Here is a 72089-nt window from a genome sequence, read left to right as displayed (position 1 = left end):
CACACAGTAAGACAATCTTTCTCTCTTGCTGTCAGAGAACAAGCTACCACCTGCTGGGTGGAAAAAGGACATGGTGAGAAGTGTGCTCAATCACCTTCAATTAAAATCTTCTCTGGGAACCTTTTAAAAAGGACATTTCTTCCATGAGAGGACCCTGGTGGAAAGCCCAAGCTGTCTGCTCGGTGGGATGGCTCTTCAGCTATTGATTTATTATTCAGTCCAAAAAATATCTATGGGAGCCAGACCTCACGCGCATCAGACCCACTAACATCAGGAAATGATTAAGCCTAGCATCAGTAAGATAGGGAGCCTCATTGTAGCTGAAGCCGATTGACAACAGTGCTGCCTTTCAACTCTCAGGGATGAGATTTCCAATCCAGCCCGGGGACGATACACTGTTGATCAAAAACAATCCCGATTCATCCATGCATACATTTCCAGCCTGTTGTGTCCCCGGGGTCTTATGTCATGTAAATGTCCCCTGTGATAATGAGAGAGAAAGGACCTTGTATGATGACCAGTGGCTTGTAAGATGGTGAGCTCCTGGTTAGAAACGATTAGAAGGTAAGTCATTATGAGTGGCGCCTGTCTTCCTTTTGTGTCATGTGTAATGAATATTTGAGGTGTTTGGAGCACTTTAAGGATTTAAACAGGGAGTTTAATCCCGTAATCTTTTAGAAAAAACAATTTTGCTCCAATGAAAGAGGGTCATTTGACTCATTAATTTTCAGCCTTGGTCTTGGAGACGCGGTGATTGTGGAGATTAGGTTAATTAAAGCGGCATATTGTGTCGGGGGTGGCCGAGGCGCGAGCTGTGTCACGGATATCCAATCATGACATCAGCGCAGGGCGGCGGCGTTGACGGCCCCTACCGCTGTTCGGGTTAGAACCCGGGGTTATCGGTTTAATCCCGCCCTCTGTGGGAGTAGTCAACGCCATTTCAACGCCATTTACAGCCGGTTAACCCTTCACAGCAGCACTGTCGTGGGCACGTCCGCAACAAAGTGCAGCACGAGCTACACACCTAAAGCTATACGATGATACAGTGAGGGAAAAAAGCATTTGATCCCCTGCTGATTTTGTACGTTTGCCCACTGACAAAGAAATGATCAGTCTATAATTTTAATGGTAGGTTTATTTGAACAGTGAGAGAGAGAATAACAACAACAAAAATCAAGAAAAACGCATGTCAAAAATGTTATAAATTGATTTGCATTTTAATGAGGGAAATAAGTATTTGACCCCTCTGCAAAACATGACTTAGTACTTGGTGGCAAATTCCTCACCGTTCTCATGATCATTGCAACTCCACGAGGTGACAGTTCTTTTGTCTTTCTTCCATTTGCGAATAATCGCTGTTGTCACCTTCTCACCAAGCTGCTTGGCGATGGTCTTGTAGCCCATTCCAGCCTTGTGTAGGTCTACAATCTTGTCCCTGATATCCTTGGAGAGCTCTTTGGTCTTGGCCATGGTGGAGAGTTTGGAATCTGATTGATTGATTGCTTCTGTGGACAGGTGTCTTTTATACAGGTAACAAATTGAGATTAGGAGCACTCCCTTTAAGAGTGTGCTCCTAATCTCAGCTCGTTACCTGTATAAAAGACACCTGGGAGCCAGAAATCTTTCTGATTGAGAGGGGGTCAAATACTTATTTCCCTCATTAAAATGCAAATGAATTTATAACATTTTTGACATGCGTTTTTCTGGATTATTTTGTTGTTATTCTGTCTCTCACTGTTCAAATAAACCTACCATTAAAATTATAGACTGATCATTTCTTTGTCAGTTGGCAAACGTACAAAATCAGCAGGGGATTAAATATTTTTTTCCCTCACTGTATATGATATGTCTGGTCTCTCTCCCCTCTCTCTTCTACGTTTGGCTTTCTGTTCTGGTGAAAGCGTTTGTCTGGGCTTTTCAAACGGAATGGAAATGATACAATGTCAGTATTTCCAAACAGTACAAACAAAATGTATCACATGACAAAATAATACTTAATATTGAACCTATCAATGTTGAACCAATCAATTGAAACGCTTAGTACATGCCATTGACTAGACATACACATATTTTCCTCTTTCCCTTACTGATCTGCAAATATAAAGAGGAGAGCCATTACTGAGGAGTAATATTTTGGTCTGACTATCCGATCTTAAAGCCAATGCTGGGATATCCACTTAGACAGGGACATTATGCTATGAGACTAACACCCATTCATAACCATTAATTAACCACAAGTCACTGGAAACAGTTGTGGACCATCATCTTTCTCTCCTGTAAGAATAACCAAAGGTCATGCCATGTGATCCCACCATCCTCTGAAGATGTTGTTTTAATGACCATAGCCATTCTCTCTCTCTCTCTCTCTCTCTCTCTCTCTCTCTCTCTCTCTCTCTCTCTCTCTCTCTCTCTCTCTCTCTCTCTCTCTCTCTCGTGGCTCTCTCTCTCTCTCTGGCTCTCTTCTTCCCTCTATCTCTCGTCTCAACTAACCAAGGCTTAATTAATTCAATAATGAGCTCACATTAGCAGACCTTCAAGATCAATGGCATTTCCATTCAATAGTAGCTCCTGTTAACCGGGACCTAGACTTCAATGATTAGGGGTCTATAGTGCTAGGTCTAGCTGATCAAGTCACTGATGATACCAATCTGTCAATCCACTCAGTCCTCTTATTGAGTTCCTCCTCAGTGAGTGGACTGGACACTCAGGTGGACAGACGTCTCCAGTCATTTCTGTCTGTCTTCCAAAGGAACTATTTCTTCAGGGAGGAGTGACAAGGGGCTAGTTATTGGGGAATGGCGTTATATGTTTTCCACAGTGGATTTCAGTAATTAAAGCACTGACATGGTTTATTTAGTGTCAGTGTTTATCGAATGAAGAACCGGTGGAGCCAATATCTTAAAGCTACGATACACGACCACCCTACCCAGAATTCAATGGATTGAAATGGTGGATTAGTTTCAAATTAAATAGCAGGGACATTGTTAGGTACTGTATGCACTGTTATATGATCACACCGGTGGTGGTCGGATCCGTTTAAAACCTCTACGGGATCGGTGTCCCCCTCGCGGGACGGTTGAGCTAACGTAGGCTAATGTGATTAGCATGAGGTTGTAAGTAAAAAAAATGTATCCCAGGACATAGATCTGAAAAGGGCAGAAATCTTACATTCTTTTTAATCTAACTGTATTGTCCAATTTACAGTAGCTATTACAGTGAAAGAATACCATGCTATTGTTTGAGGAGAGCGCACAATTATAACCTTGAAATTGTATTAATAAACCAATTAGGCACATTTGGGCAGTCTTGATACAACATTTTGAACAAATATGCAATGGTTCATTGATCAGTCTAAAACTGTGCACATACACTGCTGCCATCTAGTGGCCAACATTTAAATTGCGCCTGGGCTGGAATAATACATTATGGCCTTTCTCTTGCATTTCAAAGATGATGGTTTTCTTTGTATTATCTTTTACCAGATCTAATGTGTTATATTCTCCTACATCAATTTCACATTTCCACAAACTTCAAAGTGTTTCCTTTCAAATGGTATCAAGAATATTCATATCCTTGCTTCAGGTCCTGAGCTACAGGCAGTTAGATTTGGGTATGACATTGTAGGTGAAAATTGAAAAAAAGCGTCCGATCCTTAAGAGTTAAGAAACGTTTTAACAGATTCGGTGGAATGAATACACACCTGATCACACGCAAAGAATTCACTTTCATAGCCACATATCAACAGCTTGTTGTTTCCTTCTCACATCTATGCGCTCTCCTCCTCTCACCTATTCCCTTCGCTTGTGGACTTCAGTGCACAACACATCAGCTGTCTGTGACGAGGCAAAAAACTTTTCCCAGTCAAACCTTCATTTCATAACTGCTACACACAGCCTACATCGTTGTCAGCGTATTAGCAAAAGTCATAGTCAATATACTGTAGCTAATAGAACTAATGCGTTAGTAAGCCCGCTACAATTATGCAGTACAGTGTACAGCCAGTAAGCAGTTTAGCAGTTACACCGGCCCCGGTGGCAATACATTTGTAAAACCAAAAACGTACCTTGACTTGGAAGAGTTCCAGTGTTGGATAGTCATAGCCAGCTAGGTAACATATCATCCCTCTTTTTGAGCCAGGTATTTGAGTAGGCTAAACTAGCTAGATCCATTTGCTAGATAAGTAAGTGAATGTGAAAAAGAATCATGAGTCAACTACTCACCACATGTTATGCACTGCAGTACGGGCTAGCTGTAGCTTATGCTTTCATTACTAGATTCATTCTCCGATCCCTTGATTGGGTGGACAACATGTCAGTTCATGCTGCAAGAGTTCTGATAGGTTGGAGGATGTCCTCCGGAAGTTGTCATAATTACTTTGTAAGTCTATGGAAGGGGGTGAAAACCATGAGCCTCCTAGGTTTTGTGTTGCAGTCAATATACCCAAAGGAGGACGGAAGCCAGCTGTCCCCCGGCTACAGCATGCTACCCCACAGAGTGCTGCTGAGGCTACTGTAGACCTTCACTGCAAAACAGTGTGTTTTCATAATTATTTGGTGTTGTGAATATATCTGGTATTGTAACTTATTAAATGTTTCACTATTTTATTTTTAGGAGATTCACTGAGGAGGATGGTCCTCCCCTTCCTCCACTGAGGAGCCTCCACTGGATCACACAATATGTTGACAAGGATAACATTTAGTGTTAGTCTTATATCCATAATGCATTGACATCAGTAATCTATATTACATGGGGGGTTACTTCCAGAAAAGTTGAAAATAAGAGATATTCAGTGATGGTGTGGAGTGTACTTTCTCTCGCTTTTAGGACGTACTACTGATGTGGAAAGCAAAAGGAGAAAGATGTTGAATGGTGTGGAGCTAAGCTCACTCGCTCCGTCTCTTCCTGTTTCTCTCTCTCTTGTTGTCTCCCTCTCTCTTGCTCTCTCTCTCTCGCTCTTGTTCTCTCCCTCTCTCTTGCTCTCTCTCTCCCTTGCTCTTGTTATCTCTCTCTCTCTCGCTCTCTCTCTCTCTCCCATATATATATATATTTTTTTTTTCCCTCACTCTATGGTTCACATTATCCTCCCAGGTCTTGGTTGGGGTTTTGAAGTGTCTCTGAGAGGGTTGGTTTCCTAGACCTCAATGCCTGAAGCATCATAGAGGTTATGAGAATGTCAACACTGCAAATCACTTAGTAATGACATTCCCATATGCTCCCAGACAGATATTTCTCTGTCAAAAGCAGAATACATTTGATGTCCTCAGTAAGTTCGATTTCATTGCTCATCCATGAATTTTCATTCTGGATATCTTCGGTCATGGGATATCTCCTGTACGCGTTTAAGAGCAATGCTGCAATTGTATGTGTCCATGTCACCTAGGGAGCAGTAAACATTCACACTATCAAATTGCATTGTAGGAAATACGATTGAATCAACTGTTTTAATAAGGAAGATTTGCAACAAATCCAAGTGAAACAGGATTCTTTATTTGCCGGTGATAATGATGATATCCTCTTCCGTGTATTTTCCTCCTCAATCTTCTCTGTCTTTGTTCCGCTACACATCACCTAGCTGGAATTCAGCACGGTCTGAATAATATTGTTCTCTCTTCTAGAGCAGTAGCATCTGCTGGTTTAATAACCCAGTGATTTCGCTGTCTGCAGAGATTCAGGGGAGCAAACATGCAACAACACTCAGACCCCTCGTGTGTGACCGCAACCATTGTTCCTCCCGAACAAAGTCTTCACTTTGATGTGTCTGTGCTCGGCTAACTGGAGGAACTTTTTTTTTTACAATCTGTACTATCCGTCCTCTCTTTTCCTCTTTTCAGTCCCTGGTCTGTTTGAGGAGCTAACGCAACCCCAAAATACCACAAACGTTATCCACCCTCCGTGCGACAAAAATCAATAACGCCTAAAGAGAGTGTGTTCAGTCAGACTGCTTATTAGAATGAAAGACCAACTGATAAAATCACAGAAATAGACAGATGTATTTACTGGTCAAAATCTACAAAATGTGTGTTGATTTTTTCAAATCAACAAAACCTCTACATCGTAAGTTTAGTGAATGTTCATAAGGTCCTAAACACTGCACCCACTCAGAAGATAACATGTATATTTTAAGCTGGAAATGGGGTCTGACAGAGAAAACATCCACATCCAGGATATTGTTCCTGCCTTCTCATCTTTGCACCAGTCTCTGAGTAGATTTGTAGCACATCGTATGTTGCATGGTGAATTTACTGGGAACAATCGCAGGGTTTCTGTTGCACTAATACGGCCCAGATGCCCTTAAAGGGTTAAGCCCTGGGTACTACTTTGTTGTTGTCCTGTTGCTGGGACAACATTGTGTTTTGACTCCTGTTCAAAGCCTTGATTGACAGGTTCGGCCCGCCAATGCTCTGGGCACTAAAGGTGACAAAACCATCGAGGAAGTTAGCCTTTATCCAGGCCTCTGCGCTACTTAACCTGCACACTGATTCTTACTCACAGGCTAAATGGTTTACTACACAAACAGGAGCACATGCAAGAAAACACACACATACATACATGCATACATGCACATAAGCTTACATATTTTATATAACATTTTGATTAATAAATAAATAAATATATGACAATAAATAAACAAACAAATAAATAAATAAATATATGACAATAAATAAACAAATAAATAAATAAATATATGACAATAAATAAACAAATAAATAAATAAATATATGTATTTATTTATTTGTTTTATCAAACCAAAATAGTTTATTCTACAAATCCAAGAGTAAGATATTTTACCCATTACATTATCCATGATAACAAGATAGTACTATCCATGATTGGAGTCATTTTTTTCACAACCAATATAGGAAATGCAATTCAATTAACAAGACAGTAATGTTATCATTGTCTGGAAGGCATTTTTTATACACAGTATCTAGGTTTCAATTCGGATAGTTAAGAGGGTCTCAATTACAGTATCAAACGATATATAAAAATGACATAACTTATTATGAAATACTAGTCCCTAAAATGGAAATGCATGAAATAATATTTTCCTTACCTTGAAACATAATTGAATACAACGCATTCTATTTATAATGTTGATAGTACACTGGGTAATAACAATAATATGGGATGTATGGCATTACATTATTGACAGGTATCTGAAAGCGCTTAATTAGAAATATTTCAAGCATACAACAATCTTAACCTATTGTTAACACTTTTTTTGTGTTTTTCTTTTCTTCCATTTTCAATGTTTCAAATTCATAAAAAAAAAAGATAATTGGTCCTACAAATTGGAGTAGTTTCCCTGTAGTCTCTGACCGTGGGAGTGGATTACTGTTCAACTTGGGCCTCAGTGTACCGTTATATATTGGCTACAGTGATTTTGTGCCCCCTTCTGGCTGTTCAGAATACACCCTTTAACAACAATTTGAGAGGTAGAAGGCCATTGAGACAAAAGTATATAAGTATGATCAACATTATGCTGAATATAGGTTTGGACATCACTGCATGCACAAATTATTGTGTATCACAGTAGGTATATACAGACTTTACTGGGACCTTGCATTGTCTTAACTGTAAGTATGTATTATTCTTCTACCCATCCTATGTGTTTTAGTCTTCGAGTTTAACAATTCTAAAGGCAATCGCACATCTGAGCTGATCTTTGGTGCAGGTGCATGGAAACAGTTGAATAAGTTCAGACAAAAGAAGAAACATGGACAGCGCTCTTGATAGTATCACTGCTCTTTAATAAGCTTTAGGTATCACGCCAAGCTTATTAAACAGCAGTGATACTATCAAGAGCAGTGCGCAGTCTTCTAGTTTTGCAGTCTTCTGGTTTTGAATTGCACTCTAATGTGTTTGTTTGCACACTGCAGCGTATACACTGCAAAGGTCAATGAGGCGGATTCTGTCCAAAGCCTATTTTAATGTGGCATTTTAATTAAGGCACGGCAAAGCCAGGCACAAACACACACACACACACACACACACACACACACACACACACACACACACACACACACACACACACACACACACACACACACACACACACACACACACACACACACACACACACACACACACACACACACACACGAGAGAGAAACACATACAGACCAAGGCCATTTAACTGTGAACGCCGAAGAGGTTGTTGTGCATTGGGCCCTCCCTCCCTCAGATAACGATTCCAGCCTCCTTGACACCCTAATAGAATGCCTCTCCCCCTACGAGTGCAATTGAGCTGGGCGCTGGAGCAAAAATCATTAGGTAAGCAAGATAATCAAAACCAAATCAGCCATTATCCCCAGTGCATCTGTGTATCCTGTGCTCTGACAAGCTACCGGTCTCTCAAGTCTCCCACTCAACATTTTCCTCTCCCCTCCTTCGCACCTCAACCCATCATGCACCTCTCATCCTCCCCTTGTCTTCTCAGCCTACTTGTCACATTCCCCCATATTAATTTCCGAACGTGTAAAAGAGATGCTGACTTTGCAGCCTGCGCAGTCTGGGAATGACTATGACCCTCAAAGTGGCTGAGGAAGAGCGGCGAGTGCTATCGGAGCCATAGAACTATGTTATCACCGCTATTAGGGAGCTTTAAACAGTGGCTGGGAGTAGGGAGACACAGGCAAAATTGGAAGCTTATTGTGATTGATGGGTTCCTATTAGAGGCTGTGTGTTATCACTATGAGGGTGGGGCGAGATGGGGGGAGAACGGGCACTGAGTTGTAACACAACAGATTACCTGAACCTCCAGTCGCTCCCGTCTCTCCCTCAAGGATGTTTAAATAAAACAGAGCGCCCTTCTTTTTTTTACCGAGACGCTCATTTTCACTCTCTCAGGCACTCAAACTATTTCACGTCGGGGGCGATTTTCCGTAGCCACTCAATAAACTGACACGGGATTCATATTTTCCATTCATTTCCTTCAGGTAACGGCTAGCCTATTTCTTCAGAGGTGTCTGTAAAACAGGCACAGCCAACAGGAATTGTGTTAGGGTCCAAGTTGCTTCACTCAGATTTTTTTCTTCCCTTTTTTCCTTATTCTTTTTCCCAGTTTTTGGGTGCACAGTTGCCAAAGTGATTGATCGTGACTAGCAAACTGGGTGTCCGGCATCATCCAACAAATGACTTTGGCCTGTACCGGCAGACCTTGGCCGGACAGAAATCAATAATTCACCATTAAAATCTATCAAAGAAGAGTTAAGGCTCCAGCTGTCTTGGCCGCCTTTTTGCGGCACTCCGACATGAAATCCGACACTTGTAGTACATGAGTAATCAATATATAGTGGTCCACAGATCATCTGTGGTCACCTCGTAGCCAGTGATGGATGCCTTGAGTAGTTGTGATTCATTTTGTCACCCCATTAAACCGGATTCTGCCGAGTTCTTCCCCTGATTTCACTTCAGAAGAGAGGCAGAAGGGAAAGGAGAGAATAGAGAGCAATGCTTTCAGTTTTTTCAATTTCCCTATTCCAATATGTCAGGTTATAGAGATTTTAAAGCTCACCGAGTGTGAAAATCCCATGGAGGGTCGAACAAACATGCTTTCGGAAGCCACTCACTGCATGACTTATGCTGAGTGCGAAGTTACCTATGTAAACACGTTTACCTATGTACTCGCTGCGCGCCTAACCCATTCACTCTGCTCAGAAGACGTCATTTTTACACCGTGCAAAAGTAAAAGGGGGTAAATGGGCTCTAAGAGCTATATTATTGTATCTTTAAAGGTTGCTGAGTACAATTCTCAACCGGAGATGTATGCTACACTACCACAAACTCTGTTCTTCTTTTAGAACAAACGTGCTCAATGTAAGACCCCACAGCCTCATTTGCAGAGAGCACCGTCTGGTAAATAAAAAATGACCACCTATTAACAACGAAGGAGAAAACGACAGAAAAACAAGTGCGTTGTTGACGCAGAGGAGGACATTGGTTTCTCTCTTGTTTCTCTCTTTCCCTTTTCACAGCTCATTTGCTTCAAGGACAGACCGCGTGTGTGTGTGTGTGTGTGTGTGTATACCTGCTTGCTTATGTGTGTGTGTGTCCTTCCCTGTCTGCCTCCCTGTGTTGGACCGCAGCCCAAAAACACACTGAGCGTGCTCCGTAGCTCACTGACTCAGCTACAACAAACAGCTGCTGGAGTAGTTGTCCTCCTTCAGCTCACCCCATATGTTGGTCCTCACCTGCTGCCGGTGCTGAGAGGATTATTAGGTACAACCCTTATTAAAAATGGATTTGTTTCACCCTATCTGGGGGGGCCATGTGTGTGTGTGTGCGTGTGCGTGTGTACACGCTTTAACCCGCATGACTCTTTCTAGGCCCACGCCCTTTACAAAATCACCTACCCAATTCCGAACACATGTACGCTCAGCCCTGTGCACGGTGACGTACTCACACGTAGACACAATAGCACACATACATACTGTACAATAAGCCTCAATTGACAACCTCTTTTAGTAACTGTAATTCCCCTTTGTCAGCTGTATGTTCCTCTCTAACCGATCACGTACCGGTATCCCATCATGTAATGATGGCATAGCAGAAGCATCTTTTTCTCATTGTGCAAACACAACATGTTTTAGATGGTTATGTCAGTCATCCACTGGACGAATACAGTATGATGCCTGAATACGACGCTTGAATACGACGCCTGACAATGATGCCTGAACATGATGCCTGAATCTGATGCCTTAATATGATGCCTGAATCTGATGCCTTAATATGATGCCTGAATACGATGCCTGAATACGATGTCTTGACACGATGCCTTAATATGATGCCTGAATACAATGCCTGGAAATGATGCCTGAACATTATGTCTGAATACAATGCCTTGATATGATGCCTGAATATGATGCCTGAGCTGAGCCCTAGAAGAAGAGATATGTGTGATGTTGTTGTGAGCTCAGTATGTACAACTGATCTTGACCCATTCAGTTTTAGTACTAGATACTGTACTGGCGCAGTAATGATTCTGACTATCATCGTTGGCAGCTAAATAGCTACTTACAAAGATTGCTTTGAATTGAATTGTTTCATATTAAACACACTCTTTTAATTTGTATTTCCAAAACAATTCACAGTTGTATTGTGAAAGAGATGATACCAGATGGACTGCCAGTTTCATTCTCTAAGTAGATGCAAATGTAAACCAACCCCATTCACAACCAGCAGGAGGGCTAATGGCTTTTCTGATTTGGTCTAAATGGCAGAGACTCTGATTCAAAAGAGAGAAAAAAAAAAGATCAAATATTTGCAGTCGAATCGGTAGCGTACAATACAGCCGCATCACCAGGGTTGAAAAGGGATACACAAAATGTTGTTTAAAGAAGACAAGGGAAAGTTACTCATTTCTTCAAGTACACCAAAGGTTTTAGTGCAAGCCCTTCTCCTTGGCGTTGACCCTCCTCTACTGAAAATGATTTTGCAGAATGTCAAGAGTGAAACATGATTCACATGAACTAATAACCTGCGATAATAGACGGTTTAAGCTTTTCGAACAGTGAGCAGCAGCGTCATACCACTTACTCCATTTCACACTCCTGATGAAAATGACTCCACAAAACAACTACCCTTGAAACTTTCCACATGATCTGCTTTTCAAAAGGGGAGAGGGGATAGGGGAAATTGGGGATTATCCCACACACAGAACAGCCCTAAATGGAGAATATTCATCTTAATTGCTTGTGGTGGTGGCAGCCAAAAGGAGGCAGGTAGCATTCATTTGCATTAGGACAGGCAGACAGAGGATAGGACACTTAGGCTTGGGTCCCAAATGACAACCTATTCCCTATGTAGTGCGTTACTTTTCACCAAGGGCCCATAGGGCTCTGGTCAGAAGTAGTGCACTGCATATAGAATAGGGCACCATTTGGGACGCAGCCTCAGTGCTGATTCATGGTCATTTAGGTTGCATGTTACTAAAGTGATAATACTGGACCTTGAATAAAAGATCAGGGGATTTATTAATCCACCTTCCAGTCAGGGGAGTAATATTATTCCAATGTTCAATACACGCTAGTGTTAGAAACTGTGAATGAGTGTTTATCATAAGCATTGGAGAGGTGATGTCATGCTATTTGCAGTTTGGTGCGATTTTTCATATTTTCCTGTTGCTGTGTTTGAACATAGAGGACTGAGTGTGTGTGTCACAAAGGCCAATCAGTGGGCTGTGTGTGTGTGTGTGTGTGTGTGTGCGTGTGTGTCTATGTGTGTGTGCGAACCTGTGTGTGCACCGGTATCATCCAAGGTGGTATCTCTGGGTGAACTGGAGCCTGTCTACCACACACGATGAGGGATGGGCTGATAAGGTCACACAGAGACACAATATTAATGTAATTAAAGGTAATCCACTTAGCTCAGGTTTTATCTGCTCGCAGGCTCCCGCTCAATCTAGGATTTACATAATTTACTGAGCCCCAATGTCAAAGAGCAAACTCCAGCACTATGCTGAAATGTGGCCCGGATCAACAAAAGGGATTGGGGGGAAAGGGACAATGTCACAGTCAGAGAGAACGAGAGAGGGAGAAGAAAGAGAGAGGGAGAAGGGGGGTTGAGGGAAGTAGGGGACAATTATTGTCATAATGCCCATATTTTGTATTATTGTATTGCTAATCAACCTTTGAACTTATGGATGATTGACATACAGGAAAATATGAACTTGTCACAGTTGTCTTCAAGAATGGACCAAGGCGCAGCGGGAATGTGGATACTCATAGTTTAATTCCAAACACAAGTAAAGCATCCACAGGGAAAACAATAAACGGTACTCACAAAGACAGGAACAGTTTTGCAGGCACACAACACGCAGTGCAAAAAACAACTACCCACGAAAACCAAACAAACACACACCTACTTATAGGACTCCCAATCAGAGGCAACTAGAAACACCTGCCTCCAATTGAGAGTCCAGCACCCAAAACTACAGATAGAAAAACAAACCTAGAACCTATACCAAACTAACACACCCCACTACATCACACACAAAACCCCATAATACAAAACAAATATACCTCTGCCACGTCCTGACCAAATATAATAGAAATAATACCTAAATATTGGTCAGGACGTGACAGAACTACCTCATAACAGTTGAAAAATGTACAAAATAAGACATAATGACAGGGACAAAAATGCTAAATCACAGGCAAAAAACACACAACACTGTCCATACTGTTGTTTTCTATTGGACATGTTCAGCGTTTTCATCGCTCAAGGTTACCCTACTTGGCTCCTAAGGGCCACCGCATTAACTTCTAGGAGAGGGTGAGACTAGAGGTGAAGTGGACTGACAGCAAGGGGTCTGGAAGGAGCATCAGACAGCTAGAGTAGAGCAACATGGAGGACGTTAGTCGTGGGAGGTCTGTCTGCTGCACTGTTCTACTGGCATTCCACAGACAGGTTTTTGGCACCTGCTGAGGCTTGCTCAAAGACTGGGCTATGGATCATGGAGGAGGGTGTCAACATCCTTTTTAAAAGCACGTCTTGCGTAACGTTGTTAATTAGAAATATTCAGGGTTGCCCTCACAAGACTCTGCTATCATTTTATTTGTTTGTTTTATTCTATTTATTTTTGTATTACATTTCCAAATTTAATACAAGAAAATGATCCCAATATGCTAAAATATTCTATCTTTATTATAGTGGGATTCCTTTTCACAGTAAGAGTTTTTGTTTTTGCGGATTACGTTTCTAATAAATGATATGACTTGAATCAGTGCAGCAAAAAATCGAGGCGCCAAGCGGTCAGTCTGACCACAATCCCAGCCAAATTGATTACAGGGTTGGGGAAAAAAACAACATGCTGGAGAGCACTGGTTCACACCAAACAATACACAGAACCAACAAATGTGTGTGTGTTAGCGTGTGTGTTAGCCTTCCAGTGTGAGAGCGTATGAATGTGAGTGCCCAACTGCCCATCATTTTAACTGTAACAATATCTTAACAAGGCATGGCACAAGCTGCCAAGGGGCAGTCTATGAAGAATGAGTCAAATACACAGAGGCAGGACACAAGTGAGACAGTTGTGCTTTTGGATGCTACAGATGTAGAATCTTCATTTGAGCCAGTTTGCTTCAGCAGGAAAATAATCCTGCAGAAACAGGAAATGTGAATTAATACGTGGATTATAATGAATGGGCATTTTTGTTGGGGTCGACACATTTTTCGTTAGGGCAAATCAGTCTGAAATTTGAAAGTGTAAATGACAAGGTTCAGAAGACATTTTAAAGCTCAAATACACTACAGGTTTTACATTTCCTACATACAGGGTGATCAAATTAAGATCCTACACCTGTACACTGGCGGTATGGTAAGTAGATGGGGCTCCAGCAGTCAATGTCTGACAGACATTTTCTAGGCCTGTTCACAGCGGATCAAGGCGTTTGGTCCTTCTCCGCATCACCCCACACCAGCCTCCAGGTTCACTCCAGGGGCTCCCTACAACACCCCATGGCCAACACACTGCTGCTATTGTTGCCCCCGTCAGATGAACTGCAAACAGCTCATGATTTACCAAGCTGTCTGGCGTTGTCTAACTGCATGACTCTGGCCCTAATGGAGTTTTCAGCTTTTGGATTTCACATCTTGGGCTGAGCCAAATACTCAAGAGGATGAAAACAAGTTGGTCTCGCAAGAGTTCAGCAATATGATATTGGCACTGCAGTCCCTGTAATGTGAGAGTGCAGGGGTTACAAAAAGACACGTACTGGGCAAAATAACCGTAACGTTTCAGATAGATGGGATGGCACCTTGTCCAAGGTGAGTTCTGAATACTCTAACCGGTGGTTAGACCTACATCACATGGAACTGAGTTTATGTTAGTCGCTGTGTAGTGCTACTTTGCATGTTGAGTCCATCTAATGTACTAGCCTGCTCACTGTGGCAATCAGGAAGAGCACAAGGGGTTGCTACATGTCTACCAGGCCCTATTGTATGTTGTCTGGGTAATTTACGACACGATGCCTGTGTCGACCAGTTGAACTTCCTTCACCGCCGTGCGACTCCCACCCGCTGCAGCTGCCCGCCAAATGCAGCCTTTGAGAAATCGATCATTTCACACCTCGTAAAGCATTTTTCCTCCAAAAATGTGGATCAAGTCTGACCCCCCCCCCCCCCCCCCCCCCAGGCGCCCCCCTTAGCCCCAGCCCCTTCAAAATGCATAATCCAACCGACACCGCAGCAAATCCAAACTCATATTAGTCTCAGGCTCCCAGTAAAGTTTAGAATTGAGGTAGCCTACACAAAAGTGGCCATTCCCTTGGCGGCATCATTTCATGCATTTGGCAAATGGATATCCCTACACTTCGTAACGCAACGTTTTACAGTGTCCCGTGTGCCTGACCCATAAAGTCATAGGATGAAATATTATGAGTGTACAACTCAAAATGTGTCACGTGACATGGAAATTAGATTAGACCAAAATTGTCTGCTGTGAGCAACTCCAAATGCACTGATCCCCATACAAGCCTCTTTACTTGTATGGGTTTCTATAAGGATTCTAAACATTTAACCATGCACAATACACACTGTGTAATACCCTCTAAAGTAGAAATGGCAAACTCTTGGAGTGACTAATAAAAGCAGGAATAAAGTGCTAACTGCAGAGATACCCTTAATCCATCATTTTACTTAGCAGCTTAGCCTTAAATCGTTTAGACCTCATGCTTTGGTAAATCATATGTGTTAAGTGAGTAGTTATGAGAGACTAGAGGGGAACAACAATTATCACACACGTACACGTTTTTCAGGGATTCAGTGTGCTCTGCTGTAAACAAGTTAGGCACATTCAGAATAAGTGGAGCCAGACCGACATTCAATAAAACTGTCCCTATGCCTCTCTTTTTGGTCAATCCAAATACTGAAAATGTTTCCACTCACTGTCCTGTAAGTTGCCTCGAGTCGGATAAGAGTGCCTGCTAAGTGGCATATAATTCATATTTCCTGGAACCCTAGGAGGAAGACAGCAAGACACCGTATTCTGTCAAGGCTGAAGAATAGTCACGGTTGTATTGTAATGGAGGATCCATGTTCAAAGCTTTCTCGTCTTCTCAACAGCACACATCATGACCTAGCTTGAGAGGCAAGTGCAATCAAATGATAATGCAGCATTTGCAATAAAGCAGAGCCCCGGTCCTTCTCCCATATAATTACAGTGATACCGCGGCTCCTGCACTTCAGCGGGAGGCTCAGAGGTGTTGTTCCTGTCCATATATATGAAGGGGTTATCACTGCTTAATGGCATCATTGCTTGTAAATTAATTCATGGCTGTCAGCAGCTCACCGCACTTATCAGTTAATGTGAACGAATAGGCTGGGGGGGTATATCTATAGAGGATAGAGGGAGGAAAAAGGGGGATAAGGGGAAGGATGAGATGGTAGAAAGAGGGAGAGCGAGAGGAAGGGAGGAGGAATAGAGAGTGAAGAGAAAGAGATAGAGGGATAAAGAGAGAGAAAAAGAGAGAGAATATGGGTGGAGGGATCCCTATTAGGGTGTCAGATGGGCTGGTAGTAGCAGTAGCCTCCTCCGGATGATAAGTGAATCCGACCTGGCACCCGATTCATCATCCCGGCTGGCCCAATATTGTGGGTCCTTCAGTTATCAGCACTATTTGTCCCAGTGTCACAACCCTGGTATAAATCTTCCACCGGAGGCCCCTCTCGTTAAACTGACCCCCCCCCCCCCCCCATTATGAGTGCAGTTGCCCCCACATGATCAGCCCCCTCCAGCATCCCCCCCCCCCGACCCCTCAGTTGTTTCTTATTAACCCTTCAACCTCTGCATGTAGGTTCAATTCCCTGACGAAGATTAAAAAAAAAAAACCTTAGCCCAGATCCCATTGACGCCGAAGCTCCGGTGACAAATTGGGACAGACAGTGACAAATTGTTGGGAAAACACTCACTGCAGGGATTACATTTAGCACGGTGGAGGAGCCATTGGGAATTGGATTATATGGGATAATGATGATACAGAATAGTGCGGAAAATGCAGACGTAAACGTGAGTTAATTAGCATTAGATGATGTGTTTTTTTTTCTTTCACAAATCAATTTACAGGAAAAAGATAATATGAAAAATAGACAGAGCATTACGAAGTCTTTATCAAAATCCATTTAAAGAAAACAAAGTCAGAACTACTTGAAGTGACTGTCCACACACGCATCTGCTTCGGTTTGGAAGTGAGGCAAACCGAAGCAGTAACATTTCCCACCCTTTTTTACGCAATGGAAAGTGGGAGATATATGCGAGAGCCCCCAATCTCCTACAGAGTAAGGACAGATCAAGAAATCGTTTTAACTACTTGTGACAAGTTGTGGAGACCAGCTAAACATCTGCTGGGCAGCGTCTGAGCCAGGGAAGAAGCAGTGGAGGAGAAAAGACAGGTCCAAATGAATAGAGAAATATGACTAATAGGGTTATATCTTCCCAGGAGTCTCCAGGGGAAGCTACATGTATGCATAGACCTAATCTGATCTAGCGTCTCCTTACCCATATCTATCCTGTTAACATCGTGAAGGCACATAAAGAATGGTATTCCCTCTCTAGTCAAGGTGTTTGGTTCAGAAACTACAGACGAGACCGTCTTTAGTCGAAGCGTTTACTTGACAAAAATAAACATTTTTTGTCCTCTCATTGTACTTCCCGAAATTTGTGTCTTTCTGTATTTAAGTAATCAATGTATTCGCTGCTGTGCAGGACATTAATTTCACCCCAGAATAAAGTACAAATGTCCTCACAAATACATTCCAACATGCCATTTATCTGACGGTATGAATGGCTGAAATATATTCACAGCAAAATGGGTTTGGCAAAACGTCAAAGACTACACAATGCAGGCTTTTTAGCCACTGTAAAGACAACAATAAGGTACTATGCATCATCCTTTGTGATCGATTCTGTGGGACCATTATAGGCTATGGTTTCTGAGACAGCAACCCACAAAGCATTAGAGAGAGGTAAATAACGGTAGTGATTTCTGCACATTCTGCTTGACTCTAAAGTCGCATTTCAGCTGTGAGCAAATCAAGCCAAATGAATAAAGCAGTCAAGCCATAAATGTATAAAAAAAAAAAAAAAATCTGTTTGTTTAACATGTTGAAACCTCTGCGGATCGTCACTATTGGAGCGCTGGCCACCTTGTGCCCCCTAGTGCTAGTGTTTGAGCACACACACCTGCACACACCTCGATTGAGAGGGGAAAAACAACACAAATCATCTCAAGTAATAAAAGTCCCAGGAACAATAGCAGAAGGCCGCCACTGCAGTGGTTGCAGCTGTGTTTTCCCCTTCTGTGTGCAGCAGGTTTTCAGAGGCCTCATCTCAGGGTTTGCCTCTACTGTTTGCTGCTCTGCCAGCTTGAAACGCCTTGCTAGCCGTTTAAAGGCATTATCTGTTAAACAGTAGCACCGACTACTGCCTGAGATACAGTTATATAGACTGAGGAAAGGAAATACTTTTTTGTTCTGTCTGCTGGCTGGCACATTTAGGTACTAGAGTCCATGCAAGCACGACCACTAGCCAGTACATCCCCCAACCACTCCCCCCACCTCAGTTATTTAATTAGCCCAGACCCATCCATTAAGAATACTGGGCGGCAGGCCGGCAGCCATACGCGTATTACGAACCACACTAACCATGCTACTTAGAGCCCATGAAGGCAATACATTCTAGTCTTAAAGCTGCGTTCTGCCCGCCTGCACCTATAATGATCGCTAATTGAATGAAGAAAGAGGAAGTCTGCGCTCTTGAGAATGGTGGATTCTGATTGGCTGGTGGATCGCGAGCCTTTCGGTTGCTCCAAACTGTCAGTGTTAATCAAGTCTCATCTCTTAACACTGGGCTGGTAGTTATCAATGAGGTTGAGATTAATATTCGGGGCGAAACAGATGATAAATCATTTGTGCGTAATTAGTGCACATGGCAAGGTTACAGCTGACATGAATTTTTATCTTAATTACGTGGGAAATTTGTTCCATTAATTTAATTTGGCTTGCTCGAATGAGTCCGACACCTAACTAAGTTAATCTTACACCTGTCATTGGCAGCAGGAGAGGAAAGGACTATGTGGGTTTGGGAGGAAGAAGGAAATAGGTTCTTCATATTGCTGGCTCTTTTAAGTGGTGTGTGTGTGTGTGTCTGCTTGTTTGTGTCTGTGTCTGTCTGTTTGTTTGTGTGTGTCTGTGTGTGTGTCTGTGTGTGTGTCTGTTTGTGTGTGTGTGTGTGTGTGTGTGTGTGTGTGTGTGTGTGTGTGTGTGTGTGTGTGTGTGTGTGTGTGTGGTGTGTGTGTGTGTGTGTGTGTGTGTGTGTGTGTGTGTGTGTGTCTGTCTGTATGAGCTCTTTCGTGAGTGCGTGCATATGTGCAAGTATGTGTATGTGGCCATAAAAAAGCCAAACAGGAGCACCTCAGCCTCTGCCCATCTGTTCTAGAATTTCCCCCAAATCACCAATTCTCTTAGTTTACAACTAGGGCATCATGTTGTTGGAAAATTCTAACCTTGATTTGTAGAACTGACGTATCGAATCAGACATTTTGCAATGGAGGGTTAAATGAGCTCCGTTTTATGGAAGTCACAGAGTGTGACAGTACATTGAGTGTATTATTATGTCTGGTGCCACCAGACAGTGTCAAGGCTGTTCATTGGCTCTCATCAGGGAAAGGAGGCCTCCACAAGGCCCTTGTCATGGATAGCTGCTTCATATAATTAGCATACTTGATTAAAAAGTAGGAAAAGGACAATAACCCTGGAATTATTCAATCAGATGCCTCAGTTTTCTCGGTACCTAACAGGCTGACTACACTGCTCGCGTCGCATACGCGAGCATTGCAAAATAAATGTAGAAATCTGTATTATTCAATTATTGCACCCACACTGCTCGCGCGCGCCAACGAGCGTTTGCGTTGCCAAGGGCTAAAATAGAAGTCAGTTCTATTTCTGACGCAGATCACGCTGCAAATCCTGCCTCTCCCATCTCCTCATTGGTTTGTAGAAGCAGGAACCCATGTGCCATCTCCTCATTGGTTATACCCATGTGAGTGACTGAAAGACGAGGTCAGTGGTGGTAATGCACCTAATTTATGAAAGTTGCCACACAATATAAAGTTAAGAGAAGAAAAAGCCTGGAAGGAGGAGAGATGACTAGAAACGATTCGGTTGACTGTTTTATGTATGGATTAATTGGCGGAGTAGAAGACCTTGTGCATTTCAGGTAAAATAACAACTCAATGTTTATATCCAAGAACAAATTAGCTAGCAACAGCAAGCTAGCTAAATAGGACAAATTAGCTAGCAAGTGCAAGCTAACTAGCTAAATTGCCATAAATGTTTAATGCTTTTCGACCTGTCCCCCAATTAATATAATTGGTTCAGAGTTTGTTTTGATATTTTAACCTGAATGTTGTGATCGCGTTTGGTGTGGGGGGACAAAATCAATTTATGCACGATGGCGCACGATGGCGCACGCACGCAGCCGGTTTGGGTTCCGTGTAAGAATCAGATAATTTAGTAGCAATATTGCAACAGTTATTGTGAACATAATATCGAAATGGGCAACGCAGAAAACAAGATAACAAAATAATAAGACTTGAAATCAAATCATAGTTTTAAAGTGGATGTCCTTTGGTCAGAATGTATTTTTTGAAGTAGAGCTAGTAGTCTATTAGTGTCATAATAACAAACACAATAGTACTACAGGAAATAACTGAATGTAATAAACTCAAAACCTTACTACCGATTAGAAGAGAAGGGGCAACCTGAAGGGAGCATCAGACATCCCACTCTCTGAGGGTGTCTCAGGAGTTGGGATATGCAAAATACACATATTTCTAATTCACACATGCTATACTACACACTTGTGTGAAATAGGACAAATAGGACAAATATAAGCATCCACAAAATGAATAATTATTAATATTATTATCACGTTCGACATTAAGCTATGGTAATTACACGACCAATCCCACGACACTGAAGGTTAACCGAACGGGAAAGCCCCGAAAATGACTGATTTAAAAACAAAAGGGGCCTTAATCGAATTCACCTGCTCCTCAGTCATTAAAACTGGCAACTCTATTACCTGGCCGTAATTCACAGTCCATTATGGCCTCCGCCATTCTAATAGAACGTCTATCCCGCTGTAATACAGACACCTCAGGTTTGGAGCCATTTGTCAAGCCTGTGATTTCACCTGGAAACTAGGTTTTACCCCACGGAGCAGCACTCAGCTCCTCAAACACCTACTCTGGCACGGAGCAGCACTCAGCTCCTCACACGTCACTTACCCTGGCACGGAGGAGGACGAGCTAATGATCTACTGATTCAGAAACAGACATTCATGAAAATAAAGGGGAATTGGTAAGTTCTAGGTTACATTACTGTCTTGATATTAGATCAGATATTGATGCTTGAAGGTGCTTCTGAGGATGATGACGGGGGGGATGATGATGAAGAGGATGCTGAGTATCACAAGTAATATTATTGATTTTAAGTTTTTCACACATTTTACCTCAGACTGCAGCCTCAAGACACCGTGTCAGCATATAATGCCATAGGGAGTCTCTGAGCTGCTCTTTAGACCAGGTGAAGACAGGTTGAAGCCAGATGAAGGAGGCTCCCTGATTAGAAACAGACTACTGGAGAACATCTCTTCTCTCTAGTTCTGCTTCATTGGCCAGGTGATGACCTCTAAGAGCTGGAGAGAACATCATTATGGCGCTGCCTCAGTAATAAGAAGACAGAAGGAAAAGAGGACGGAGGATCCTAGTCTTGCTCAAGTATCCAAGGATTTCAGGCTCTGTAGGATAGTAGGAACACCAAACTATGGATCATCAATACTATCAATACATCAATACAAACTATGGATCATGAATCATCGAAAATCCCTATAATCCAATGTTTTTTGGGAGGGCAATATATAAGCACATGTAGGTAGTCTTACTTCTATTAAATGAACGTCTTCACAGTGAATGTGCTACTGTTGTTTTCACAGCGGTGCTGCATTAGGATTAAATTACATTTATAATAAATTAATAACTGCATAAAAATAAATGCATGTTGTTCCCTTCTGGTGAATGTATAAGGATTACATTACAAATACAATTTGACTTTGATAGATTAGGCTATCCAGCATTTAGCCTAGGCTTGGACAGCATGTGGACAACAGCGCACTCCTGTGGTGAGAAAAAATACTCAAACGCACCTGTCCAAAACGAAATAGTTAGATTAGAGCACCACCTGCAGGTGAAAAGGCACCATGTCCATATAATATGTTCAGTACTGTAATTTCATCCTTAGCTACAGTCTTTATCTCTATTCTATTCAGTGTCATGCAAAACAACATGCATGTATTGTAACACTGCACTCATATCTCTATTTCATTCATAGATTCTTCCATATTTCTAAATGTCAAGTACTTAGATCAATTGTTTGCAAATAACAGCAATAGTTGATGAATGCTGACTGCTGAGCTGTCTATCTAAGCATCAGTCCCCATCACTGTGCCCAGTTTCCTCCCTGGCATTGTTCACACCAGAGTTGAGGTGGCACTGGCAGATGTATCCACCATTATGGCTCTGGCTCTATGAATCCCTGGTGCCTCCGTTGCTCATTAATCTAGCAGTGTATTTAGGGCGACTGGGACACAGATGGCATTGAACTAGAGCCACTGGAGCCGTGCTAGCTCTTCAGTAGGCCTGGCTAGTTGTCACCAATGGGGTGTGAAGGTGTTTAGAGCTGAGCAGACCTCCAGACCTCCATGTCCTGCAGAGTACCAGATAAGCAGCCTCTTTCTATCTCACTTTGAGGGGAGCCTGGAGGGGCTGTCTTGGCTAATTAGAGAGCCAGGAATCAGTGGTTACATTCCACTCACTGTACTAACGTCATATGCATAATAAGCTGTAATCTATCAACTGGAATGAAAAGAAGGACACACCTGTATGGCAGGAACTGGCTGATAATGTCGTCTGTCCCTCGTTGTAAGGATGTAGATGGAATTCATGTGTATTGAATCAACAGACAATCTATTGTCAATCTAGTTCATGTTCAGTGCCTATTGTATACGTGTGTTCATATACAAGCCTGAAGAAATCCACTCATGTGTCACACAGTTTGTGTCAGATGGTTTGTCCTTTCAGCAGCTGAAGCACTGTCCAAGTGGACTGTCTGGTCCTCTGTTTCTGGAATGACAAACTGCAGCACGAGGCCCGATTGGTTGACTAGACGACTTGATGCAACCTGGGCATAACAGGTGCCCCACTAAACGCTGCAGCTATTCAGGACTCATGGAGGTCCCACCCTGGTCCCCCTCCCCTTCCTTCCCACCCACCCTCAGTAGCTGAGAGCAGCTGCTCCAGCATGCAGTAGAGCTGATCTGCAGTAGCCACGGCTCCAGATGTCTCTGCTGGGAGGTATTAGTGGAGGGTCATGCTCTGGAATTTACTGCAAATCTTCCCCATCCTTCACTGCCACCAGAATGCGCAGACCCCCCTGGAGTTTGGCCCTGAGACGAGTTAGGGGGAAGCATTTCAGTGCGACACCTACTGGATTTTTGTAGACCCTACCATTAGGCCTAGGCTATATGTGTATGAGGTATGCTGAGCTTTAAGGGAAAGCGTTGATTAATAATGGTTTTACTGACCGTAGTGGCTCCCACATGGGACAGGTGAGGTGACAAAGTTGAGATCCTTTTTCCCCATCCAGCGGAATAAAAACCGTCGTTAAAGCTCAACTCTGTTTGCTTTTTAAAGCCAGGTGGTCATGGCGATGGCCACTTAAAGGTCAGAGGCCAAGAGAATAGGGCGTCTCTTACTCGGCACTGACGGGCACCATTTCCACCGCCAGGTGCGGGCAAGCGCTGTGACAGCGATTGTTAATGGATGGCATGCCACTAATATGGCGCAGATGTCTTCACATATGGTTCCCCCACCGCCACACCGTTTCATTGGAGTGAACGAATTAGGCAGGCGGGCGCAGAACTGAAACTCAGACACAACTGGAGCTTATTCCTTAGGGCACAACGTAGCAAAACGTTTCGCAAGAAACAAAGATCAATGTCTTATTGGAGGGGTTCAAATAGTCCCTCCCTGTTTCAGTCAGTTTTCTTCCGTTTGGTGCCGAATGAATACAACCCTGACAATCAAAAGTGATAGGCCTACTTCCTCTCTCAGAACTGTCTGTATGGATATCCCGTGAGAAAACCCATACCAACATGCTGTTTAGAGGCGGGTCTCCATTATGGAATGTATGACACTGTGTGCTATTACACCACATGTTTACTGAAGAAAATAGGCAGGTTGGTTGAACAGCTGAAAAATATAGGCCTACATCAGGAACATGATCGTGTCCAAAATGGCACCCTATTCCCTATATAGTGCAATACTTTTGACCAGAGCCCTATGTGTTGTGGTCAAAACTAGTCCACTACACAGGAAATAGAGTGCTATTTGGGACGCAAACCTGGTTTGAGGAGCATTAGCTAATGACAAGAACTGAGCCTTGGTCATGGTGAAAGGATGCAAATTGTTGAGTCATAAATCCTCATCTTGTCATCCTCTCGATTTGTCTTCTCTGAGGTAAGAGGGTTTGCAGAGAAACACGCCATCAGCCCCACAGGGCTTTCATTCTCTCCCCTGTCTGGTCTTGTCTGGAGAGCCACAGCAATAGGACAAATTGTTATTCTGTAGGGAAGACTGATGGTGCAGCAAGTTGAGCAGTGCTTTCACAATATCAGAAAGGAAGATATATTGAGCAACGCATACATGTATATGGCTTGGCTTTATGTCTGTACTGATTACGTTTTGCTTTCGGCTTTGCTGTCCCCATCTTTACCTGAGGATGGGATTGGAAGCTTCTTCCTTATAGGAAACACATTTCTAGTCACTGGTCTTATCACAAAAATAACGTCATGTTTAATAGCATTAAAAGCCTCCACCACAATAACACATCTGTTAGCCGTCTGCTGTAAAGGGTTATGTGTAAGGGTTAACGTTGGTAGGACTATTTCAGTAGATGAGATCAGGGCACTTTACTCTGAAGTCAAATGGACTACGAAACAAATCAATAAAGTTGATATTAATCAGAAGTATGTAATACTGAACCAACATTTTGGCACAAAGCCTGCGTTTACCCAGGCAGCACAATTCTAATTTGTCTTTTGACCAATCAGATCAGCTCTTTTGCCAATAATTGGAGAAAATATCTGAATTGGGCTGCCTGTCTAAACGCAGCCATAGTGACTGCCTCAGGGCTACGACTTAGTTGAAACAGGTTATTTGTATGCAGTGCAATCAGTGCAACCAATGGCAATAGTGAGAGGTAACATAATCTTAGTGGTGCACTCTGTGATTTTTAAACAGTTCATATCTGGCTTCCATTCGATAATATCCAAAAGAAGTGAATGAAATACTCTTTTTTGAGTGTTTACTGAGTGTGGTTTGTCTGAGGCTGAGGGAGGAACCAACATGCAGCCAACTGAGCCACATTCCCTCTCCCACTCCCCACCACAGAGTTAGACATCCAACCAGGTAGGATCATAGCCTGAGAGATAGAAGCATTAGGGAAGACCGGGGCCCCGTACAGTGACATGGAATCTGAACCGTGGGAGGGCATTTGGCTTATGAACTCTATTTCAGCCATTTATTCAACATAGAAACATAGCATAGGTCTATGTCAAATCCTCTTCAGTATAATGTGCGGCTTCCATAGTGTTCATCAGTATTCCAGTTAAAATTCTGAGGTGAAAGGCCTTCAATACAATCTTAGAATAAAGGGTTCCAAAAGGGGTTCTGCGGCTGTCCCCATAGGATAACATTTTTTGGTTTCAGGTAGAACCCTTTTTGATTCAAGGTAGAACTCTTTTGGGTTCCATGTAGAACGCTCTGTGGAAAGGATTCTACCTGGAACCAAAAGGGTTCTACCTTGAACCCAAAAGGGGTTCACAAAGGGTTCTCCTATGGGGACAGATGTAGTGCTAACATCCTTCTTTGAGCCACTTAACCATAACATTAGCTTACTTAGAAAAATGAAGAAATAGGTCAATGGAATGTACAGTACATAATGTTAAGTAGATAACGTTAAGTACATGTAAACAACAATTCTGTGTGTCTACTCAGATTTAGATAGTGCAAAGGGTTTGGAGATATTTTCAAATGTTTTCCCCTCAAGATAATCCAGCCAATATAGACTGAATAATCAATTTGTACGCATGCATGCACACACTGTCAGTATAGGTTGTGCATTGTTGTATTAATTCAATTACATACCAAGATGATAGGAAGGGGAGGAGGTGTTAAGTAACATGAATAAATATATACAGCTAATAATTTATGGTTGAGGCAACATCTATTCCAGCATGGAGATGTGTGACTTTTAGTTTAGACTTCACATTGCATACACAGTGCAAGTGGCAAGTGAGTAGGACGCAGAGTGGGGAAACAGACCCTCAGGGCCTGCAGAGGCTAACATGGCCACAACAACCCATCATTATTTACAGCATTGATACAGGTGTAGGATCTTAATTGGATCACCCTGTTGCAAGAGAACTTTCCTGCATGCAAGACATTTTCAACGTGCAGTGTATTTGAGGTTTAAAAAGGCTTTTGAAGTTTGTAATTTCCACTTTGAAAATTCAGACTTGATTTTCCCTCAACCCCTACAAAAATAGCCATTAATTTTAATCCACATAATAATTCAAATTTCCTGTTGTTGCAGGATTAGTTTCCTGTTGTAGCAAACTGGTTCAAATTAAGATCCTACGTCTGTATAGGGGCTGCAACTGTAAAAAACATGAGGAATATGGGGGTAGAGGAGGATAAAAAGCATAGCTGTTGACAAAGAAACATTTTCTAGCTTTTGCTTTCTGCTCAACATCTCTCTCACAGACCTTCACCAGAAGTGACATTTGACATAAGAATATTATCAAGGCATGGGAAGGATAGCCTCAGGACCAGGTTATTTGTCCTATCGCACCAACTCCTCGTCACTCATTGTCATGCCAAACAATATTTGGCTTGACAATGAAAGCAACGGAGTTGGCAAGAGAACAGACAGATCTGGGACCAGAGTATGAGAAGGCTTTCAGGTGTAAGAATGAGAAAAGGATCTTACAGATGCTCCATGTACTGTATGATAAGATGTATTCTGGAGATAAGCAGCTGTTTTGTTTTGAACAATACAATAACCCAATTCAGCTAGCACAGTTTAGGCTCTTCAGTGATCCATGTGTAAAAGCGTCCTCTGGCTGAGTGGCTAGGATTGCTTATAATATATAGTATTATTGCTTATAACAAACCATGCAGTGCTATGGTCAATGTCCATCTGACATAGTATCAGCCAGGTTGGAATATTCCTATCTAGGGTGGTGAGAGCGACCCCCTACGTCACAACGATGAATGACCCCATAGCGACGACTTTAAAAAGACAGAGGCAACAGGCAGAAACCCTAAAACGCGTGAATAGTAACGAAGTGCAATGCCCATCGCAAGTGAATCCGTCGTGCTACAGTGGGATCGCCTCATGTGGAGATGGGAGAAGTGTGCCATTGTCATTTGGCTCTGTATCCCTCCACATCGCTCAAGCTCAAGGCCTATTTTGTAGCCTAGTTAAACCAGACTGAATGTCTCACACAATGGGGAAGCATAGAAAACTCTGTGTATTAATATACATGGCTCTGAGGGTACCTGTTTTGCACGTTCCTTCTCTCAAATAGGTTCATTCAGTCGGAGGAGATGCGATATGAAGCTTTACTCACAGGGCAGTGTTTAATTTGTCCTGTAAAGTAATTAAATCCCTCTCAGTTTATGCGTCCCAAATGCCACCTTATTCCCTATGAAGTGCATTACTTTTGACCTGAGCCCTATGGTTCTGCAGGTAGTGCACTGAAAAGGGTGCCATTCAGGACGCACACAGTCTGTCTGTAAAATAATCACACAGGTCACTGGCTAGATCCATGGGACTACAGTAGAAAATTAGCCGGCTGGCTAATCTGCCACAGACATTTTCACACATGTTGATTAATGTGCATCGCCCCTGTCAAACACACCTAATAAAATCAAGTAAAGATGAATGGGAAACAACTACCATAACAGGGATATCATACCCAATGTGTGCATTTGTTTGTATTATATGCAACACATGAAGAGAACAGCCATAAACCTCCAACCTGTATACGCTCATAACTTACCATTTGAACCACTGAGACACTGAGTAGCCAATGGATACTCAAGCAGGATTAAAGACCTCAGATTCACGGTCGTCCCTGACATTCTGAATGCTGTGCAGAATATATCATTTTGAGCCCTATAGTATCTTGGCTCTCAGATGGAAAAGTCAACAGAAAGTCTCTCAATATGAGACCCAGGGAGACCTGTCATGGACATTTCATTGGCAGATTATAGTTGTTTTCTTAAGTTCTTTATTGTTCAATTAATCCAAAGACAATGGCTATTCATCTGAAGTGTAACAAACCCCAGCAAAAACAAAGACTATTCAGTCACACAATATTCGAATAGATCACCCCCTGTAACACATATCTCAAAAATATACACACTGTATACTGTAAACGTACAGCTGAAAACAGCATATCATAAGACATGAAAAATAGCACTTTATCAAACAATAAGGCGCTATATCGTATGTAACATCACCTAATATGTGTGCATGTCAGTAACTGAAAGTAAAATTGAAGCATTATTAGTGCAGATAGGAATGGGATAAGACAGACGGAAAGCGGTAGAGTTGTGTTGATGACGCTTAGTACAATTGGAATAATGTGGATAAACGTGGGCTTCAACAAAAGCATGCTTTCACAGTATAACGATACAGCTGATGGTAAAAGCTGTGAAGGGAGAAACCAGTGTATCACTGAGTGGAATTCAAAAAAATTCAAAAAGAACATTTAACCCTCAGATTTTGTCCATCAACCATTGTGCTGTTCTACCAATAGAAAGCCTCCATGATCTGTAGTCCTGCATTTTGCAAGCACGCACGCACGCACACACCAAACACACACACACACACCACATTACCCCACATCAGCTATGTCTTGCCTACATTGGACACCTAATCAACAGCCAACAGCCCTCGCGAGGGCAGAGCAGTCACTGTACTGCTTCAACATAGCAATCCCAGATCCACACAAGGCCCGTCTGCACGTCCTCCTGTCAGTCACCATCTAAACCTAACCCTGTCAGTCATCATCTAACCCTAAACCTGTCAGTCACCATCTAACCCAAACCCTGTCAGTCATCATCCTCTTTGCCTATCTCTTCAGGTAGCGGTGTGCTGAAGTCCTGAAAACATGTTCTGAAGTAGCCAACCAGGGACTCAGACAGGTGCTGTTGGCTCTGCAGGGACAGGAAGTGGCCCTCATCTGGGTAAAGCTGTCTCAAACAAAGGTCAAAGGTCAAACACAAGATCATTGGGACTATCATTCCTGTACTGAAGTGTGGTTACTCGTTTATCAGTAAGAAGGAACAAGAAAGTTACTTAATGTTTTTCCTGAGTGGTGTTTGTGTGTGTGTGTGTGTGTGTGTGTGTGCGCAAATATATTGGCTAGCAATCAAAATCACTTCAATAATCACATTATGTAATCACTCATTTAACATTTTCATTCAAATTTGTGGATCCCGGCTCGTACCTGCATTGTGTAGTTCGCTCCAATTTTGATCAAGTGCTTAATCAACTCCGCTGAATGTTGGAAATGAACATTTGCTGAGAAAAGAACAAAAAAACACCAATTGGTTTTGCAAATTGTCTTTGAAAACAACACAAGGCCAATCGCTGATTACGACGTACTTAGGATTGTCTATTTTCCATTTCTGTTGGACGAAAGGGCAATTACCATCAGCTGTTCCGTGAATCAACAGAAAATCCGGTCCTTGCGGTCCTTTCATCATGTTTCCTTGCAGTCCTTTCATATTTGGAAGCACTCTAGAAACCTGAGAGAATAGTTATGGGAGACAGTGTAACCTCAGGTTTTCTATTTTATTGAACCTTGATTTTGACAGGGAGTCATGCTGAGACCAAGGTCTCTTTCACAGATGAGCCCTGTATACACATCAATACACACATCAATGTTCCCATCAATATTCACATCAATATACACATTAATATACAGTATACACATCAATATACGCGTCAATATACACATCAATAGTCACATCAATATACACTGTACACATCAATATTCACACAGCAATATTCACATCAATATACACTATACACATCAATATACACATAAATACACAAAAAGCTAAACAAAACCTCAGGTTTGAACAGAAAACAATATCTGAGGGAAAACCAAACCACAGCAGTGAATAAAGAGTTTGTGAAAAGATCACGTTATACAACTAGCCTTGTTAAATCAGACTGCTCACTTATTCCTTCACTTCACAATCAATGCTGAGCACAGTGTCCAGCCAGGCTACAATACAGGACTGGATCAAACCTGTCTAGCACCCCCAGGGGATCCAGTGTGTTGCCATCGCGTGCTGTCTTTCCATCCACCTCTCAGGACTGTATGAGTGATGCCCTGTTTGTTTACGATCATTTTGACCTGCTTCTCTGGACTAGCATCATTTTACATTTTAAATGGCTGGAACTGTGTGGCCCGCAATATCAACAACCCACTTTCAGGGGAACACTTTCACTGATTACACTGTAATCTCACACAGGACGTTGTACGGCTTCACGAGTTATTATTCTGACTGATGAACAATACCTGGCCCATGAACACCCAACACACACACACACACACACACACACACACACACACACACACACACCCCCCCCCCCCCCCCCCCCCGCTTCAGTGTGACAGTTCCCACTGTTCTCCAATCTGCTGTGATAAACTGTAGAACCCACAAATAGAAAACCATCAATAACACCAACAGATTGACTGTGATAAACAACTTACTTGATATCTGTTGTCGTTCTTTGACGTCAGGCCAAAGTATCGCTCTGAAAATGCTGAAGCTTCATATAGAGAAAGTACACAACATTTCAAAAAAGTATTCAGTTCTTTCAATCATTGATAATCAAATTTGTGCAGTATTTCATGTCATTTGTTGTGGAAAATGTACTCACACAAAACACATAGCACCGGTTTCCCAATCCTAGACTGAGCCTAAACCTAGACTGAAAAGCTATTTCAATGGAGATGGTCCATTCAGCTTGCTTTTCAATCCAGGACTAGGTTTAATCTCTGTCAAGGAAACTGACCTAAAGGGTAAGATCATGGAAACATTACTCACCGTAAAGTTTCCAGTCAATCACTGGGGAATTAGCAGCTGCACACTTAATCAGTGCAGTGGACCTCAGAAGCATCAAGGTGAGGTAAGCACCGTATCCCTGGAAAGAAAAAAACACCTTCACTTGTTGAACACACCCGTGAGTGTGAAGCATGGTGATCAACTGAAAGACAGCAGTTAAACTTGCCTTTCCGTAGATTCCGATCCGCGCGCGGTCAATGTATGGGAGTGTCATCAAGTATCTGCAATAAGTAAATAAAAACAACCCAAAACCGAATAACTAATTATTTTCCCAGAAATTTCATGAGGGCTTTAACACAGATGACTGACAGGGAAGTTAAAGAGTGTACAACCATGCCATACATTTTCATTGGAAAGGGGAAAATATTGTATCATATTACATCATATTGTATCATATCACATCCTGTCTTATCTTATGGTATTGTATTATATCATATTGTATGGCATCGCATCGCACTGTATATCGTATTACATCTCATATTTTGCATTGTATATAGCATCATATCATCTAATAGTGTATATCGCATTGTTTATCATATTCTATATTATATATATTACATATATATTCTTTCCATATACTATCCATAATGTCTATACATCCCATCACATGTAAAAAATATACATACATATATATATATATATATATATACAGTGAGGGAAAAAAGTATTTGATCCCCTGCTGATTTTGTACGTTTGCCCACTGACAAAGAAATGATCAGTCTATAATTTTAATGGTAGGTTTATTTGAACAGTGAGAGACAGAATAACAACAAAGAAATCCAGAAAAACGCATGTCAAAAATGTTATAAATTAATTTGCATTTTCCATTTCTCCTGACAGAACTGGTGTAACCGAGTCAGGTTTGTAGGCCTCCTTGCTCATACACGCTTTTTCAGTTCTGCACACAAAATTTCTATAGGATTGAGGTCAGGGCTTTGTGATGGCCACTCCAATACCTTAACTTTGTTGTCCTTTTTTTTGCCACAACATTTTGCCACAACTTTGGAAGTATGCTTGGGATCATTGTCCATTTGGAAGACCCATTTGCGACCAAGCTTTACTTCCTGACTGATGTGTTGTGAAAACTGAGTTTAAATGCATTTGGCTAAGGTGTATGTAAACTTACGACTTCAACTATATATATATATATATATATATACACATACTCTGGACTCCAACATAGCTCATCCTAATATTTCTATATTTCTTTTATTGCATTCCTTTACTTTTAGATTTGTGTGCATTGTTAGATATTGCTACACCCGTAATACATCTGCTAAATATGTGTATGCAACCAGTAAGATTTGATTTGATAAAATTATGTAATATCTCATCACGTCACATGCTGGTCGGAGGTTACATACTCCAATGCAGCTATCTGGTCCTGAACATCTACGGTACCCAGGCGCTGGTGGACCTGCTGCAGGACTCTCAGGCCCCGGAAGCCTGTCCCCCTGCCATCCAGCCTGGCCACAATCACCTCATCACAACTGACCAGCACGGAGTCCCAACCCAGCTCATACTCATCACTCACTGACTGACTGCCAGGCCCACCATCACTAAGAGAGGGGCGGAAGAGAGAGAGAGAGATTGATTGATTAAAGCTTCTCAAACATGTTAACTCATTTAAAGTTCCATATTATGCGAAAACATCTTCCCTGAATTGAAGAAAGCGTAATCTCACATCATGGAATTGGAGTTAGAAAATCATGTGTTTGTTCTCAAGGTAAAGTATTCAGTTCTAAATCTATTGCTGAATGAAAATGTACTTAAGACTGTGCAACTATGTTAGAATGCTAGGAAAGAGGAGCGATGCTTACACAATCAAAAGAAGGCCATAGAGAAGAGATTCAGAAAAGTCAAGGGGATAGGTGAGTTTCAAAGGCAGCTCTGTGAGAAGAAAATATTGAATTACAGTAGTTATTAAAATAAACAATATACTGGTGCGAGAGAACGAGGGAAAAAAAGTGACCGGCAGACTATATAGCAGAGAGAGAGAGAGAGAGAGAGAGATAGAGATAGAAAAAGAAATAAATATACACGGAGAGTAATGTTTAGTTACCAAAGTCTTCACTTGGAATAACCCTGACATCTGTCTTAGAGATCTTTTTGATTTCCAAGGCAGCTCTCAGAGGCATGTTGTTGTCCAATATAAAGTAAGCTGTGAGGATAAAGTGTGAAAGTAACCATTAACATACCGTGTAAAGAGACACAAGGATAGTGATTATATTGGGTATTAAACTGTGATGGGAAAATCAATCAACAGATTGTTTCACGAAGCAGATTCATTTGAGTTTTACATTTTTCTAATACTGTTGGCTGACTTCACATAGGCCACTGCATCTAAACCAGATGCCCTGTGATTCTTTGTTTTAGACTGTCACCAATCACATCATTTCAGTACAATTATGCCTCATATTCAGTATCATTGAAAAGCATCCAGGCATTAAAAAAAGACAAATCAATACCATTCGCATTAAAAACACTTCCCAGATGCTCATTTAAACCTTGCCAGAACATTTCATTTGGACAGCTGTTGAAAATCTATTTCACACGATGTGAAACACAGCCAACAATCTCGTGGCCATATATGAAATAGGAACCCTTAAAACAGACTGGAAACAGTACAGTACAGTACAGGAGACGAGAGTTCATAGCAATACTTAGTGTTACTCACTGTTTACATCATTAAAACTCTGCAGCATCACAGATGGAGCACCGGGACCTGTGCAACAGAAGATACACTAGCAATACTGCACAGCATTGTTTTGAGACTGAACAGACGTTCAGTATGATATTCTAACATGGTTTAATAGTAGTATTGTAGCAACCCTAGCCTATGTAAGCCCAACGACGTCACCCGTGGGATATAGTTATTAGAGCAGTGGTTAGGAGACCCAGGCGCCATCTGCTACTATATCATAAAACACATAATGGCATAATTGACATAATTACTCCCTAACCATATCTCATACATTACCCAGAATAGGTTGGGTTTTACTACAGTGGCTATAACATATCCACATAAAGCTGTATTTGTCTGAATGCTTTCCAGAACGAAAAACACAGACCAGACTCGTACCTTTACACTGTAGAATAACATTCTGTTTGTTCGGGCTGATGTCTGCATCAAAGAATGTGCATGTTTCCTGGTTCATCTCACAGGTCAAACATCGTTGAGAGAACAGACCAATAGTAGATGCACTGAAAGAGGGATTTTTATTTTTTTAGCACTTCTTCACATTCTTGAGATAATAGCATTTCAACAATGTATTACATCTATGCAATACAGATTGGTAAGACAAACTGGAGCTGAATAGGGCTAACAGCTACTAGAATGAGGCTGAAATGTCTGGCGTTATTGAGCAGAATATTTTCAGTATGCGCTTTTCTTCATGGGGAAAATGTTTTAGAATCATTTCTCACCTGTACACGTGTCTCTTTTGTGGGGAGTCTTGAGTACCGATAAAATATCTATATAGGTGAAAGCAGAATGACTTTAACTAGGGCAAGTACAGGAAACTATAGTTACAAATAGAATAGCTTCAACAGAAGAGATGTTTGAAAAGAGAAAAAAAGGCCAACACTTGTTGAAGCTCATATCTGTAACACGAAATATGATATGAAATTATTCTCATAACTGATGTGAAAGGATCGGATAGACTTACATGGTTTGCTCCCCCTCATCATAGGCTAATATCTTGGTCACCTCCCAGTTGCCTGACGTCAAGTGACGGGCATCATTTTGATCACTTCTGAACTGAGAAAAGACAAAATGTGATTGTTTTCGATAAAAACATGTTTAAAAAAAGACACAAAGTGAGCACTGAGAATGCCGGAGAATGACAAGATAACCAATGTGTATTTCAGAATTGGAGTATGACAGCACCCACCGATTTAGTGAACATGGCAATGTGATGGAAGTCTCCTTGTCCCCCCTGCTTCACCGGTATGGTCAGGAAAAACCTGCTCCCGTCCTTTGAAAACACTGGCTCCTGGTTCTGAGGACATTGGATTTAAGGGACAGTCAACGTGCATCAATTTCCTCTTTACTATTAGCATATAGATACAATACTCACTGTTTTAAAATTGCAGCGCAATTTGGAGCAAATCAAGCCCACAGCAGCATTCAAATAAAATGTTACTAGATGGAAATATGAATTGCTAAAATTATAGAACATTTACATTTCAGCTTACCTGTCTGGTGAGCCAGAGATCTGAAGCTTCCTCATGTTTCTGAAATTCAAGTGAAGGAACACGTCTTAGATCCAACATGGAATATGACACAGACGACACCAATAAAACCCATTTCTAGTGAGGACCACCTTAGCGTAGGTGAAGCAAAAACCCACCTGTACACAGGATCCGATGGTGGCGTCACACACAGTGAGGAAGGACACGCTCTGGGGCCGGTTGAGCCATCGTACCGCTGCATGGGTGTTGCTGATCCACTTCACCATGCTCACATAGTGTTCTCTGGGTCAAAGTCAGACAAACGTTTAGACGGATAGCAACTACTTCTCTGGGCATTCGAATCATATTTCTGAATGATGGTTGGGTACTTGTGAATGGCACTTGATCAAACATGCACTGTAACAATCAGGGGCGGACTGGCCTTCTGGCATTTCAGGCAAATACCAGATGGGCTGGTGCATTTTTAGTCTATGGGCCTCTTTAACTTGGATTTTTCATGCAAAATTATCACTTTCTGGCTAATAATGGGGGAATATAATTGAGGAATATAATGGACAGGTGTGGGGGGTCTCAAGGAAAAAATGGGCCGGTGTGTTAGAAATGACAATGCCAATTTCTGGTCCCAGTCTGCCCCTGAAAACAATTAAACATGTATACATAGAGATTCAATTGTCGTATACTGGTTATAACGGTTAGTAAAGAAATAACATGCAAAGAATAACCTGACATGCCTGGTGGCACCACAACAATTACAAATGCAGACTAAAAGAATTAAGGGGCTGTCAGAATGATGTGTCTTCCTCACCTTCCTTTCAAGCCATCAGGTGGTACCAGCTCCTGAGTGTGTGTGGGGCCGTACAGGTTCACCACCAAAAGCCTGACTGTAGGGTTGGGCTGGCCAGCCTGTCAGCAAACAGATCCTCATAAAGTCAATGATTAAGTATGCGGAGAAAATCAAATACTGTTGCTACACCGCTTTCAAACCAAGGTGCATGAACAGAGGATATTCAGCAAATCATTGTAAACTATGCTAACAATCAATGCTTCAAATGACCTCACAGGTTATTATCTTCTTATCATCTTTGTTTTGCCTGGACCATTTGGATGTCTGTCCTAGCTTAACATCTTTGTTTTGCCTGGACCATTTGGATGTCTGTCCTAGCGTAACATCTTTGTTTTGCCTGGACCATTTGGATGTCTGTCCTAGCTTAACATCCAACCAGAGATAATCTCAGAGATGACCGAGCAAATCATTTTTTTTTTTTTTAATCGCTGGAGGTAAGGAATGAACTGGCAGAAGATCATTGTGAATTCTTCATACAAGCAGGCTTCTTTGTTCAGGCAGATTTAGATGTGTTAGAAGTAGGGCTGGCACGGTAAACAACGATTATGGATGAAGAACGTCATGTCTAAGTCGACAAACTTCCCCTAAAAGCAGTAAGAAAGAGTAAGCCTGATTCACATCTAACAGCCGATGTAAGGAGAGATGAGAGAAGATAAAACTAGCCCGTTTGGTGTTCTGGAACGAACAGCTGACTGTAGACAGCCGGGCATTCAAAAAGACTAGACGTGCAGTCAGGAGCGAGAGGAGAAGTTGTGCTTCTTTTTTTTTGCTATTCGAACGGTTATACTTGTAACTATAACCGTGATCATTTGGCTGACAAATAACCGTAATCCAAAATTCCATAACCATCACAACCTTTGTTAGAAGCGCTATTACCTCCTCCTATAAAATCTGAGCAGTGTTCTGATCATTTTGTCTAATTATTTATTCATTTTCCAATTTCCCTTTTGTTGAGACTCCATAAATACTTGCTCTATCAGATTATAAGACCTTTATGTGTGCAGTATTTGTAACCAACTCAAAGCACAGGATAATCAAGATAACCGGATAGCTATAGTTGTTGTATCGACATGCAATACATATAATACAGCACATCAATCGATAGCACAGAAACATGACTTCCAAAACTCAAATCTAGTACACTGTGTGTATCAACAAAGACATACAATCGTTATATCATCAGAACTGAAATAACTGTTTCTTGAGCCAACAGTTTTTGTTGTTGTTGCTAAAAAACCAATAGTGTTGTTTTTCCAACAAACAAGCACAATTTCACCAATGGGGGCAAAATAATGACACAGACAGATACATGCACTTTCTTCAGCAGCATGCTGTCCCATTATATTGCGCCTTTCCATTACCTTGGGGTATGGGTACTCCTGTGATCTGGGGTAGGGGCTGCCAGTGAACCGAGGCAGGAACATGTTGGGTACCAGGGTATCGTTGATCATGAGGAAGGCCAGTCTCTCTCCATCAGGTGACCACCAGTGGACTATGTGTGACTGCAGAATCTCCTCTAAAAACACAAGGTTGAAACTACACTATAATTTTTTTTCGGATCTAGTCCTATCCACATGAATATAGGCTTCTTCTGTACACCAGTACTTGAAGTTGCTATATACTGTATAAGATCGATTTGTTATTGTAAGTGAAGTTTAAGAGAAAGTTTGAATTTGCATCTGCATCAATTGGAAATCGGTGTTTTACACAACCTTGTTGAAAATATGCCAAAAGGATGACAAATTAAGAATTTGTACAGTTTTTTTATGGAACTTGTTTTGGGTTGATGTAGATAAAACATAAAATTGGTCTTAATTAAGTCAGGGCTACAATTCATCATTAAGGTGTAATTAATAATTGCAAATTATGAATGAAATTGTCTCTGAGCATGGAACAATGTGTAGATTATGGCCCATTCATGAGGAGACTTAACACTGCTGTAGTGAAATAATGACATTCCTTCATCTATATTTCATTAACTTTGATAAACATTCTGAGTTAGTTCTCATTTATTCAATTATTCTTCGGAAATGGGACTAATATCGTTAGTAGTGTTAATTTTGAATTCTTATTCCATCCGTCCCTGAATGCGACTGAGAGCCGTTCAACTGTGAATGTGATGAATTCCTTTGTGGCTGAACATTATTTATTTCCAAAGCCTGGAATACCTTTCCTGACATTGTGTCCTTGAGTACGCCCTGAACCTGTAAATTGGCATTCAGACAAACCTTCATACAGCCAGTCAGCGATTCCATTAAATATGACTCCTTCCTCTCCCGACGAAGTAATCCTAAGAGAATTGCTCTGCACATCTGATTGGTAATAGATGTTGTTTTCAAAGATGTAGATCTGAAATGAGAGTAAGGAGAATTGCAATTGTGCTTTGCACAGTGGCCAAAAAACTATAGCACACCAAAAGCCATACTCTGATTCCCATCAGTATCCTGCTACAATACAGCACTAGTTCACTGCCAGGGAAATATGGTAGTGATTTTATTTGAAATTATGACTTATTTCTATCTATGATCCATATCAGGAATTTAAGTGCACCATACTAGGTAGTATCATGCTCTCTGCAGCCGATGTGAGTAAAACCTTTAGACAGGTCAACCTTTAGACAGGTCAACATTCACAAGGCCACAGACGGATTACCAGGACGTGTACTGCGAGCATGCGCTGACCAACTAGTAAGTGTCTTCACTGACATTTTTCAACCTCCCTGTCTGAGTCTGTAATACCAACATGTTTTAAGCAGACCACCATAGTGCCTGTGCCCAAGAACACTAAGTTAACCTGTCTAAATGACTACCTAAATGTCTGTAGCCATGAAGTGCTTTGAAAGGCTGGTCATGGGTCACATCAACACCATCATCCCAGAAACAATAGACCCACTCCAATTTGCATACTGCCCCAACAGATCCACAGAGGATGCAATCTCTATTGCACTCCACACTGCCCTTTCCCACCTGGACAAAAGGAACACCTATGTAAGAATGCTATTCACTGATTACAGCTCAGCGTTCAACACCATAGTGCCCTCAAAGCTCATCAATAAGCTAAGGACCCTGGGACTAAACATCTCCCTCTGCAACTGGTCTTCCTGACAGGCCACCCCCCAGGTGGTACAGTAAGGTTAGGTAACAACACATCCGCCACACTGATCCTCAACACAGGGGCCCCCTCCTGTACTCCCTGCGTCCGACCGCAAGGCACTACAGAGGGTAGTGCGAACGGCCCAGTACATCACTGAGGCCAAGCTTCCTGCCATCCAGGACCTCTATACCAGGCGGTGTCAGAGGAAGGCCCTAAAAATTGTCAAAGATTCCAGCCACCCTAGTCATAGACTGTTCTCTCTGCTACCACACGGCAAGCGGTACCGGAGCGCCAAGTCTAGGTCCAAGAGGCTTCTAAACAGCTTCTACCCCCAAGCCATAAAACTCCTGAACATCTAGTCAAATGGTTACCCAGACTATTTGCATTGCCCCCCCCCCTCCCCCCCCCCTCCCCTCCCCACCCCACACCACTGCCACTTTCTGTTGTCATCTGTGCATGGTCACTTTGATAACTCTACCTACATGTACATACTACCTCATCTGGCCCCACACATTGACTCTGTACCGCCCCCCCCCCCCCCCCCCCCAGCATTTCACTGTAAGGTCTACACCACACCTGTTGTATTCGGCGCATGTGGCTAATGCAATTTGATTTGATTTGATATTGATGAATTATTATATATTGCTAAACTTCAGTATTCTCTTTTTCAATCAGTTCCTTTAACACGTTCACTTTTGTACCCTTTTAACAATTAAGTGTACTTCATTAGGCAAAAATCACATGCTGGGTTTTGTTTGTGACCAAACAAACTCTGAACAGAGTAACAGAAGCTCAAAGATGTCTGGTCCTGATAAGTGTAGTCTGCATCCCCATCTGTAACAGGACCACCTGCTGTCAAAATGGCCGCCTGATATACAACAAATGGTGCTTTCTACTCCTTCACATGAGAAACTGTACCACAACTGGCCATCATAAGAAATATAAATATGGCAAATTTGATACCAACCCCTAGTGTGACTACTGGGTTTGAAACCGGGTCTCCTGCATGCCATAAAAGCACATTCAACACATATTGATGGAACCCTGTACAAAAGCCGTCAATAATGCTCACACCTATCAATTTCTTTCACATTTGTGATGAGGCATCTATGACAGTCTAGGAGCTGTGCCAATAGGTTGATTTCCGATTGGGTGAGAGAGAGAGAGAGAGAGAGAGAGAGTGAAAAGAGGAAGTGTATGGCATCATAGAAGAGGAGAGGAGAGACTCACCAGCTGCTGTCCCTTCACACCCCACGCAGCATGCTGGAGCACTGCATTCTGGACCTCCGGAGGATTCAATTCCCACACCTCCCTGAAACACAAGCGCACACACAAAAGTACACAAAGACAGGCAGACAGGCATGAACAAATCCCATCTGTTGTTGAACTAGAAGTGTCAAAGATTGGGTGAATCATACATAATACAGTATGTTCTTCAGTATGCATGTCAATACAAGACATAAAGCATCAACCAGTCCATTCAGTCTCTTACCTTGTGTGGATGTTGTAAACAATGTACGATGCCGTATAGGAATGTCTATATACCTGAAATTAAAAGTAATGACAATTAATGTTATAATAAATAATAGACAACAATAAAGCATATATGATGCAAATGAATCATGTTAGAAACCACGTGTCGGGATTCCACAATGTAATTGTTTCCAAAAGAAATTCAAGACTGTGTTAGCCCGCACAGCTCAGGGAGCCAATGCAAGTCTTCAGTTGTCAGGCAAGGTTAATCATCACGCAAACTTGGTTGCACACCACCTTTGATACTGCATAATAATAATGCATAACACAACTAAATAACATTTGCATCAGTCCATTCTCAAGGGAATCCCATTCTGGTGCAATGTTTCCAAACCTTGGTTGCCAGCGATCCAGCCATTAAACAAAGAGGAAATCAATGAGAGATCCTTGCTTAGGGCCTAAATATTAAAACTGAAAACATAAAGGATGAATAAAGAATAAAGAAAGAGAAAGAAGATAAAACTCAATGAGGTTAGTACACCTGTCATTAACCCAGGTGGTGCAATCTGATTTCTGATCAGAGCCTATTTGCTGTTTACTCTCCTTCCCGGTCAGAATCTCAATTGTAATTTCCTTGAATCCTTGAGTCCTCTCTCCTCAACTCCTTCTCAAAACGCATTGAAACAGAAGATCTGAGATTTCTTTCGGACCATCTCCTCCTATGCATTCTGAGAAGGAGGCGAGGAGAGAGGAGGCGAGGAATCAAGGAATTATAATTGAAACTATGCTTAGGGTCATGGGAAACACTGATTCATTCTGTAGCTGTTTGGTTATTTATATAATTATTTGTTTGGCTGAAAGGTGATCCATATCTCATACTGCTCTGGTGGAAGCCAATTGTACTCAGTTGACATTTGGTGTACTAATAACGCCCTGTGACGTTGTACTGTATGTGTTTACATGTTTATCTCTCGTAACTGTTATTTAAAAGTGTAAGGGTAATCAACAAACAACAGTCATTTAACATCTATTCATATCCTACCTGTTTCACTTCGTAAGCAAATAGCACATATTTCATGTCTGGAGAGAGAGAATATTTGGCTACTTTGAAAGACACCTAGGACAAGGGAAAGACAGAAGTCACAAATAAAACATCTAAAGGTTAATACATATTGTACATAGATCTAGGAAGCATCTTGTGCACACAGTACATTCGGAAAGTATTCAGACCCCTTGACTTTTTCCATGTTTTGTTATGTTACAGAATTATTCTTAATCTACACACAATACCCCATGAGCAAAAACAGTGTGTGTCAAGCTTGTTTTCTTAAGGTCGTTGTACAAGCTTGACACAGCTGTATTTGGGGAGTTTCTTCCATTTTTCTCTGCAGATCCTCTCAAGCTCTGTAAGGTTAGATCGGGAGCGTTGCTGTAAAGCCATTTTCAGGTCTCAGAGATGTTGATGGGTCAATATGGTACTGGGTAATTAATGCTGATGGGTCAATATGGTACTGTGTTATGAATGGTGATCGGTCAACAAGTGACTGTGTTGTGAATGCTGATGGATCAATATGGTATTGTGTTATGAATGCTGATGGGTCAATATGGTACTGTGTTATGAATGCTGATGGGTCAATATGGTACTGTGTTATGAATGTTGATGGATCAATATGGTACTGTGTTATGAATGTTGATGGGTCAATATAGTACTGTGTTATGAATGCTGATGGATCAATATGGTACTTTGTTATGAATGTTGATCAGTCAATATGGTACTGTGTTATGAATGCTGATCGGTCAATTGAGGTTAGAGAGGGGGACCCATAGGTGGCAAGCTACTTACAAACGTGCTATTTCTCAGGATCATTTCTGTTTCATTTAAAGCAAAGTTGAACTTGATGACGTGGCCGTCTCGGTTCCTGTACAAAACCTCTGAATCTGTAAAACGATACAAGAAAAATGGTGTCAAATGTTCATTGATAACCATATTTTAGATAAGAAGAAAAAAATAGGCCTACATATTCTGACACTGTATATCCACTTATCAATATCCATGTCAGACCCCAAAGAGAGAGAGGGAGAAGGAGATGGAGAGAGGGGGGAGAGGGTTATCTTAGTCCCCCATCGCAAGACTGACTGGCACTTCATTTTCCAGCAGTTCGTTTCAAGAGCGCCTCTCCTCATTTCTACTGAGCAAAACCTTTTTGACCTGCAGCCAGCCAGCCAGCCAGCCAGCCAGCCAGCCAGCCAGCCAGCCAGCCAGCCACATTACTGCAATGGCTTCCTTTTATTTGGCATTACAAATCACACTATCTATCTTTAGGAATATGGCTCCCAATTCACTGTTGTTGGCTCGGGCAGTTGCTCTCAGTAAAAATATGATATTAAATGCAGCTACATCACTGGTTAAGATAAATCATGAAGAACGAGTGTAAAACACTTGGTCAGCATTATATTATATTATATATTCTAGAACTGAATCCCTCAAATAAATACAAAATAACAATAGAACATTTAATACAAATCTACATAGCCACCTAGCAATGCTCAAATGTGTTAAATGGCTAGGACATTGCGAGGTCTAGAACGTTAGCTTACTGCTTGTAAGTACACCTTTGTGTTTTCACTCAAAACATCTTACAAAAACATGCCAAATCATGAATTATTTTGGAGGGGTGGTTCCTCAGATGGTTCCTACAACGTGGAGGATGTACTGTACATGTCTAACTGATCCATTGGGAGGTTGATGGAGAGGAGTAGGAAGCTACATGCTTCACCGATCCAACACAATTGTAATATTTGAATGGCACCTCAACTTGTACTTTTGACATGATAATACAGGTAAACTATGATGATATTCCAGCAACTATGGTGGATGTGTAACCAGGGCAGTGCAGTACAGCTTGGCTCAGACTGGCTCAGACTGGCTCAGACTGTGAAAAGGGTAGTCTACTACAGGGTTTCCCGAAGTCGGTCCTGGGGCCCTCCGTGGGTGTACGTTTTGTTTTTTGCTCTAGCACTACACAGCTGATTCAAATAATCAAAGTTTCATGATGAGTTGGCTATTTGAATCAGCTGTGTTGTCATAGGGCAAAAAACCAAAACGTGTGCCCAGTGAGGGCCCCAAGACCGAGTTTGAGAAACCCTGGCCTACTATAGACCATTTAGCAATACTTTGATTTCAGGAGAACTAGGAATAAGACAACCAACAAGCCCAGTTTGAAGCCTGTAGCCTATGTGGTGAGTCACACTATCTAGCTGGAGCTCATGTGACACTATAACCTTTAAATTGCCATTCGCTTAGCCACTGCTGTCTCTGCCTCGGTGACATCATTGGAAATATATTTTTATTCAGTTAATGAAAATTCCTCCTATGTCCACAAGGCTAGGCAATTATAACATTTAAATAGCCTTCCTCACATGACATTCAACCATTATCTATGTAGACCATAATCAGGTAAAATGTGTGTTCCTGTGTGGCTCAAATGATGGAGTATGGCACTAGCAAGGTCAGAATTATGAGTTAGATTCCTGCTGGGGCCACCCATGCGAAAATGTATGCACTTTGGATAAAAGCTTCTGCTAAAAATATGTCTTCCAATTTGAGATACTACTATGGTATTAATGATTAATGGAAATACTGTGTCAGTCACCAAAACATGGACATGAAAATATATAAGAATACAGAGCTGAACATGAATAATGCATTATTACAGAGACATGTCAGAGGTTATGGAATCACATAGGTTGGTAGTCATGATCATGCTGGGCATGTGTATGGACAAGCTAATAGGGTATGACTGTGGTGATGAAGTTGATGCTATATTGAATCACTCATCATATCCCCCAGGGTGTACCTACCACAGCTTCCAATCTAATGTCTCTAATTATAGTATAATTTACACTTCATATTCTATATTTATGGACAACCACTTCATATTCTATATGTATGGACAACCACATTCTAATGGGGTAAACAGAGTGTGCATGGTGTTCACATTTCCGAGGCTATAATTGGCATAAACATTGTGACCTCTTCCCTGAGTAAAATACATGAAGACGTGTTCTGACTACTATGTTGTGTGAAAATGTTAGGTTAGTTCTCATTTACATAAGTCACAAATACAGTACATCCCACTGGCCAGAACAAACATTTCTTTATCCTTCCCCAGACGGTTGAGAATAATATACACCACGTACAATATAAATAAATCCACTATAATTGAGAATTTCAATAAGCATTTTTCTACGGCTGGCCATGCTTTCCACCTGGCTACCCCTACCGCGGTCAACAGGACTGCACCCCCCACAGCTACTCCCCCAAGCCTTCCCCATTTCTCCAACTCCCAAATCCAGTCAGCTGATGTTCTGAAAGAGCTGCAAAATCTGCACCCCTACAAATCAGCCGGGCTAGACAATCTGGACCCTTTCTTTCTAAAATTATCTGTCGAAATTGTTGCAACTCCTATTACTAGCCTATTCAACCTCACTTTCGTGTCATCTGAGATTCCCAAAGATTGGAAAGCAGCTGCGGTCATCCCCCTCTTCAAAGGGTGGGACACTCTTGACCCAAACTGCTCCAGACCAATATCTATCCTACCCTGCCTTTCTAAGGTCTTCGAAAGCCAAGTCAACAAACAGATTACCGACCATTTCGAATCCCACCGCACCTTCTCCGCTATGCAATCTGGTTTCAGAGCTGGTCATGGGTGCACCTCAGCCACGCTCAAGGTCCAAAACTATATCGTAACCGCAATCGATAACAAACAATACTGTGCTGTTGTATTCATTGACTTGGCCAAGGCTTTCGCCACTGTCAATCACCACATCCTTATTGGCAGACTCAGTAGCCTTGGTTTCTCAAATGATTGCCTCACCTGGTTCTCCAACTACATCTCTGATAGAGTTAAATGTGTCAAATTGGATGGCCTGTTGTCCGGGCCTCTGGCAGTCTCTATGGGGGTGCCACAGGGTTCAATTCTTGGGCCAACTCTTTTCTCTGTATACATCAATGATGTCGCTCTTGCTACTGGTGAGTCTCTGATCCACCTCTACGCAGATGATACCATTCTGTATACTCTGGCCCTTCTTTGGACACTGTGTTAACAACCCTCCAGATGAGCTTCAATGCCATACAACTCTCCTTCCGTGGCCTCCAACTGCTCTTAAATACAATTACAACTAAATGCATGCTCTTCAACCGATCGCTGCCCGTACCTGCCCGCCCATCCAGCATCACTACTCTGGACAGTTCTGACTTAGAATATGTGGACAACTACAAATACCTAGGTGTCTGGTTAGACTGTAAACTCTCCTTCCAGACTCACATCAAACATCTCCATTCCAAAGTTAAATCTAGAATTGGCTTCCTATTTCGCAACAAAGCATCCTTCACTCATGCAGCCAAACATACCCTCGTAAAACTGACCATACTACCGATCCTCGACTTCGGTGATGTAATTTACAAAATAGCCTCCAATACCCTACTCAATAAACTGGATGCAGTCTATCACAGTGCCATCCGTTTTGTCACCAAAGCCCCATATACTACCCACCACTGCGACCTGTACGCTCTTGTTGGCTGGCCTTCGCTTCATACTCGTCGCCAAACCCACTGGCCCCAGGTCATCTACAAGACCCTGCTAGGTAAAGTCCCCCCATATCTCAGCTCACTGGTCACCATAGCAGCACCCACCTGTAGCACGCGCTCCAGCAGGTATATCTCTCTGGTCACCCCCAAAGCCAATTCCTCCTTTGGCCGTCTCTCCTTCCAGTTCTCTGCTGCCAATGACTGGAACGAACTACAAAAATCTCTGAAACTGGAAACACTTATCTCCCTCACTAGCTTTAAGCACCAGCTGTTAGAGCAGCTCACAGATCACTGCACCTGTACATAGCCCATCTATAATTTAGCCTAAACAACTACCTCTTCTCCTACTGTATTTATTTATTTATTTTGCTCCTTTGCACCCCATTATTTCTATTTCTACTTTGCACTTTCTTCCACTACAAATCTACCATTCCAGTGTGTTACTTGCTATATTGTATTCACTTTGCCACCATGGCCTTTTTTGCCTTTACCTCCCTTAGCTCACCTCATTTGCTCACATTGTATATAGACTTATTTTTCTACTGTATTATTGACTGTATGTTTGTTTTACTCCATGTGTAACTCTGTGTTGTTGTATGTGTTGAACTGCTTTGCTTTATCTTGGCCAGGTCGCAATTGTAAACTTGTTCTCAACTTGCCTACCTGGTTAAATAAAGGTGAAATAAATAAATAAATGAAAAACAATATATTCAGGAAATCGATGAATAGGGTGTATAGTTTCCGTGGTTACACAAATTAATTGTATGAGATTTAAATACATTGTTGATATGCAGGTTGTTTGGAATTTCATGTAGTGTATGCACTAGAAAATAACAAGGGCCATACTAAATATCATGATCAGCAAGAGTACGTTTACTATTACAACCCTATTTACAACATGTGAAATGAACACTACATGTGATACCCAGTTAGTGCTGATCATTTCACACAAGGTGTTAAAAAAATACAATTCAGTTAACATGTATGCGATTGTGAACACTAGTTTTATAATGGTAATAGCCTAAACCTGAGCAGCTTTTCTAAGGGGTTCTGTCTACTTATAAACAGTCTGATAGAGTTGTCGCATAGCACGCTAGCAGCAGGCAGACAGGGAGCACTCACCAAGATAAAACCCCCCCCCAAATGTAATGAGGTCCTAGCAGGAACAGTCTTTGCAGCTGTGCCATGGCAGACCACTGCCTTTCACCATTATATCACTGTCTGTCTGTCTGTCTTTCTGCCTGTCTTCATACCACCTGTGAGCTTGGCTCTAATCTCACCAATATTTCCCACTATAACGTAATGTCAGCTAACATGAGAGAGGTGGTGATGAAATCACTAGTCATTATATTTCTCACAGTGTTTTATGGAGGGGTCGCAAAGTTTTATCGATGTGTCCTACAGAAGGAGAAACGTCAGCATGAGCGGACGAGGGGGCGGATGATATGGCTTGATCCATCGCGGAAGGCGTTGTGAAAAAAGATGGGAGGCCCATAAGAGTTAATGCAGTCCATCAGGTCAACACAGTGTGCGAGAAGGCATCACACTCCAATCCCCATAATGAGAATCAACAGGCGACTGAAAAAGTAATTTGTATTTGCTACCCTTGGATGGAAAAGCTCTCCGCAGGCTTCCAGGCCTCCATTTCATACACAGGCTGGAAGACAGCCCGCTCGCTGTGGCCAAGAAGATCGAAGAGGAACCACACTAGCTCAGGCAACAGGACAGACACCAGCGCTGCCACCCCAAATTATTCTCTCACACTATTATGAAACCTGCTAGGTTTTGGAGAAAGGGGTATTGTCCTGGATATGGGACTGGGAGATTTGACCTGAGAGTATATCCCAGAGGGGCTCCCAGTGATGGCTTGAGATAGAGTCCACCCTGTTTTGGCAAACCGGCCAGAATTGAGGCATGACTGGGAGGCCATCTGTTTTACTGAGACGGGTCAGGAGGTGTTGCTCCCATGCCATGCTAAACTCTCAGCTGTCATTATAGCTCAAGATGAGATGAAAGCTTGCAGGAATACTTCCATGCTTGAGTTGAGAGGTTCAGAATGCTCTGCTTCTGAGTGAAACAACGTTTAAAATGTATAACAACAACAAACTAAAATCTATGATTTGATCGTTTCTTTATGATTCTAGGATCATGTCAAGAGAATAGAATCTCTGTCACCCTCATCCAACTATCAGATAGACTGTAGCCTAATATCTTCCAAAAACTAGCCAACCTGGTCACACCCTTTCTCTTATAATAGTAGCCTCCTGGGCAGACCCTTTCTCTTATAATAGTAGCCTCCTGGGCAGACCCTTTCTCTTATAATAGTAGCCTCCTGGGCAGACCCTTTCTCTTATAATAGTAGCCTCCTGGGCAGACCCTTTCTCTTATAATAGTAGCCTCCTGGGCAGACCCTTTCTCTTATAATAGTAGCCTCCTGGCCACACCCTTTATCTTATAATAGTAGCCTCCTGGCCACACCCTTGCTCTTATAATAGTAGCCTCCTGGCCACACCCTTTCTCTTATAATCGTAGCCTCCTGGGCAGACCCTTTGTGGGACTGACGAGGGCTTATAAACTGTTGCTTTTTGGGGTGCTTTTTAATGAAATCCAACCTTTTCATGTGAGCCTCAATCAGATTGAGAGGATAGGGATCAGTCTAAAGGCTTCGTTACAACAAGAATGTTAGACGGTTATCCTGAAAGTACTTACCACTTATCCACCTGGCCTCAGGATCGTGCACCAAGAACTCTGGTTTAAACAGGTCCAGCACAGTAAGTCTGGAGTTAGCCGCACCAGGAAGTTCCACTGAAAATAGGATAACAGTGTCAGACCAGTTATCAAAATACGGATATTACAGCCTGATGGGGATAAAATCACACAGGAAAATAATTTATATTCATACACACATAACAACAGTCAATATTACCCTGATCATGAAACTGTTTTGAAAAACTCAGGGCTCTGACTAAATAACCTGACCAGGAAAAATTCAGATTCTTATATTGTGTTAGTTAGAATACAGGCATACAGTAACTATGACCCTAAAAATAAACCCCATGAGGTCTCTTGGTCACCCTGGTGGGTACAGTACCTGGTGTGAGAACAAAGACAGACATGGTGATGAGGGAGCAAACTGCCACTATGACCAGCAGGGAGATGGCTATTCCTTTGTAGTTCCTTGATTCAGGGCTTACTTGCACAAAGTCCTGGAAAAAAAACACACGAAGCAAACTGAGAACCCTCTTCAACTAAATAATGTAATGATTACTATCAGACATGAACATGTTTGGTATTAGAGGCTCCTATGAAACATAGAGGCTCCTATGGAACGGGGAAATACTGTGTTCCTTATGCACTTGTAGACTCTTAATAAAACAATATTGTAAGATTCCAATTCTAAATTGCAATTAAGTAGAGTCCACTTTTGGTGTCAGCAATGAGATCCAACCCCACCACTTCCTACAATATAATCCCTAATATAATTACAGTACCAGTCAGTCACTGCAAGCTTATGGTTTAATTAAATGCGACCACACTGCTATCTATGGACATGACTTTGTCTCAAAGCAGTAGGTGTCCACCTTTTCATGATGAACATTCTGAATATGTCAGAGTGAATAGGTGTGTGTCTAGCAATTTTTTGACTGACCAGAGCTGACGTGATTAGAGCTGAGAGGTGTATAGATGGGTGTTACAGTACACCGCCTAGCCTTCCTTTCGCAGTACATAAGGGACGTAGGGAGGGCAGAGAGTGGTGGAAACACAAACTATTGATTGCTCTCAAGAAGCTATCTCCAGAGAGAATACTCCCTGAAACCTTCGAATGTCCCTTTCATTTCTCCTCTAAAAACACTGAGTCGTAACCACTGAGGCATAGAGGGAGACAGTTTTAACCTGGCTTGTTGCATAAATTTTTGGTATGTCTATATTCTATACATAAATCAATTATGCCCATTTAATCTAATGTTGGTAAGCATATAGAATTACAGCTGAACATGGTTGGTTGAATTGATTTGGGGAAGAATGCAGAATTACTGTAAAAGCATACCGGATTTACATGATTGGTTCATAGCCTGTAACCTATGACCAGTTAATGTAATATGTATAACAACTATAAAACCAAACAGATTTTTGGTAAATGCGGTTCTAGGTGTTTTTTCATCCTTTGTTAATTTGTCATGAGGTGGTTATAACAATTCAATAAAGAAAATATTTGGGACGGCAACATCCGGACAATCATTTTTCCTGCCTGTTACATTTTGGAAACAAGACCATTCATCAGAACAATGCAAATAGACAAGCAAGGATGCAAAACAGACAGGCAGTCCAGCGCAAGGTAATCAACACCGTAAGAATCACCTGTAATGTGAGAGACACTGCTGGGCAGACAAACAAACTAACAAGGTCATGTTCCAGGTAATTGTGGCGTTTCATTCATCTATTGATTAGCACTGAGAAGCATGAGTCATGGCTCTGTGAGTCTGAATCCGTTCGTCTAGCCTACTACGGAGAACCTACTGTGCTTTCCCAAGAAACAAGTTAAGGAGAACATTGTGTTCACCGGGAGCAGAAGCTTACTAGCCTGGATTTAAAGTGAATTCACAAAATGTAAATAGAACAATTCAGTTTGGATCCAGGCTAGAATGTACAGCTATAGATATACAGTCCTATATAATTCTGTGCTTGACGTGAGAAATCTACTGTACAAAAAAAACAAGTTTGTACACATCATCCAGTAGAATAGTGATTTTTGACAGACCATCGTCTCAAGGCACTGGGATTTAGGAGAGCAGTGAGGATTCCCCCTGCAGTCACTGAGTCTCTATAACTTCCTGACTATTTTTTTATTTGTATTTATTTCACCTTTATTTAATCAGGTAAGCAAGTTGAGAACAAGTTCTCATTTACAATTGTGACCTGGCCAAGATAAAGCAAAGCAGTTTGACACATACAACAACACAGAGCTACACATGGAGTAAAACAAACATACAGTCAATAATACAGTAGAAAATTAAGTCTATATACAATGTGAGCAAATGAAGTGAGATAAGGGAGGTAAAGGCAAAAAAAGGCCATGTTGGCAAAGTACATACAATATAGCAAGTAAAACACTGGAATGGTAGATTTGCAGTGGAAGAAAGTGCAAAGTAGAAATATAAATAATGGGGTGCAAAGGAGCAAAATAAATAAATACAGTAGGGGAAGAGGTAGTTGTTTAGGCTAAAGTATAGATGGGCTATGTACAGGTGCAGTGATCTGTGAGCTGCTCTGACAACTGGTGCTTAAAGCTAGTGATGGAGATAAGTGTTTCCAGTTTCAGAGATTTTTGTAGTTCGTTCCAGTCATTGGCAGCAGAGAACTGGAAGGAGAGGCGGCCGAAGGAGGAATTGGCTTTGGGGGTGACCAGAGAGGTATAGCTGCTGGAGCGCGTGCTACAGGTGGGTGCTGCTATGGTGACCAGCGAGCTGAGATAAGGGGGGACTTTACCTAGCAGGGTCTTGTAGATGACCTGGAGCCAGTGGGTTTGACGACGAGTATGAAGCGAGGGCCAGCCAAAGAGCGTACAGATCGCAGTGGTGGGTAGTATATGGGGCTTTGGTGACAAAACGGATGGCACTGTGATAGACTGCATCCAATTTATTGAGTAGTGTATTGGAGGCTATTTTGTAAATGACATCGCCGAAGTCGAGGATCGGTAGGATGGTCAGTTTTACGAGGGCATGTTTGGCAGCATGAGTGAAGGATGCTTTGTTGCAAAATAGGAAGCCAATTCTAGATTTAACTTTGGATTGGAGATGTTTGATGTGAGTCTGGAAGGAGAGTTTACAGTCTAACCAGACACCTAGGTATTTGTAGTTGTCCACATATTCTAATGTCAGAACTGTCCAGAGTAGTGATGCTGGACGGGCAGGCAGGTGCGGGCAGCGATCGGTTGAAGAGCATGCATTTAGTTTTACTTGTATTTAAGAGCAGTTGGAGACCACGGAAGGAGAGTTGTATGGCATCAAAGCTCGTCTGGAGGGTTGTTAACACAGTGTCCAAAGAAGGGCCAGAAGTATACAGAATGGTGTTCTCTGCGTAGAGGTGGATCAGAGACTCACCAGCAGCAAGAGCGACATCATTGATGTATACAGAGAAGAGACTCGGCCAAAGAATTGAACCCTGTGGCACCCCCATAGAGAGGGCCAGAGGTCCGGACAACAGGCCCTCCGATTTGACACACTGAACTCTATCAGAGAAGTAGTTGGTGAACCAGGCGAGGCAATCATTTGAGAAGCCAAGACTATTGAGTCTGCCGATGAGGATGTGGTGATTGACAGCATCGAAAGCCTTGGCCAGGTCAATGAATACGGCTGCACAGTATTGTTTCTTATCGATGGCGGTTAAGATATCGTTTAGGACCTTGAGCGTGGCTGAGGTGCACCCATGACCAGCTCTGAAACCAGATTGCATAGCAGAGAAGGTGTGGTGGGATTCGAAATGGTCGGTAATCTGTTTGTTGACTTGGCTTTCGAAGACCTTAGAAAGGCAGGGTAGGATAGATATAGGTCTGTAGCAGTTTGGGTCAAGAGTGTCCCCCCCTTCGAAGAGGGGGATGACGGAAGCTGCTTTCCAATCTTTGGGAATCTCAGATGAAACGAAAGAGAGGTTGAACAGGCTAGTAATAGGGGTTGCAACAATTTCGGCAGATAATTTTAAAAAGAAAGGGTCCAGATTGTCTAGCCCGGCTGATTTGTAGGGGTCCAGATTTTGCAGCTCTTTTAGAACATCAGCTGACTGGATTTGAGAGATGGAGAAATGGGGAAGGCTTGGGCGAGTTGCTGTAGGGGGTGCAGTGCTGTTGACCGGGGTAGGGGTAGGGGTAGCCTGGTGGAAAGCATGGCCAGCCGTAGAAAAATGCTTATTGAAATTCTTAATTATAGTGGATTTATCGGTGGTGACAGAGTTTCCTATCCTCAGTGCAGTGGGCAGCTGGGAGGAGGTGCTCTTATTCTCCATGGACTTTACAGTGTCCCAGAACTTTTTTGAGTTTGTGTTGCAGGAAGCAAATTTCTGCTTGAAAAAGCTAGCCTTGGCTTTTCTAACTGCCTGTGTATATTGGTTTCTAACTTCCCTGAAAAGTTGCATATCACAGGGGCTGTTCGATGCTAATGCAGAATGCCACAGGATGTTTTTGTGTTGGTTAAGGGCAGTCAGGTCTGGAGAGAACCAAGGGCTATATCTGTTCCTGGTTCTAAATATCTTGAATGGGGCATGCTTATTTAAGATGGTGAGGAAGGCATTTAAAAAAAATAACCAGGCATCCTCTACTGATGGGATGAGGTCAATATCCTTCCAGGATACCTGGGCCAGGTCGATTAGAAAGGCCTGCTCGCTGAAGTGTTTCAGGGAGCGTTTGACAGTGATGAGTGGAGGTCGTTTGACCGCTGATCCATTACGGATGCAGGCAATGAGGCAGTGATCGCTGAGAACTTGGTTGAAAACAGCAGAGGTGTATTTAGAGGGCAAGTTGGTTAGGATGATATCTATGAGGGTGCCCGTGTTTACGGCTTTGGGGTGGTACCTAGTGGGTTCATTGATCATTTGTGTGAGATTGAGGGCATCAAGCTTAGATTGTAGGATGTCTGGGGTGCATGTCCCAGTTTAGGTCACCTAGCAGCACGAGCTCTGAAGACAGATGGGGGCAATCAGTTTACATATGGTGTCCAGAGCACAGCTGGGGGCAGAGGGTGGTCTATAGCAGGCGGCAACGGTGACAGACTTGTTTTTAGAGAGGTGGTATTTTAAAAGTAGAAGTTCAAATTGTTTGGGTACAGACCTGGATAGTAGGACAGAACTCTGCAGGCTATCTCTGCAGTAGATTGCAACACCGCCCCCTTTGGCCATTCTATCTTGTCTGAAAATGTTGTAGTTAGGGATGGAGATTTCAGAGTTTTTTAAGTCGGGATTCAGACACGGCTAGGACATCCGGGATGGCAGAGTGTGCTAAAGCAGTGAATAAAGCAAACTTAGGGAGGAGGCTTCTAATGTTAACATGCATGAAACCAAGGCTATTACGGTTACAGAAGTCAACAAAAGAGAGCGCCTGGGGAATAGGAGTGGAGCTAGGCACTGCAGGGCCTGGATTCACCTCTACATCGCCAGAGGAACAGAAGAGGAATAGGATAAGGATAGGGCTAAAAGCTATGAGAATTGGTAGTCTAGGACGTCCGGAACAGAGAGTAAAAGGAGCAGGTTTCTGGGGGCGATAAAATAGCTTCGAGGTATAATGTACAGACAAAGGTATGGTAGGATGTGAATACAGTGGAGGTAAACCTAGGCATTGAGTGATGATGAGAGAGATATTGTCTCTAGAAACATCATTGAAACCAGGTGATGTCATCGCATGTGTGGGTGTTGGAACTGATAGGTTGGATAAGGTATAATGAGCAGGGCTAGAGGCTCTACAGTGAAATAAGCCAATAAACACTAACCAGAACAGCAATGGACAAGGCATATTGACATTAAGGAGAGGCATGCTTAGCCGAGTTATCATAAGGGTCCAGTGAGTAGTGAGGTTGGTTGGGGTCATGGCGATTCAGACAGCTAGCCGGGCAATGGGTAGCAAGCTGGCAAAAGATGGTCTGTTTTTAGCCACCTCGTGCATTTCCGTCGGCAGATTAGTGGGGTTCCGTGTGGTAGAGGGGATCAATCCAATTGGCAAAATAGTTATAGTTATAGTGGCCCAAGAAAGACAGATAACGATTAGTGGGCCGCAGATGTGCGTTCAGGTTACGTCGCGACGGAGGGGCCAGTTGGATAACTCCCTCAGGCAGATAACGTCGGTAGTCCGGTCGTGAAGGCCCGGTGGGGCTCCGCATCAGCAGTAAAACGGGTCCGGATAGGTGATTGTAGCCCAGGAGTGGCTGATGGAACTCCGGGACTGACGTTAGCCAATAGTCACTCGGATAGCAGCTAGCTAGCTGCAAGATCCAGGTGTAAGTGTCCAGAGCTTGCGGTAGAAATCCGGGGACATGGAGAGAAAATAGGTCCGGTATGCTCTGGTCTGAGTCGCGTTGTACAAAAAACTGCCGATAGCTTTTTGAGCTAAAGGATAGCTGATGACCGCCAACCGTGGTTAGCTGAATACTAATGTTAGCCAGTGAACTGATTTGAGGTGAATAATACTTTTTTTTAAACAATTGGTGAGGCAAGTTGCAGGAGAGTGTTTTGAAGTTGAGTTTTTAGAAAGAAATGAATATATATAAAAAGATATGCGAAGAAAATATGTAAATATATACTGCTCAAAAAAATAAAGGGAACACTTAAACAACACATCCTAGATCTGAATGAAAGAAATAATCTTATTAAATACTTTTTTCTTTACATAGTTGAATGTGCTGACAACAAAATCACACAAAAAGAATCAATGGAAATCCAATTTATCAACCCATGGAGGTCTGGATTTGGAGTCACACTCAAAATTAAAGTGGAAAACCATATTACAGGCTGATCCAACTTTAATGTAATGTCCTTAAAACAACTCAAAATGAGGCTCAGTAGTGTGTGTGGCCTCCACGTGCCTGTATGACCTCCCTACAACGCCTGGGCATGCTCCTGATGAGGTGGCGGATGGTCTCCTGAGGGATCTCCTCCCAGACCTGGACTAAAGCATCCGCCAACTCCTGGACAGTCTGTGGTGCAACGTGGCGTTGGTGGATGGAGCGAGACATGATGTCCCAGATGTGCTCAGTTGAATTCAGGTCTGGGGAACGGGCAGGCCAGTCCATAGCATCAATGCCTCCCTCTTGCAGGAACTGCTGACACACTCCAGCCACATGAGGTCTAGCATTGTCTTGCATTAGGAGGAACCCAGGGCCAACCGCACCAGCATATGGTCTCACAAGGGGTCTGAGGATCTCATCTCGGTACCTAATGGCAGTCAGGCTACCTCTGGCGAGCACATGGAGGGCTGTGCGGCCCCCCAAAGAAATGCCACCCCACACCATGACTGACCCACCACCAAACCGGTCAGGCTGGAGGATGTTGCAGGAGGCAGAACGTTCTCCACGGCATCTCCAGACTCTGTCATGTCTGTCACGTGCTCAGTGTGAACCTGCTTTCATCTGTGAAGAGCACAGGGCGCCAGTGGCGAATTTGCCAATCTTGGTGTTCTCTGGCAAATGCCAAACGTCCTGCACAGTGTTGGGCTGTAAGCACAACCCCCACCTGTGGACGTCGGGCCCTCATACCACCCTCATGGAGTCTGTTTCTGACCGTTTGAGCAGACACATGCACATTTGTGGCCTGCTGGAGGTCATTTTGCAGGGCTCTGGCAGTGCTTCTCCTGCTCCTCCTTGCACAAAGGCGGAGGTAGCGGTCCTGCTGCTGGGTTGTTGCCCTCCTACAGCCTCCTCCACGTCTCCTGATGTACTGGCCTGTCTCCTGGTAGCGCCTCCATGCTCTTGACATCACGCTGACAGACACAGCAAACCTTCTTGCCACAGCTCGCATTGATGTGCCATCTTGGATGAGCTGCACTACCTGAGCCACTTGTGTGGGTTGTAGACTCCGTCTCATGCTACCACTAGAGTGAAAGCACCGCCAGCATTCAAAAGTGACCAAAACATCAGCCAGGAAGCATAGGAACTGAGAAGTGGTCTGTGGTCCCCACCTGCAGAACCACTCCTTTATTGGGGGTGTCTTGCTAATTGCCTATAATTTCCACCTGTTGTCTATTCCATTTGCACAACAGCATGTGAAATGTATTGTCAATCAGTGTTGCTTCCTAAGTGGACAGTTTGATTTCACAGAAGTGTGATTAACTTGGAGTTACATTGTGTTGTTTAAGTGTCCCCTTTATTTTTTTGAGCAGTGTATATATACACGGGACACGACAAGACGAGGACAAATGTTCAAATGTGGATGGTCAAACTATGTGCCAGCCACTACAAACAAGTGCAATTAGGGCGATTGAGGCCTTGCCAAGTCCTTACAGAACACATCTCCCCTCCACTCTGCTGTCAGACTCTTCTTGTTTGTGACCACAGGGCCACCTGTCACTGTCTGGCCCCTAATGACCCCTTTTATGAGTCCCAATTCATAACAGATATTAATGTAAAACTAGCTCTGGTCCAGGGTGTTAGTGGGACTTGCTAATGCTGAGCCTGTGAAGGAAAACACACTCACACCCAGGACTTGAGCTAATATGAATATAATATTTACAGATACGTGCCAAGAAAATAGATGGGTTTGATCTCCCAAGGCCCCCAACTCAGCCTTAACTCAGTCTAACCTGTCATGAATGTATTGAATCAAACAGGTATGTGGAGTTACCCCTGGGCTGTATACAGTACATAACCATAACTCCCAACTGGGAAGCTTTCAGTGAATTTTGAATTATTTAGAGGTGAGCTGTACTGTTGTAGTGGTTTCATTATGAGATCTGTTGGCAGTACATTCAGCTAGCCAGCCTCGTCATACATCAGAGCGGAGCTGTAGACAGGTATAGACTAGTAATGTCTCACTCTCTCCCTCTAGTTCACTGTATTCAGGCCATTGAAAAGAGAACCATGACGTGAGTGCAAAATAGGCAGCCTATAGGGAAGTCAGAGACCTGGCAGTGTGGTGCAAGGACAACAACCTCTCCCTCAATGTCAGCAAGACAAAGCTGATCGTGAACTACAGGAACTGGAGGGGCGAGCATGCCCCTATTTACATCGACGGGGCTGTAATGGAGCGGGTCGACAGCTTCAAGTTCCTCCGTGTCCACATCACTAAGGAATTAACATGGTCCACACACACCAATACAGTTGGGAAGAGGGCATGTCAGCGCCTCTTTCCCCTCAGGATGCTGAAAAGATTTGCCATGGGTCCTCAGATCTTTCTAATGTTCTACAGCATCACCACTGAGAGCATCTTGACTGGCTGCATCACCGATTGGTACAGCAACGGCAAGGCACCCGACCGCAAGGCGCTACAAAGGGTAGTGAGTACAGCCCAGTACATCACTGGGGCCGAGCACCCTGTCATCCAGGACCCCTTTCAAAAGACTCCAGCCATCAAGCCGTAGACTGTTCTCTCTGTTACCGCATAGCAAGCGGTACCAGTGCACCAAATCTGGAACTAACAGGAGCCTGAACAGCTTCTACTTCCCAAGCCATAAGACTGATAAAAACAAATGGCTACCCAGACTACCTGCATTGACCCTTTTTTTCTCTCTCTTGCATTGACTCTATGCACACACCCTGGACTTTACCCACACACTCACACATACTTACACTGACATTCCAACACACACATGCACACACATAGCACACGCACGCATGCATACTGACACCACGCACCCACAATCACACACACATTCACACTCACCATACGCTGCTGCTACTGTCTATTATCTGCATTATCCTGTTGCCTAGTCACTTTACCCCTACCTAACTGTACATAGATACCAGTGTTTTTTTTTTACAAAATCGAAGTCTTATTTTACATACGATGAGCAATATGTTTGGAACATCGAATCACAGTAAAATCCCGGTATCGATTTGTAATATATAGAAACGTATCATATATCATACATATCACATATCATACATATCACATATCATATCGGCACCTAAGTATCGTGATAATATCGTATCGTGAGGTCACTGGCAAATCCCAGCCCTAATAGCTACCTAAAGTACCTCGTACCCCTGCACATCGACTCGGTACTGGTACTCCCACGTTACTTGTACCTGTTACTGTTATTCATTATTCACGGTGTATTCATTCCTCATGTCACTATGTACATTTTTTCATTACATTTTGTATCATTATCTTAACTCTACGTTGTTGGAAAAGCAAGCATTTCACTGTTAGACTACACCTGTAGAAGCATGTGACAAATAACAAGTTTATTTGATTTTCAAAAAAGGCTACGACACTTGCCCTTTTGGATGACCTCCAGTCATTAGGTGGTATTTTCCTTTGGTTATGTCGGGACAACCTTCTGAGTTCAGATATGCATCTAGGCCACACACGTATGAGGATGGTTCTATCAATGTCAGAGTATTCACACAAACAAGGTTGGTGTAGTGTAAGGGAAAGGCTGAGCATGTCACACACACACACAAAAACACACATGCATACACATCACACACAGACACACAGAGGGTCAAATTTGTATTCTGCTCCTAATCCAGAGAAGATTTATTATAAATCATGTTCTTTCCTACTGAGACTACATGTTTGTCAATGGGATTTCCGCTGTACTCACCAGCTGCCTGAGCAGTCACTGCACAGCACTGGGCTTTAAAAGTCTCAGAGTACTTGTTAAACACGTATCGGAGCTATCCTTCTACTTAACAAAGCCAGATAAAGCCTAAGCAGAGAGCTGGCCAGATTCTCCTGAAACTATGTTTGAAAACTTGAATCATTAATGAAAACCAGAGCATAAGGCCGGCAAGAACTGCAGTCCAGGTTTTAGATAACATTAAACAATCTAAATTAAACAGCAAGGGTTGGCTGAGGAACTCTAGTCGTCGCAATGTGTTCGGCTAATGAAAGGATTTGTACCTCAAACATACAATGATTGTCAGTTGTGTAAGAGATCTCAGAGATTCCCTGACATTGAATGACCATTTGGGGAGTCTTTGTTATCTCTTCGGTTATCATAAGGGGAGCATTTTTCAGCTTACTGCTAAGCATTTTAAACAGCATGCCTATATTTGTATACAAACCTGACTATAGTTATTTCCAAAATGTGCAATGGGCTAAATCATTTCCTTTGTCCCTGTATATGAAGTTTATCATCTTCATGGATCCCAGAGAGCTGGAGTTACCACATGGCAGGGTTGGTCGGACACGCACGCACGCACTCACACAAACGCACACACGCGCACACACACACACACACACACACACACACACACACACACACACACACACACACACACACACACACACACACACACACACACACACACACACACACACACACACACACACAGATCAAGAAATCTCCCTCTACTCAATAGCACTTCCTACTCAGACAACTACAATAGCGGTTTGGGCCTAGAGCTGGGCGATATAGACAAAAATCAATTTTGCAATAAATAATTATTACTAATTTGTGTGGTAATGATAAATAGGTTACATGTATAACATTATTATGCAGCATCCTTTAAACTATTACTACTGGTTTGATGGTTGTAGTCATTCACTGTCCCATTAACAATCACACATATTAACAAATGCATTTCATTTCAAACTTCCTATTTCTCTGGTATAGGCTACTAATCATACTGAATGATATCAGTATGGTCCGTGTCGATCATTTTCGGTTTATCATCCAAGCTCTAGTTCGGCCAGTAACCAAAAGGTCGCTGCGTTCAAATCCCAGAGAAGACAAGGTGAAAGATATGCTGATGTGCCCTTGAACAAGGCACTTAACCCTAATTGCTCCAGACCCTGGACCCTGGCCGCGACCCCACTCTCCAAGGGTGTCTCAGAGGGAGTTAGCCAGGGAGGATATACATAAAAATGCATTTTCTATTCACACATGCGTATAATGCACTCTTGTACAAAATAGGACAAATATAAGCACCCACCAAATTATTACTATTATTATTGTTATAAATAGGAATCACTTTCAAGTAATAAGATCTCACCTTGAAATAAGTGAATTGCCTAGGAGAATGATCAGTGTGTCTTGGTCTTGAATCCATGAGATGTACATATTTAATGTGAATATCAACTAAACTTATGTTCGATTGAAGCAACACATAACTGAATAGGGGTTTACTAACTGAGGTTGACACATCTGTAATGAGACTAACTATATGTGGCTCCTATGCATGCATGCTATACTTCTCTGGGAGTTGGCTTAACAACTAGAATGTTCAGGACATTGCTTTTGCTGTAAGTTGTGATAACATAAGACAACTTCAGAAACCTATGAAACAGTTCATCTTAGCAGTTATGGTGTAGTTGCCAGGGTCGTGATGGAAAGATGTCAATACAATACACATCATTGGGAGTCAGCTAATAAAACTACCATGAATGATAGGCTAAATCTTAATTTAAAAAAAGGAGTGGATTAAAAAGAGAGTGCCTATCCGAAGAGATCAATACATCTCACGTCTTTTCCGACAAAACGAATCCCTCGCATTATGACATCGGTTCTGTTTTGCATGATAACGGATCTGTTGCATCCATCACGCAGTTACACAGACTCAACTGAAAATAAGCACTCCATCTCTACACAAATACAATGCCTCAATCAAAATCAGTATTAGCGTGTACCATCCTACCTCCTCTCCTTCCTTTGAAGCTGTCATTGTGTAATCTTGATTTTCGGACCTCCTCGGGCAGATGGACTCGATAATGTGTGCAATGTATGCACAGACCTTTCGGGGTAGCTGATATATCTACGTATAAACCCAGAGAATGGCGAGGGTCTTGACGCACAACACAATCCAGAAATTCTAACCCAAGTCAAGCAGGGGGCATCACGATTTCAAGAAATCTACCGGAGCTCGCATTTCAAAGAAGCATTTATGGAGAAAAGGTAAACCCCCCAGTGTATGAAATATCCCCTATCTCTTTCAAGCAGAGGAAAGCACGCAATATCCCGAGAAAGAAAGTGTGTGATGTGTGTTGCTGACGCTGTAAACATCCACGACCACGAGTAGAAATATCCCCCCCTCACTACAATAAAAGAGACACACACTCGGCAAAGGGGGCGGGAAAATAATACACTTCATGTTCATGACAAGAGTTTGCAGAGTACTGGATAAAATTAGACTGGCAAGGGGTTTTTATCAATAATGTGATGTGTCTTTTTTTTTTGTATCATAATCCAGTTTAGTGTTAGTGTGAGATTGAGCTTGAATAAATGAATCTCGAACTTGGAAGGATACATTGCTCAATGTGAGCTGTCCATGGTGCTGAAGTTCCAAACTACACTACGGCATTGTGCTTTGAAAGAATGGACAGTCGTTCACTGAAGCAAAATATATCTGACAAACCAGAAATATTACAAGGAAAATTTGTTATCACCTCCATGGACAATAATCTTGCCAGCCTTAAACTAGCGGCCTGTAGTGCCTTTCATGGAGAGGCGTCATGCCCATATGGGGCACGTGGCCCCTCAGATTATATCTGTAAAAAGAAAAACTATTATAGAAAAATACTGTACTTTTTTTTTTTTTACATCGTTATTGTTTCTCTGTAGTACTACTAGTTCCTAGCAATTTTAAGAAGTTGGCTTTAGCTAGCCCAGGTAGGCTCCCAATCTCCCAACCTCATAACTAGGTACAGTACCAAGAAGCCATTTCAGGCAATCAATCAAGTTAGAGTAGCTAGCTTGTCTAACTAACTATCTTAGGCGGCATCCCTGCTAGCAAGGTTGGTAGACTTTAGAAAAGCAAGCAATTACTAAATGTACTAAATAAGACTCACATTCCTGTAATTTTTTTTACCCAGATATCATATTTTGGACATATAATTAAGCATAATGATTATGGCTCTAGATTACAGGAAGAAGCTGTTTCAGGTGTTTGAAAAGTCTCCAGCCTGAGTTAATGATGCAGATTGCAAGGTTCCTTTATCTGCTGCACTGCCAAGCAATCATGGTCCACATAGCAGCTCTCAGAGTAGCTATCCATCCCCAGTCCTGTTGAAAGACTCTGAGTCATACGCGGGCCTGCATATTCTTCACAACATCATTACTCTTCCAAATGAGCGCCATGTCCTGCAAGATTCTATTTGTGATTTACAAATTGGTACAAATTCCTTGTTGCTCACAAACACAGGGCTGATTTGTCATTGAGTTAGTGTTGAAGGTGTGTGTGGGGTGTGTGTGGAATGGTGTGGGTGTGTACCAGAGAGAGAGAGAGAGAGAGAGAGAGAGAGAGAGAGAGAGAGATGAAAACTATAAACAATGCATGCAGGGCAGAGTTACGCAAATATCGACTAATATAAAAACTCAAAAAAGAGCAATTAAGTTTTAGAAACATCTAAAATACAGTGACCCCCTCTCATATCATTACCAAGCCCTGCAATGCCAAGAGCTGAGCAAAGAAAAGTGTCCCCTCATCCAGCTTGTCCTGGGGCTGAGTTCACAAACCTGTTCTACTAACACACTGAAGCCTCAGGACCAGAGCTTCCATTCAATCAGAATAAACCAAATTACAACACAGTCAAAACAAAACTACATTGCTTATTGGGAAACACAAGCACAAACACAAAGCAAAATGCAGTGCTATCTGGCCCTAAATCGACAGTACACCGTGGCTAAATATTTGACCATGGTTTCTGATCAAAACCTTAGAAAAACCTTGACAAAGTACAAGCTCAGTGAGCACAGCCTTGCCATTGAGAAGGGTAGACACAGGAAAACCTGGCTCCCAGTAGAGGAAAGGCTGTGCAACCACGGCACAACAGCAGAACCTGAGACGGAGCTGCATTTCCTGACAAAATGTAAAAAATATAAAACAATTAGAGAGTGTCATTTTCCCAAATTTGAAACCCTTATTCAAGGTTTCAAAGACCTCTCTGATGAGGATAGGCTACCCGTCCTGTTGGGGGAGGACGCAGAGAGCTGTGGGTTGGCAGCGCACTACATTGCTGCGTGCCATAAGTTGAGGGACAGTGTCTGACAGACCAATCAAACTGCACATGTACTCTACTGTATGCTTATTGTTATTGTTGAATGTATGGTTATTTTGACCCTTGGTTATTGTTGTTACTGTTGTCCTGTTGACAATTTTGATTCTCATTTTCATTTATTTTTATTTTTATATTGTAAATATCCAAAATAAGCTTTGGCAATATGTACACTGTTACGTCATGCCAATAAAGCGAATTGAATTGAATTGAATTGAGAGACAGAGAGACAGAGAGAGAGAGACAGAGAGAGAGAGAGAGAGAGAGAGAGAGAGAGAGAGAGAGAGAGAGAGAGAGAGAGAGAGAGATATACAGTACCTTCAGAAAGTATTCAGACCCCTTGACTTTTTCCACATTTTGTTACGTTACAGCCTTATTCTAAAATTGATTAAATAATCAGCAATCCACACAGTACCCCATAATGACAACACAAAAACAGATTTTGGGAGAAACTCCCCAAATACAGGTGTGCCAAGCTTGTAGCATCATACCCAAGAAGACTTGAGGCTGTAGTCGCTGCCAAATGTGCTTCAATAAAGTACTGAGTAAAGGGTCTGAATAGTTACAGTTGAAGTCAGAAGTTTACATACACTGTCAATGGTGTGCGTACTGGGAGCGTAGTCAGGTGCAGGAGAGCAGAGAGTTGTGAAGAGGCGCACACTTTATTTAGGCAGGAGAAACCAACAGACGGACGCCAATGCGTCGAATCCTCCAGCCAATAATGCAAAAGTGCAACACGCGCAAACAGTCACAATAACTATGTTCAAACAAATAAACATACCTTGTGAATAAAACGGCACAAACGAACACCAGTCTAGCGCGTCAAAATTGACATGTAACACAAACAATTACACACAAAGACATGAGGGGGAACAGAGGAATAAATACATGTAGTGTGATTGGGGTATGAAAACCAGGTGTGCAGGGAACAAGACAAAACAAATGGATAAATGAAAAATGGAGCGGCGATGGCTAGAAAGCCGGTGACGTCGACCGCCGAACACCGCCCGAACAAGGAGAGGAGCTGACTTTGGCGGAAGTTGTGACAGTACACCCCCCTTGACGCGCGGCTCCAGCGGCACGCCGACACTGGCCTCGGGGACGACCCAGAGGGCGAGGCGCAGGGCGATCCGGCCGGAGACGGTGGAAATCCTGCAGCATTTCAGGGTCCAACACATCCGCCACCGGAACCCAGCACCTCTCCTCCGGACCGTACCCCTCGCCCGATGCCTCGAATCCAGGATGGAATGGACCGAGTACGCCGGAGCCCCCTCGATGTCCAGAGGGGGCGGAGGAACCTCCCGCACCTCAGATTCTGGGAGCGTACCAACCACCACCGTCCTGAGGAGAGACACATGGAACAAGGGGTTAATATGGTAATTGGGGGGAAGCTGTAACCTGTAACATACCTCGTTCACTCTCCTCAGGACTTTAAATAGCCCCACAAACTGCGGGCCCAGCTTCCGGCAGGGCAGGCGGAGGGGCAGGTTTCGGGTCGAGAGCCAGACCCGGTCCGAACACCGGGGCCTCACTGCGGTGACGGTCCGCGCTGCACCAAATGACCAGCGCGGACCGTCACCGCAGTGAGGCCCCGGTGTTCGGACCGGGTCTGCTGGAGGTGACCATGGGCGGCTTCCCCTGTTTCCTCCGCGTGCCTGAACCAATCGTCCACCGCAGGAGCCTCGGTCTGACTCTGATGCCACGGTGCCAGAACCGGCTGGTACCCCAATACACACCGAAAGGGGAAGCGGTTGGTGGAGGAGTGGCAGAGCGAGTTCTGTGCCATCTCTGCCCAGGGCACGAACGCCGCACACTCCCCTGGCCGGTCCTGGCAATAGGACCGCAGAAACCTGCCCACATCCTGGTTCACTCTTTCCACCTCCCCATTACTCTCGGGGTGGAAACCTGAGGTGAGGCTGATCGAGACCCCCAGATGTTCCATGAACGTCCTCCAGACTCTCGAAGTGAACTGGGGACCTCGAGCAGACATTATATTCTCAGGCACCCCGTAGTGCCGGAAGACGTGTGTAAACAGGGCCTCCGCAGTTTGTAGGGCCGTAGGGAGACCAGGCAGAGGGAGGAGATGACAGGACTTAGAGAAACGATCCACAACGACCAGGATCGTGGTGTTTCCCTGTGAGGGAAGAAGATCTGTCAGAAAATCCACTGACAGGTGTGACCAAGGCCGTTGTGGAATGGGTAAGGGATGTAGCTTACCTCAGGGCAGGTGTCTAGGAGCCTTACACTGGGCGCACACCGAGCAGGAGGAAACATAAACCCCCACGTCCTTAGCCAAGGTGGGCCACCAGTACTTCCCATTCAGACAGCGCACCGTGCGACTGATCCCTGGATGACCAGAGGAGGGTGATGTGTGGGCCCATAGATCAGCTGGTCACGGACAGCAGGACAGCAGACAGAATGTACTGATGCCCGACGGGACACTGGAGTGGAGCGGGCTCCGTACGCAACGCCTGCTCAATGTCCGCGTCCAGCTCCCACACGACCGGCGCTACCAGGCAGGAGGCCAGGAGAATGGGAGTCTGATCCATGGGCCGCTCCTCTGTGTCATACAGCCGGGACAGTGAGTCTGCCTTCACATTCTGGGAACCTGGTCTGTTGGACAGGGTAAACATAAAACGGGTGAAGAACATGGCCCACCTTGCCTGACGAGGATTCAGTCTCCTCGCTGCCTGGATGTACTCCAGGTTGCGGTGGTCAGTCCAGATGAGGAAAGGGTATTTAGCCCCCTCAAGCCAACGTCTCCACGCCTTCAAAGCCTTAACCACAGCCAACAGCTCCCGGTCCCCCACATCATAGTTCCGCTCCGCTGGGATGAGCATCTTGGAGAAGAAAGCACAGGGGCGGAGCTTCGGTGGCATGCCCGAGCGCTGAGAGAGCACGGCTCCTATCCCAGCCTTGGATGCGTCCCCCTCCCCTATGAACGCCAAAGAGGGATCCGGATGGGCCAGCACGGGAGCCGAGGTAAACAGAGCTCTTAGGTGCCCAAAAGCCCTGTCCGCCTCAACCGACCACTGCAGACAAACAGGACCCCCCTTCAGCAGTGAGGTATTGGGAGCAGCCACCTGGCCAAAACCACGGATAAATCTCCGGGAGTAATTGGCAAACCCTAAAAATCGCTGCACCTCCTTTACCGTGGTGGGAGTCGGCCAATTACGCACGGTTGCAATGCGGTCACTCTCCATCTCCACCCCTGATGTGGAAATGTGATACCCTAGGAAGGAGACGGCCTGCTGAAAGCACAGGCATTTCTCAGCCTTGACGTACAGGTCATGCTCCAACAGTCATCCAAGTACCTTGCGCACCAAGGACACATGCTCGGCGCGTGTAGTGGAGTATATCAGAATGTCATCGATATACACCACTACACCCTGCCGGTGCAGGTCCCTGAAATCTTGTCTACAAAGGATTGGAAGACTGATGGAGCATTCATCAACCCGTATGGCATGACGAGATACTCATAATGCCCTGAAGTGGTACTAAATGCCGTCTTCCACTCGTCTCCCTCTCGGATACCCACCAGGTTGTACGCACTCCTGAGATCCAGTTTAGTGAAGAAGCGCGCCCCGTGCATTGACTCAATTGCCGTGGCGATAAGAGGTAGCGGGTAACTGTACCTCACCGTGATTTGATTGAGACCTCGATAGTCAATGCACGGGCGCAGACCTCCATCCTTCTTCTTCACAAAAAAGAAACTTGAGGAGGCAGGTGAAGTGGAGGACCGAATGTACCCCTGACGCAGGGATTCGGAGACATATGTCTCCCTAGCCGCCGTCTCCGCTTGCGACAGGGGATACACGTGACTCCTGGCAAGTGCAGCGTCTATCAGGAGATTTATCGCACAATCCCCCCGTCGATGGGGTGGTAATTGAGTCGCCTTCTTTTTACAGAAGGCGAGAGCCAAATTGGCATATTCTGGGGGGATGCGCACGGTGGAGACCTGGTCTGGACTTTCCACGTGGTAGCACCAACGGAAACCCCTACACACCTCCCTGAGCACTCTCGCGACCACCCCGTGAGAGCCCTATGTTGCCAGGAAGTGGTGGGGTTATACCGAGCCAACCAGGGAAGGCCTAGTACCACGGGAAACGCAGGAGAGTCAATGAGGAAGAGACTGATTCTCTCCTCTTGACCCCCTGCATCTCCATGGCCAGGGAGATGGTGGCTTCCCTGATTAGCCTGGACCCTAATGGTCGACTATCCAGAGCGTGTACCGGGAAAGGTCTAACCACAGGAATAATGGGGATCCCTAAACTAAGGGCGAACGCTCTGTCTGTAAAATTCCCAGCTGCACATGAATCGACGAGCGCCTTATGCTGGGAATGCAGGGAAAACTCAGGAAAAAAAACAGGTACAAACAGGTGGACAACAGAGGACTCTGGGTGAGAGTGGTGCAGACTCACCTGGGGTGACGCCAGAGTGCCCTGCCTGCTCCCTCGACTCCCAGAGGGACCAACCCGGCACCGACAGGCAGTGTTCCCTCTGCGGCCACAGATGGTGCACGTGAAGGCCCCTCCTCCAGCCTCCCTATACGCAGCCCCTCCCAGCTCCACGAGCACCGGAGCGGGGGTGCTGGAAGATGGAACCGACAGAGACCCCTCTGGACATCCGCGGGTGACCAGCAGGTTATCCAACCGGATAGACAGATCCACCAGTTGGTCAATATTGATGGTGGCATCCCTGCAGGCTAACTCCCATCAGACGTCCTCGCACAGGCTGCATCGGTAGTGGTCGATGAGGGCCCTGTCGTTCCATCCGGCTCCGGCGGCCAAGGTCCGGAATTCCAGTGTGAACTCCTGTGCGCTCCTCGTCCCCTGCCTCAAATGGAAGAGGCGTTCCACCGCCGCTCTTCCTTCGGGCGGATGGTCGAAGACGGCCCAGAAGCGGCGGGTGAACTCCTCGAAGTGGTCCAACGCCACGTCTCCTTCTCCCCATACGGCGTTTGCCCACTCCAGAGCTCTCCCCGAGAGGCATGAGACGAGAGCGGACACTCTCTCCCTTCCCGAGGGAGCTGGGTGAACGGTGGCCAGGTATAGGTCCAGTTGTAAGAAGAACCCCTGGCACTGTGCTGCCATGCCATTATACTCCCTGGGAAGGGAGAGATGCATTCCACTGGAACTGGATCCGGACGGGACGGGTAGAGTTAACCCCGGTTGCGCTGATCGACGCAACTTCCTGTCTCTCCCAGCGGTCCATGGTCTGGACAACGCGATCCATCATGGCACCGAGATGATGCAGCATTGCCGAGTGTTCCTGGACGCGCTCCTCGACTCCTCTGACCGGGGTACCTGCTCCTGCTGACTCCATGTTTGGAGTGTAATTCTGTCAATGGTGTGACTGTAGGCGCACACTTTTTTTTTAGGCAGGAGAAACCAACAGACGGACGCTAATGCGTCGAATCCTCCAGCCAATAATGCAAAAGTGCAACACGCGCAAACAGTCACAATAATTATTGTTCAAACAAATAAACATACTTCGTGAATAAAACACGGCACAAACGAACACCAGTCTAGCGCATCAAAATTGACACGTAACACAAACAATTACACACAAAGACATGAGGGGGAACAGAGGAATAAATACATGTAGTGTGATGGGGAATGAAAACCAGGTGTGCAGGGAACAAGACAAAACAAATGGATAAATGAAAAATGGAGCGGCAATGGCTAGAAAGCCGGTGACGTCGACCGCTGAACGCCGCCCGAACAAGGAGAGGAGCCGACTTTGGCGGAAGTCGTTACATACACCTTAACCAAATACATTTAAACTCAGTTTTTCACAATTCCTGACATTTAGTCCGAGTAAAAATTCCCTGTCTTAGGTCAGTTATTTTAAGAATGTGAAATGTCAGAATAATAGTTGAGGGAATTATTTATTTAAGCTTTTATTTCTTTCATCACATTCCCAGTGGGTCAGAAGTTTACATACACTCAATTAGTATTTGGTAGCATTGCCTTGAAATTGTTTAACTTGGGCCAAACCTTTTGGGTAGCCTTCCACAAGCTTCCCACAATAGGTTGGGTGAATTTTGGCCCAGAATTTTGGGCAGAGCTGGTGTAACTGAGTCAGGTTTGTAGGCCTCCTTGCTCACACACGCTTTTTCAGTTCTGCCCACAAATATTCTATAGGATTGAGGTCAGGGCTCTGTTATGGCCACTCCAATACCTTGACTTTGTTGTCCTTAAGCCATTTTGCCACAACTTTGGAAGTATGCTTGGGGTCATTGTCCATTTGGAAGACCCATTTGTGACCAAGCTTTAACTTCCTGACTGATGTCTTGAGATGTTGCTTCAATATATCCGCATAATTTTCCTACCTCATGATGCCATTTATTTTGTGAAGTGCACCAGTCCTTTCTGCAGCAAAGCACCCCCACAACATGATGCTGCCACCCCCGTGCTTCACGGTTGGAATGGTGTTCTTTGGCTTGCAAGCCTCCCCCTTTTTCCTCCAAACATAACGATGGTCATTATGGCCAAACAGTTCTATTTTTGTCTCATTTTTGTCTCATCTGACATTTCTCCAAAAACTACGATCTTTGTCCCCATGTGCAGTTGCAAACCGTAGTCTGGCTTTTTTATGGCGGTTTTGGAGCAGTGGCATCTTCCTTGCTGAGCAGCCTTTCAGGTTATGTCGATACAGGACTCGTTTTACTGTGGATATAGATACTTTTGTACCTGTTTCCTCCAGCATCTTCACAAGGTCCTTTGCTGTTGTTCTGGGATTGATTTGCACTTTTCGCACCAAAGTACGTTCATCTCTAGGAGACAGAACGCGTCTCCTTCCTGAGCGGTATGATGGCTGCGTGGTCCCATGGTGTTTATACTTGCGTACTATTGTTTGTAAAGATGGACGTGGTACTTTCAGGTATTTGGAAATTGCTCCCAAGGATGAACCAAACTCGTGGAGGTCTACAATGTTTTTTCTGAGGTCTTGGCTGATATCTTTTGATTTTCCCATGATGTCAAGCAAAGAGGCACTTTGAAGGTAGGCCTTGAAATACATCCAAAAGTACACCTCCAATAGACTCAAATGATGTCAATTAGCCTATCAGAAGCTTATAAAGCCATGACATCATTTTCTGGAATTTTCCAATCTGTTTAAAGGCACAGTCAACTTAGTGTATGTAAATTTCTGACCCACAAGAATTGTTATACAGTGAATTATAAGTGAAATAATCTGTAAACAATTGTAGGAAAAATATATTATGTCATGCACAAAGTAGATGTCCTAACCGACTTGCCAAAACTATCATTTGTTAACAAGAAATTTGTGGAATGGTTGAAAACTGAGTTTTAATGACTCCAACCTAAGTGTATGTAAACTTCCGACTTGTATGTAAATGTGATATTCAGCAAAACATTCTAAAAACCTGTTTTTGCTTTGTCATTATGGGGTATTGTGTGTAGATTGATGAGGGGGAAAAAAACATTTAAACAATTTTAGAATAGGGCTTTAACATAACAAAATGTGCAAAAAGTCAAGGGGTCTGAAAACTTTTCGTAGGCACTTTAGAAGTGATTGAGAGAGAGAAATAGAAAAGATTGAGAGAGAGAGAGAGAGAGAGAGCGAGAGATAGAAGAGATTGAGAGAGGGACAGGGACAGAGCCAATACTACTATGACAAGACATCTCAAGACACCACTATATGGAAAGTGATCCAACCCGCCAAATCCGCGTTAATGTCCTCTAACTTACAAATACGACCAATCAAAATATCAGAATAACAGCCATGTAACATCAGTGATAGAACAGCAGCAGGTGTGACTGAGATCGACCTTTACATATTATTCAAGCCAAGCTCCCGAGCTCCTCTCTAAAAAATAAAAGGAGAGAGGAAAGGTAATCAACAGCCCAGTGATATTTTTCTTTAATTGGCTTTTTTTGGAGTTGGGAGATACTGTATAAGTGACATTTTTGTTTTATTATTTAACTTTCATTGATTCAGGGAAGCCCATTTAAGACCAGGGTCTCAT

The 72089-nt window shown here is 43.3% G+C and overlaps 1 protein-coding gene across 1 annotated transcript; it reads right to left on the bottom strand.

The window, feature by feature from the left end:
• Nucleotides 1-28403: 28403 nt before the first annotated feature.
• Nucleotides 28404-62123, bottom strand: LOC106574433 (inactive dipeptidyl peptidase 10). The gene is made up of 26 exons (XM_014150320.3): nucleotides 61741-62123; nucleotides 49557-49671; nucleotides 49175-49270; nucleotides 42719-42813; nucleotides 41918-41992; nucleotides 40895-40947; nucleotides 40633-40714; nucleotides 38538-38658; nucleotides 37671-37825; nucleotides 36271-36368; nucleotides 35624-35747; nucleotides 35469-35507; nucleotides 35165-35272; nucleotides 34940-35031; nucleotides 34698-34745; nucleotides 34354-34475; nucleotides 33949-33996; nucleotides 33334-33432; nucleotides 33092-33161; nucleotides 32636-32830; nucleotides 31438-31492; nucleotides 31254-31350; nucleotides 30917-30975; nucleotides 29843-29939; nucleotides 29639-29712; nucleotides 28404-29381 (listed from the first exon to the last, which is right to left on the bottom strand). Exons 1-26 carry the CDS (start codon nucleotides 61765-61767, stop codon nucleotides 29241-29243), a joined length of 2385 nt encoding a protein of 794 aa, XP_014005795.2. The 5' UTR covers nucleotides 61768-62123; the 3' UTR covers nucleotides 28404-29240.
• Between the last annotated feature and the right edge of the window lie 9966 nt (nucleotides 62124-72089).

This window comes from Salmo salar, chromosome 16, assembly GCF_965601325.2.
Source record: "Salmo salar chromosome 16, fSalSal1, whole genome shotgun sequence".
Classification (NCBI taxonomy): Eukaryota; Metazoa; Chordata; class Actinopteri; order Salmoniformes; family Salmonidae; genus Salmo; species Salmo salar.
Note: the sequence above shows the minus strand (reverse complement) of the source record. Positions and strands in the feature narration are given on the sequence as shown.

Bases quoted from the DNA above. Each gene is read 5' to 3' on its own strand.
- LOC106574433 (XM_014150320.3), bottom strand. From the start codon at position 61,767: ATGACAGCTTCAAAGGAAGGAGAGGAG. The intron at 49,672-61,740 runs GTAGGATGGTAC...TTTTTTTTCCAG, and splicing joins CTTCAAAGGAAGGAGAGGAG to GACTTTGTGCAAGTAAGCCC. The intron at 35,032-35,164 runs GTGGGTGCTGTC...GTCTTTTCTCAG, and splicing joins TTGCCATGTTCACTAAATCG to TTCAGAAGTGATCAAAATGA.